At 48.1% G+C, this 60,948-nt stretch overlaps 1 protein-coding gene across 1 annotated transcript; it reads right to left on the bottom strand.

The window, feature by feature from the left end:
- Positions 1 to 5,900: 5,900 nt before the first annotated feature.
- On the bottom strand, positions 5,901 to 28,330 carry TMEM128 (transmembrane protein 128). The gene is made up of 5 exons (XM_077280143.1): positions 28,174 to 28,330; positions 20,630 to 20,759; positions 20,187 to 20,348; positions 20,003 to 20,112; positions 5,901 to 6,066 (listed from the first exon to the last, which is right to left on the bottom strand). The coding sequence occupies exons 1-4, from the start codon at positions 28,286 to 28,288 to the stop codon at positions 20,013 to 20,015; spliced, it is 507 nt and encodes a 168-aa protein (XP_077136258.1). The 5' UTR covers positions 28,289 to 28,330; the 3' UTR covers positions 5,901 to 6,066; positions 20,003 to 20,012.
- Positions 28,331 to 60,948: the final 32,618 nt, after the last annotated feature.

Genomic DNA, 60,948 nt, shown 5'->3' with positions numbered 1-60,948 from the left:
GTCGCGTTTGGAGAGCCCCTGTGTGCCTAAACATTGGAGCTCCCGCACAAGTGACCCCATTTTGGAAACTAGACCTCCCAAGGAACTAATCTAGATGTGTGGTGAGCACTTTGAACCCCCAAGTGCTTCATAGAAGTTTATAACGCAGAGCCATGAAAATAAAAAATAATTTTTCTTTTCTCAAAAATGATTTTTTAGCCCACAATTTTTTATTTTCCCAAGGGTAACAGGAGAAATTGGACCCCAAAAGTTGTTGTTCAGTTTCTCCTGAGTACGCTGATACCCCATATGTGGGGGTAAACCACTGTTTTGGCACACGTCGGGGTTCGGAAGGGAAGTAGTGACGTTTTGAAATGCAAACTTTGATGGAATGCTCTGCGGGCATCAGGTTGCGTTTGCAGAGCCCCTGATGTGCCTAAACAGTAGGAACTCCCCACAAGTGACTCCATTTTGGAAACTAGACCCCCAAGGGAACTTATCTAGATGTGTGGTGAGCACTTTGAACCCCCAAGTGCTTCACAGAAGTTTATAACGCAGAGCCGTGAAAATAATAAATGTTTCCTTTCCTCAAAAATATTTTTTTAGCCCAGAATTTTTTATTTTTGCAAGAGTAACAGGAGAAATTGGACCCCAAAAGTTGTTGTCCAGTTTCTCCTGAGTACGCTGATACCCCATATGTGGGGGTAAACCACTGTTTGGGCACACGTCAGGGCTCGGAAGGGAAGTAGTGACATTTGAAATGCAGACTTTGATGGAATGGTCTGCGGGCGTCACATTGCATTTGCAGAGCCCCTGATGTGCCTAAACAGTAGAAACACCCCACAAGTGACCCCATTTTGGAAACTAGACCCCCGAAGGAACTTATCTAGATGTGTGGTGAGCACTTTCAACCCCCAAGTGCTTCACAGAAGTTTATAACGCAGAGCCGTGAAAATAAAAAATAATTGTTCTTTCCTCAAAAATGATGTTTTAGCAAGTAATTTTTTATTTTTGCAAGGGTAACAGGAGAAATTGGACCACAACAGTTGTTGCCCAGTTTGTCCTGAGTACGCTGGTACCCCAAATGTGGGGGTAAACCACTGTTTGGGCGCACGTCGGGGCTTGGAAGGGAGGGAGCACCATTTGACTTTTTGAACGCAAGATTGGCTGGAATCAATGGTGGCGCCATGTTGCGTTTGGAGACCCCTGATGTGCCTAAACAGTGGAAACCCCTCAATTCTAACTTCAACACTAACCCCAACACACCCCTAATCCTAATCCCAACTGTAGCCATAACCCTAATCACAACCCTAACCCCAACACACCCCTAACCACAACCCTAACCGCAACACACCCGTAACCCTAATTCCAACCCTAACCCTAATCCTAACCCTAATCCCAACCGTAACCCTAATCCCAACCCTAACCACAACTGTAACCCCAACACACCCCTAACCCTATCCGTAACCCTAACCACAAGCCTAATCTTAATCCTATTTCAAACCCTAGCCCTAATTCCAACCCTAACTCTAATTCCAACCCTAACCCTAAGGCTATGTGCCCACGTTGCGGATTCGTGTGAGATTTTCCGCACGATTTTTGAAAAATCTGCAGGTAAAAGGCACTGCGTTTTACCTGCGGATTTACAGCAGATTTCCAGTGTTTTTTTGTGCGGATTTCACCTGCGGATTCCTATTGAGGAACAGGTGTAAAACGCTGCGGAATCCGCACAAAGAATTGACATGCTGCGGAAAATACAACGCAGCGTTTCTGCACGGAATTTTCCGCACCATGGGCACAGCGGATTTGGTTTTCCATAGGTGTACATGGTACTGTAAACCTGATGGAAAACTGCTTTGAATTCGCAGCGGCCAATCCGCTGCGGATCCGCGGCCGATCCGCTGCGGATCCGCGGCCGATCCGCTGCGGATCCGCGGCCGATCCGCTGCGGATCCGCTGCCCATCCGCTGCGGATCCGCGGCCCATCCGCTGCGGATCCGCGGCCCATCCGCTGCGGATCCGCGGCGGATCCGCGGCCCATCCGCTGCGGATCCGCGGCCCATCCGCTGCGGATCCGCGGCCCATCCGCTGCGGATCCGCGGCCCATCCGCTGCGGATCCGCGGCCCATCCGCTGCGGATCCGCGGCCAATCCGCTGCGGATCCCCGGCCAATCCGCTGCGGATCCGCGGCCAATCCGCTGCGGATCCACGGCCAATCCGCTGCGGATCCGCGGCCAATCCGCGGCCAATCCGCTGCGGATCCGCGGCCAATCCGCTGCGGATCCGCAGCCAAATCCGCACTGTGTGCACATGCCATAACCCTACCCCTAACCCTAACCCTACTACCCGTAACCCTAACCCTACCCCTAGTTCTAACACTAGTTCTAACCCTAACCCTAGTGGAAAAAGAAAAAAAAATATTTTCTTTATTTTATTATTGTCCCTACCTATGGGGGTGATAAAGGGGGGGGGGGGTTTATTATTTTTTTATTTTGATCGCTGCGATAGAACCTACCACAGCGATCAAAATGTACTTGTAATGAATCTGCCGGCTGGCAGATTCGGCGGGCGCACTGCGCATGCGCCCGCCATTTTCCAAGATGGCGGCGCCCATGGAGAAGACGGCCGGACACCGGGAGGGACATCGAAGCTAGGTAAGTATGGGGGGGGTGGGATCAGAACACGGGGGGGGGGATCGGAGGACCGGACAGGAGGGAGGAGGGGAGCGGACAGGAGATCGGGGCAGAAAGGACGACTGGGGAGGCGATCGGTGGCGGTGGGGGCAGATCGGGGTCTCCAGCCATGGCAGATGCTATTGCAGCATCGGCCATGGCTGGATTGTAATATTTCACCATTTTCATAGGTGAAATATTACAAATCGCTCTGATTGGCTGTTGAAAGTGAAACAGCCAATCAGAGCGATCGTAGCCACGGGGGGGTGAAGCCACCCCCCCTGGGCTGAAGTGCCACTCCCCCTGTCTCTGCAGATCTGGTGAAAATGGAGTTAACCATTTCACCCGATCTGCAGGGACGCGATCTTTCCATGACGCCACATAGGCGTCACAGGTCGGATTGGCACCGACTTTCATGACGCCTACGTGGCGTCAAAGGTCGGGAAGGGGTTAAGCATCTAATGAGCATGTGCAAAAGGTCATTGCATACGATGGGGGGGGTGAAGAGGTTGGCTATGACATTGCCTATTGTGATAGGGTGGTAGATGGCATCTCCTATATGCAAAGATAACACAGGATCCACCAAAACCTGTTTGATGATTGTGAAGAAACCAGATTGTATCTTAATTTCCCAGACAACCATGTTTTGCAAAACCAAAAGAACTGGCTTTTTATCTGTATATTGGCTTGTGAATTTAAGTGTTTATGTCTGGTGGGTAAAGAAGACAGACTTGCCAACTGATATACTATCTAACATACTGTGTAAGTCTGTAATAGTGACTGTACATTGAGTGGGTTAAGCTTTGTTTATTGATGTGTGCTTATATGCTAATAGTGCTACTTAATCCCATCACCATTGTTTGCCTTATCTTGATGTTGGACTGAAAGACCCTGGGTAATTCTAAAAATAGCTTACATGCCTTGGGTATAAAAAGACTCATAGATCACATCCTGAGAGACTGAAGTAACACAGAGCTACCAGCCAGACATTCTGCAAACCACCCAACAGACAAGAGAAAGGACTGCAGCCAATTCATCATGGCACCATCACGAGGGACACTGATCTATGATTCTATAGGATACAACCTAGGGGTTTTCGGCTCCGGTTGGAAGGACACAGATCTGATCCAGTGACCATCTCTGAACCATGGATCTGTTTGGAGAAAGCCAGGGTTGGGACCCGCTGGTCACCTGGTTCCATGGAGATGGTCAGATAAGCCAGGTGGTGACTCTCGTGTCAACTGGCTTTGGACCTTGTATGGACTCTATGGACAGCTCTTGGTCATCTCCCTATGCTTGTCCATTACCTCTTCTCTGTGCGTGCATCCACAGATGAAGTAGCGACCCTGGGAGCTGACATCGTGTCAACTGGCTTTGGACCTTGTATGGACTCTATGGACAGTTCTTGGTCATCTCCCTATGCTTGTCGTTACCCCTTCTCTGTGCGTTCATCCACAGATGGAGTAGCGACCCTGGGAGCTCTGACATCGTGTCACACTGGAAATACGTGGAGACGCAGTGACCTTTTATATGCGCCCATGTAACCAAACAATTCCAGCCAACTACTGAAAAAAGGGTATTAGGAATCCAATAAATTTGGATTAGAGGCTAGTTTGAAAACTGCAAGATCCCTGATGTTCGTTTAATGAAATCAAAAAACTAACAAAAAAAAAAACACCTTTTATATTCCCTTTAAAAAAAAAAAAAAAAAAAGTTTAGACCCCCAACAGGACAACCCCTTCTCTAATAGAAGACATGCTGGCGAGTCTGGCAGCTAAAACCTTAAAAAATAGAGGCGCTCGTCTACCTCTTTTGCAACCACAACTACAGAAAAATTGAGGCATTGTTGGCATGAAACGTGCAGCAGCTGTCAGATAATAAATTAATTACTGGTCTGAAAGTTTTAAAATTAGTAATTGAAGGTTATATAAAATTTACTTTGTGTTTTTATTTGTACCTAATAATGGCAGACAATTCTGTCACTGCCATACAGAATATAAACCTGCAGAAGTGCATGGTAATCTAGTGTTCAATTTCCAAGTTAGGCTTCTTTCACACTTGCGTCGGTACGGGTCAGTCGCTATGTGTCAGCACGACGTACCGACGGACGTTGTGAAAATTTGGCACAACGTGGGCAGCGGATGCAGTTTTTCAACGCATCCGCTGCCCATTGTAAAGTCCAGGGGAGGAGGGGGCGAAGTTCCGGCCGCGCATGCGCGGTAGGAAGTGGCGGACACGATGTATGAAAAAACGTTCCCATGAACGTTTTTTCGCGACGACGGTCCGCCAAAACACGACGCATCCAGTGCACGACGGACGCGACGTATGGCCATACGTCGCGATCCGTCGGCAATACAAGTCTATGGGAAAAAAACTGCAGGCACATTTGCAGGATGCGTTTTTTTCCCAAAAGGACGCATTGCGACGGAGGCCAGACGACGCAAGTGTGAAAGTAGCCTAATACATCGAGTCAATTAACCAAGAGTGTCTTGGGCTCGCCGTACACTAGAACTCGAGGCGGCAATTAACCCAAGGAGCCGGATGAGACACTGACTGTTGTGGAGGGAGGAACCAATAGGCTAAAATTAGTTTTGCTCAATATTAAAAAAATAAATAAAAATAAAGCTCAAATATTAAAACAGAATCAAGTCTGTTGACTCCGCGCTACTACCTAGCCGTGTTCTGATAGGGCTTATTGTAACGTGTTCTTATCAGTAGCAGCTAATCAAGGCCATATAAATTTACAGCTTAATATACAGTTTATAATCCTACTGCTCCCGTTACTCAGCCCATGTACCTGGATTAGCGCCCAACACAATATGATGTACACTCAGCTCACCAAACGGCATCATTCCTCCCTCAGCTAGCTCATAAAGTATCCCAGACCGTAGGAACCCTTAAAGGGGATTTTCCGACAAACAAAAGTTAATTTTAATCAATAGATCTTGGAATAATAATAAGTTCTATAATTGGATGTGATTAAATAAAATGTTCCTGTGCTGAGATAATCTTATAACTGTGCCCCTGCTGTGTGCTGTGTAACGGCCGTGTCTGACTGTGCAGGAACATGGTCTGATCTTACCACAGCTCCTGGGCAGGGGCGGGGGAAGCAAAAAAAACTTATTATATTATATTTAAGATGGTATCAGAAGCTGTGGAAAAGCCCAGACCCAGCCACAGTTCATTGGAGATGGATTACTGATATATAACACTTGGCTTTCCATCTCTTAAAAAAAAAAAATAAATTGCTAATGTTGTAAAATTTGTAAACTTTAATAACGGCTTAAAAGACATACAGGGTGCAGAGCAAAGACATTCGTCATGGAAAAGAAAAAAAAATATGTATCAGATGCCTGTGGCTGCCGGCAGCACTCCAAGCACATCGTCATACACTTCAGCGTCTTGTAGAAAAGGCCTGCAAGAAAAAAGGAGATAAGTGTTACTCATGGAAGAGAATCAGCGGCAGAAATGTAAAAAGAGTCACTGGATTTTTCCTAAATAAACTGTAGCCTTCATCTTTAAAAACACTTCATAGCCTCTTCATAAGTCAGCAGCTTCCCGCAGACCTAAGAAAATACCCTATATAACTGTCCTGCACTGACTTACGACTCCAGACAGTGCCCAGCGCCTCCTGTCCCTGCAGCCGCCATCCTCCTACAGTGATTGACATCTCCTTATGTCATCCCATCTGTACAGTCTAACCAACACTCAAGCCTGCACAGTCGGGAAAAGAGCTGCAACAACGGTGATGTCAGCCAAGGAAGAAGAATAAAAAAAAAATTAAAAAAAGGCAATTACGGGGACAGAGGATCCAAGCAGGGTCTGGAGAGACCCCTTATAATCCATCTAGTCCGATGGGGATGCATCACAGCTGGGCTCCTAAAGGTTACAGGAGAGCTGGAAAAAGACAAAGGTGATGGATACAGTCTATACAGGGAAAACCTGGTGACCGGTTCCGTTCGACTATAAATAATAGCCCTTGACCATATTATGGCCACAGTGAATCGTGCAGTGATATCCTAACTGCTGATCTATCCCTCAGCTCACAATCACAGGCAGATGTCTTGCTGGTGGCCAGATGCTTTCTGCCCTCTTTAGCTTATCCACTGATCCAGGTGGCAAGTCAGTAGAGACCTCCTGCATTATATCACCATCATCCTGCGATGGGCATGACGCAGTGTCCTACCATGCCATAAGAGATCACATACACCACCAATTCATCTGTAGAGGACCCATTGTAACTCCCGTTTCCAAACTACATTAGATAGGGTCCCATGATGTGAAAAAGCTCAGGCTAACACCACCAAAATAAAAAGCCAGAGGCCGTCCCATGCAGCGGCACAAGGAGGGAGGTGTAGGGACTGCTTAGTCATATAGCCCAGCACCCACAGGAAAGCAATATCCTTTTCTCCTCAGGTACTTTGAACCTTTGCCTGCACATGGACACTTGTGGCTTTCGAAGATTAGTGCCAGATTCTTAGTCTTCAATTTGGCATTTGTTACTGGTTTTTGTGCCAAATTCTTCAAAATTGGCAGGATATGGTCCATGAATTTTGGAAGCTTACTTGTGGCATCTATACTTTACCCTGTAGATCCAATTACATAGACTGGAGGACAGGGTTGAACAGTAGTGCCTCCACTTTAGAACGGACGCAGAGACAGATCGCATCCCTCTGGCTCACATTTATACACTAGAGACCTTGGTATGGTCTCCAGAATCCAATTACCCTACGGCGCTGGGTGCCATATTGGGGACAGCACAGGACCCTGCCCGTATATAGATATGAGACGCAGGGGCTCTGGTCGCTCGATGGACAACTACTAACCCGACAACAATAATCTCTCGATTGGACGTGCACCAAACTTTCCATTTCATGGTCTTTACTGCAGAGAGTAGAGACCCCACACTGTCATGGACCACATTCATCATTTGCAACATATTGAAGTCACCTATTTGTATTGTTATTTGCTTCTGGATTTTGGAGCAAAATGTAAAAAATATATTTTTTTTTTGTCATTAACCAATTACTGAAATTTTAGCACCAAGAGTTCCTTCAAAAAGTGCTGGAAAATTATAAAACAAGAAAAAATTAGTTTGTGTTTATGCCTTCCCTGCACATGAATCAGGTCATTGGGGTGGGCGGGGTTAGCGATGGGGTGGGCGGGGTTAGTGCCGAATGCTCTCCTGTCCAGGAAGAGGAGCTGCTGCCAGAGTCCAGAGCGATCTCTGTGCTAGCAGCTCTGTGTTTGCAGGTGATCTGTACCCCACAGCTATGTGCCCACTGATCTCTGCACCCCCCACCTATGTGCCCCAATATGATCTCTTTGCTTCCCCAACTATAAGGCCCCTGTGATCTCTGTGCCTCCCAGCTATGTGCCCCCATGTCATCTGTGCCTCTCAGCTATGTGACCCCTGTGATTTCTGTGCCCCCCAGTGATGTTTCCCATGATCTCTCTGCTCCCCCGCAGCTATATGCCCCCGTGACTTCTGTGCATTCCAGCTATATGCCCAGTGATCTGTCCCCCAGCTATGTGCCCCCCGTGATCTCTCTGCCCCTCCAGCTATATGTCCCCTGTGATCTATGCCCCCAGCTATGTACCCCGTGATCTGTTCCCCCTGTGATAACTGTGCCCTTCAGCTATATGTCCCCTTGATCTCTGTGCCCCACAGCTATCTACCCCCTAGCTTTGTACCCCGTAATTTCTGTGCCCTCCAGCTATATGCCCCGTGATCTGTGCCCCCTAGCTATATGCCCCCGTGATCCCTGTGCCCCCCTGCAATATTTGTGCTCCCATGTCATCTGTGCCCCCTGTGATCTCTCTGCTCCTCCAGCTATATGTCCCCTGTGATCTGTGCCCCCCAGCTATGTACCCCCGTGATCTGTTCCGTGATTTCTGTGCCCTTCAGCTATATGCACCCCTTTGATCTGTGCCCCACAGCTATATGCCCCCTAGCTTTGTACTCCATGATTTCTGTGCCCTCCAGCTATATGCCCCGTGATCTGTGCCCCCTAGCTATATGCCCCTGTGATCCCTGTGCCCCCCTGCAATATTTGTGCTCCAATGTCATATGTGCCCCCTGTGATCTCTCTGCTCCTCCAGCTATATGTCCCCTGTGATCTGTGCCCCCAGCTATGTACCCCCGTGATCTGTTCCCTGTGATTTCTGTGCCCTTCAGCTATATGCCCCACTTTGATCTGTGCCCCACAGCTATATGCCCCTTAGCTTTGTACCCCGTGATTTCTGTGCCCTCCAGCTATATGCTCCCCTGTGATCCCTGTTAGTGATGGGCAGTCCGGCTCTTTTTGGTGATCCAGCTCTCATGGCTCCGCTCACCGAAAAGAGCCGGCTCTTTCGGCTCGTGAACCGGCTCTTTTTGGATCCTAAATGGATCCCTATTGAATACCTGTTCAGGCGTCCGAAACTCCGCCCACCTACCGCAGAAACTCCGCCCACTTCTTAGAGCCAATTAAATTGAAGAGTGGGCAGGATTTTGCTCAGGTGGGCGGAGTTACGCCTCCCGAAGTCTGGGATTTTACGCCCAGTGAGAGCCATTCAGGAATTTTAGTGGCTCTCACTGGTGTGCCGGCTCCCATCGTTCACAGCAGGGAGCCGGCTCTTTGTGTCGGCTCGTTCGTGAACGACACGTCACTAATCCCTGTGCTCTCCGGCAATATTTGTGCTCCCATGTCATCTGTGACCCGTGATCTGTCCCCTCCATGATCTGTACCCCGTTATTTCTGTGCTCTCCAGCTATATGCCCCCCTGTGATCCCTGTGCCTTCCAGCTATGTGCATCCCTGTGATCTGTGGCTCCCAGCTTTGTGCCCCCCTGCTATGTACCCCCCTTGATATTTGTGCCCCCTGTGATTTGTTCCCTCCAGCTATGTGCCCCTCTGTGATCTGTGCCCCCGGCTATGTGCCCTCCTTTGATCTTTGCGCCCCCCTGTGATTTTCGTGCCACCCCTGGAAAAGCAGCTGTGAGAAGCAACATGATCAGTATCACCTAACATCACAGCTGCACCAAAGAGAAGCAGCTCCAGCCATCACATTACGGGTGAGTTACCGTAATTAACTGTTTGACTAAATATACCGGGGTAATTTTCAAGGTGATCATTTTTATGTGGCCCCCGGATGACGGTAGAAATTTCTAAATGGCCCCTGGCTGGAAAAAGGTTCCCCACCTGCTTTATATAGACTGAGGATTTGGGGTTGATCATGGTGTCTATTCGTGGTAGGTAACTGGGAAATAATATCAACTATGTGCATTTGACTACATTTATTCACGTGGTATAGGTGGTAATAAAGTGGAGGCACTAGCACTTTATACACCAAGTTATATTAATTTACCTACACATCTGTCAGTATTTATTGAATTTGGTCAGTCGGTCTGATTTCCTCTGAATGAAATATTCCAGTTGCAAATTTTTATTCATTGCATAGTGGAATGTGTTCAGAACAATAAAACGTAACAATTATCAATGTAAATCAAAATGAATATTCCACGGAGGTCTGGATTTGGAATGATAATCAAAGTGGAAAATCAAATTACAGGCTGATCCAACTTCAGTGGAAATGCCTCATGACAAGGAAATGATGCTCAGTTATTGTGTGTGGCCTCCACGTGACTGTATGACCTCCCTACAACGCCTGGGCATGCTACTGATGAGGCGGCGGATGGTCTCCTGAGGGATCTCCTCCCAGACCAGGACTAAAGCATCCGCCAACTCCTGGAGTCTGTGGTGCAACGTGACGTTGGTGGATGGAGAGACATGATGTCCCAGATGTGCTCAATAGGATTCAGGTCTGGGGAACGGGCAGGCCAGTCCATAACTTCAATGCCTTCATCTTGCAGGAACTGCTGACACACTCCAGCCACATGAGGTCTTGCATTGTCCTGCATTAGGAGGAACCCAGGGCCAACCGCACCAGTATATGGTCTCACAAGGGGTCTGAGGATCTCATCTCGGTACCTAATGGCAGTCAGGCTACCTCTGGCGAGCACATGGAGGGCTGTGTGGCCCTACAAAGAGATGCCACCCCACACTATTACTGACCCACTGCCAAACTGGTCATGCTGAAGGATGTTGCAGGCAGCAGATCGCTCTCCACGGCGTCTCAAGACTCTGTCACGTCTGTCACATGTGCTCATCCTCATGGAGTCGGTTTCTAACCGTTTGTGCAGACACATGCACATTTGTGGCCTGCTGGAGGTCATTTTGCAGGGCTCTGGCAGTGCTCCTCCTGTTCCTCCTTGCACAAAGGCTGAGGTAGCGGTCCTGCTGCTGGGTTGTTGCCCTCCTACGGCCCCCTCCATGTCTCCTGGTGTACTGGCCTGTATCCTTGTAGCGCCTCCAGCCTCCGGACAATACGCTAACAAAGCAAACCTTCTTGCCACAGCTCGCATTCATGTGCCATCCTGGATGAGCTGCACTACCTGAGCCACTTTTGTGGGATGTAGAGTCCGTCTCATGCTACCATGTGTGTGAAAGCACAACCAACATTCAAAAGTGACCAAAACATCAGCCAGAAAGCATTGGTACTGAGATGTGGTCTGTGGTCCCCACCTGCAGAACCACTCCTTTATTGAGTGCGTCTTGATAATTGCCAATAATTTCCATCTGTTGTCTATTCCATTTGCACAACAGCATGTGAAATTGATTGTTAATCAGTGTTACTTCCTAAATGGACAGTTAGATTTCACAGAAGTTTGATTTACTTGGAGTTAGATTCTGTTGTTTAAACCCCTTAGTGACAGAGCCAATTTGGTACTTAATGACTGAGCCAATTTTTACAATTCTGACCACGGTCACTTTATGAGGTTATAACTCTGGAACGCTTTAACAGATCCCGCTAATTCTGAGAATGTTTTTTCAAGATATATTGTACTTCATGTAAGTGGTAACATTTCTTCGATATTACTTGCGTTGCGATTATTTATGGAAAAAACGGAAATATGGCGAACATTTTTTTAATTTTGCAATTTTCAAACTTTGAATTTTTATGCCCTTAAATCAGAGAGATATGTCACACAAAAAAGTTAATAAATAACATTTCCCACATTTCTACTTTACATCAGCACAATTTTGGAACCAAAATTTGATTTTGTTAGGAAGTTATAACAAAACCATTGTTTTAGGGACCATCTCACTTTTAAAGTCACTTTGAGGGGTGTACATGAAAGAAAATACCCAAACTTGACACCATTCTAAAAACTGCACCCCTCAAGGTGCTCAAAACCACATTCAAGAAGTTTATTAACCCTTGATGTGCTTCACAGCAACTGAAACAATGTGGAAGGAAAAAATGAACATTTAACTTTTTTTTTGCAAACATTTTACTTCAGAAACAATTTTGTTTATTTTCACAAGTGTAAAAAGAGAAAATGAACCACAAAATTTGTTATCCAATTTCTCCTGAATACGCGGATACTCCATATGTGGGGGTAAACCACTGTTTGGGCGCAAGGCAGGGCTTGGAAGAGAAGGAGCGCCGTTTGACTTTTTCAATGCAGAATTGGCTGGAATTGAGATCGGACGCCATGTCGCGTTTGGAGAGCCCCTGATGTGCCTAAACAGTGGAAACCCCCCACAAGTGACCCCATTTTGGAAACTAGACCCCCCAAGCAACTTATCTAGATATGTGGTGAACATTTTGAACGCCCAAGTGCTTCACAGAAGTTTGACGCAGAGCCATGAAAATAAAAAATCATTTTTTCCCCCACAAAAATAGGTATTAAGCTTACCGTTAATGATGTTTCCAGGAGTCCATCCTGACAGCACCCTGGAGGACGTTCTCCTCCCCTTGCTGGGACAGGAAACACACGAGTTTAAAAGGTCATGTCCCACCCCTAATCCTCAGTGTTGTAACAAGAACCGCTACAAGGATATGCAGAGAAACAAGTTTAATGATGACATCAAACATATTACATTGAATCCAGACATATTACATCATACGTTGGGAACATGTTACATACATGCCAGGTTTTTAACAAACATGATATAAATATTAGAGGGAGGGAACTACCAGTGCTGTCAGGATGGACTCCTGGAAACATCATTAACGGTAAGCTTAATACCTATTTTCCAGGACGTCATCCTGACAGCACCCTGGAGAGTACCAAAGCACCTCCTCAGGGTGGGATTACCGCTTGGAGAACCTTCCTCCCAAAAGCAGTATGTTGACCAGACAGAACATCAAGTTTATAATGTTTACAAAAGGTGTTGGCACTAGCCCATGTCGCGGCCTTACAAATTTGTTCTAGAGAGGCACCTGCCCTCTCTGCCCAAGAAGTAGCTATCCCCCGAGTAGAATGTACATGGAGACCCTCTGGAGGAGGGACCCCCTGTGACTGATAGGCCTCAGAGATCACAGACGTGATCCACCGTGCGATAGAGGCCTTAGAGGCCTTCTTACCCTTATTTTTTTCCCCATACAGAATGAATAAGTTCGGTTCAATACGCCAAGAGCTGGTGGCTGCCAGGTAGTCTAGGACCGCCTGCCTGACATCCAGTGAATGTAAGGCCTTTTCATTAGCATTAGTGGGGTTATCGCAGAAGGATGGTAACACTATTTCCTGATTTCTATTTTTAATTGATCCTACTTTTGGAATAAATGAGGGGTCTAGTTTAAGAATTATGCAATCGTCTCTAACTTGGAGGTACGGGTCCCTAGTACACAGGGCCTGAATTTCCCCCACCCTTTTAGCCGTGGTAATTGCCACTAGAAATGCCGTTTTACGCGTGAGGACCGAAATGGGCATATTATCGGTAGAAGCATAGAGGTCTTTACAGAGGAACCTGAGGACCAGATTAAGGTCCCAGGAAGGCGATAAATGTCTAATAGTAGGGCGCAACCTCTGTGTGGCTCTAATAAATCTAACTATCCATGGGTGAGAAGCTAGGGGATAGTCAAGAAAGAAGCTAAGTGCCGAGATCTGCACCTTCAAGGTGCTAGGTTTGAGACCTTTGTCAAACCCAGCCTGAAGGAAATCCAGGATTCTGGGTAAGTCGGGAGTGCCTGCCGCAACCTCAGACCTGCCACCTTCCAGACAGAATCGCTTCCAGATCTTCAGGTAAATTGCTGATGTAACAGGCTTCCTACTGGACTTGATAGTAGTTATCACTCGACTCGACAGACCCTTTGCCTTCAAGATGAGCCCTTCAGGATCCATGCTGAGAGACTGAGCTTCTCTGGGTTTGGGTGAAGTACTGGACCCTGGTGGATAACATCCGGTCTGAAGGGAAGCTCTACTGGATTCGCAATCGCCAGCTCTAGTAGAAGGGAGAACCAGCTCCTTCTTGGCCAGTACGGAACAATCAATATGACACGAGCTTGATCCTGTTTGATCTTTCTGAGAACAGCCGGGACGAATGCCAGAGGAGGGAATGCATATGAGAGAGGTTCCGTCCAGGCCTGGCTCAGAGCGTCTATCCCTTCCGGAAGATCCCGAGGGTTCAGTGAGAAGAATCTTGAGACCTTCGAATTTCTCCTGCTTGCGAATAGGTCTATACAAGGAGTTCCCCAGCGCAGACATAATTCCTGGAAGATGTCCTGGTTGAGTTCCCATTCCGTTGGAAACACTCTTTTTCTGCTGAGGTAGTCTGCTATGACATTCTGGGAGCCTTCCAGATGAATCGCTGAAATGGATAGGACTGATCTTTCTGCCCACCGAAATATCCGCTCCGCCAATTCCTGAAGCGGATGGTGTCTTGCGCCTCCCTGATGCTTCAGGAAAGAGACTGTTGTCACATTGTCGGACATTATTCTGACATGGCGATTCCTTAGGATATGGCGGTTTCTTCTCAAAGCTTCCCAAACAGCGTACAGCTCTTTGAAGTTGGAGGAGCTGTGGATGACCTCCTCCGGCCATCTCCCCTGAAGAAACCTGTCTAAGTGAGCTCCCCAGCCCCAGGCGCTGGCATCTGTAGTGACTACTACGTGGGGTTCGGCAGACCATAACACTCCTTTCCTTAGGTTTTCCGGTTCTGTCCACCAAAGGAGAGACCTTCTTACCAGAGGAGATAGCTTCAAAGTACTGTCCAGAGAAGACAGGCATCTGTCCCATTTGGAAAGGATCAGTTTCTGCAGTGGTCTTGAATGGAACTGAGCCCATCTTACACACGGAATGCAGGCCGTCATTAGGCCGAGGACTCTCATGGCCGTCCTTATTGACACCCTGTGCCTTAATAGGAGCCAGATTTGGGACTGTATTGCCTCCAGCTTGGACTCGGGTAGGAGGGATATTCTGTTTGTTGAGTCCAGACATACTCCCAGAAAGGTCTTCCTGTGTTCTGGAGTTAGGTCGGATTTCCGCCAATTTATGACCCATCCTAACTCTTCCATCACCGAAATGGTTCGGTTCCTGTGGTCTGATAGAATCTCTGGCGTTCTTGCTACCAGGAGGAAGTCGTCGAGATATGGGACTATTATGATCTCCTGATTTCTTAAGAAAGCGACGATCTCCGATACCAGCTTTGTAAAGATACGAGGAGCTGAGGCAAGGCCGAACGGAAGGCACTGGAACTGGTAGTGACAGGTCCCGGATGGCAGAACTACCGCAAACCTCAGAAGTTTCTGAGATGAGGGGTGGATTGGGACCTGATAGTAGGCACTCTTCAGGTCGAGAGTGCACATCACGGCATTCTGATCTATGAGAAGAATTGCTGAACGAATAGACTCCATACGGAACCTCTTGTGCCTTACCCAGGCATTCAGAGGCTTCAGATTTATTATGGTGCGAGATTCGCCGGATGGTTTTGCTATGGAGAAAAGGGAGGAGTGATGACCTTGGCTTACTTCCAGAGGTGGTACTGGCACTATGACCTCTGAGGAGAGCATATCTTTTAGGTCTATCACCATTGGGGAGTCTCGCATTATAACCGTAGATGCGATAAATCTGTCTGGCGGAGGAGAGTAAAGCTCGATACGGTAGCCTTCTGACACAGTCCGAAGGACCCACTTGTTTTGAGTGACTCGGGCCCATTTGTGCGCGAAGTGACGGAGCCTTCCCCCTGTAAGTGTGGCGTCATTGCGGCTTAGACTTTGAGGAGGGACTGAAAAAGAAACTTCTGTTTCTATTGCCCTGGTTACGGGAGCCCCTATAAGATCCTCTATGGAATCTACCTCCTCTAGCGTCAGACTGTCTTCGGAAAGGAAATCCCCTCCGAAAGGACTGAGGTTTCCTAGTTTTCTCCTCCGGAATCCCTTTCTTTTTATCGGAAGCTGACTCTAGGATAGTATCTAGAGGGGGCCCGAATACCGGTGCTCCGGAGAAGGGGATTGAACATAGTGCTTCCAAATCAAAGCTATCCCCAGACCAGGATCTTATCCAGACCGCCCTCCTAGCCGCGTTGGATAGAGAGCCACTTCTAGCCGAGAATCTGACAGAAAGGCCGTGGCGGACCTCATAATAGGAATGGACTTTAGGATCTCAGATCTCGGAGTCTTATTGGACAGGTGCTCTTCTAATTGACCTATCCAAAGGTACATAGACCGAGCTACAGAAGTAGCTGCCATGTCGGTTTTTATTAGAGCCGCGGAAGATTCCCAGGCTCTTTTCAAAAGAATGTCAGTCTTTCTATCCATGGGATCGCGCAGGCTTGAAGAGTCCTCGAATGGAATGGCTGTCTTTCTAGCCACTTTCGCCACCGGGACATCAACCTTAGGAATTTCTTCCCACAGTTTTACGTCCTCAGGTTCAAATGGTAGACGAGCTTTGAACTCTTTGGATAACACCAGCCGGCGTTCCGCTTCTTTCCACTCCTCCAGTATCATGGCCTTAATGTGTTCGCTAACGGGGAATACAGTCTGCTGACGTGACATAAGTCCCCCGAACATCAGGTCCTGCCTGGATTGTGGTTTAGGTGTCTCTTCTATCTGCATGGTGCATCGTACTGCCTGCACGAGATCATTTGTCTCTTCTGCCTGGAAGAGATATTTTCTTTGGTGGTCCTGGCTTCCTGACGGAAGCTCGCCCTCTTCCTCTGAGACGAAGTCTTCTGAGTCAGACTTGTCCTCAGAAGTAAACTCTGGTTCTCGTTCCCGTCTGGCCCTCTTGCGGCTGGGAATAGGACTGGACTTCTGCACCATACTGGACAAAGAAGCCTGCACCTCTTCACGTATAAGGGATCTCATCTCAGATAGTAATGCAGGTTGTTCGTTCCTCACGACCTTAGACGTACAATCTGCACACAAGGTCTTTCCATGGGAATCCGGGAGCTTCGCATTACTGATAGGGCATCTAGCAGATTTCCCCGAGGCCTTGCCAGATCTCCTAACTTGACCAGAGGAACCAGAGGGGCCAGCAGGGGTTCCCTTATCCTTAAATGACATAAGATAGGGATAAGCGCTGGGGTAAGCCTGCTTCTACGTGCGGATAGGGGTCTGCGCTATGCGCACTTACCACCTCCTCGACCGGCATGCTTGTTTCCATGACGAGTGTAGCAGGTCCCCGCAGCTTGTAGCGTCGGAACAGGAGCGCTTCAGCCGATATGCAGTCCACACTGGAACGCACGCTTTCCCCTTCACTTGCAGCGTTACCGGAAGTGACGCGTCTCCGGGCACTTCCGTCTGGAGACGCCGTGCTGGACACCACGCTGCTCCCTGGAAGCCGCATACAGCGTGGATGGCGTCCGCAGCCGAGAGCCTCCCACCGGGAGGAGCGGCTGCCACCAGGAGCCTCGTCCGCTCCTGGTCTTTGGAGCAGAGGGACCCCCCTCCGGAGGGTGTCTGCCCTGAGCCTCTTGACAGGGGGAAGGATATTGGCAAGCCCCACGATCCCAGAGCTCCGGTAAGCTTGCAGCTTTCACTCGTGCATCCTTTCCTTGCAGGGACAGGAAAAACACTGGGGATTAGGGGTGGGACATGACCTTTTAAACTCGTGTGTTTCCTGTCCCAGCAAGGGGAGGAGGACGTCCTCCAAGGTGCTGTCAGGATGACGTCCTAGAAAATGATTTTTTAGCCCCCAATTTTTTTTTATTTTTGCAAGGGTAACAGGAGAAATTGGACCCCAAAAGTTGTTGTGCAATTTGTCCTGAGTACGCTGATACCCCATATGTGGGGGTAAACCACTGTTTGGGTGCACGGCAGAGCTCAGAAGAGGGAGCACCAATTGACTTTTTGAACGCAAAATTGGCTGTCGCGTTTGGAGACCCCCTGATGTACCTAAACAGTGGAAACCCCCCAATTCTAACTCCAACCGTTACTCCAACACACCCCTAACGCTAATCCCAACCCAATTCATAACCCTAATCAAAGCCCTAACCCCAAAACACCCCTAAACCAAACCCTAACCATAACCCTAATCACAACCCTAACGCCAAAACACCCCTAACCCTAATCGCAACCCTAATCAAATCCCTAAGCCCAACACACCCCTAATCATAATCTCAACCCTAACCTCAAACCTAACCCCAACCCTAATCCCAATCGTAACCTTAATACCAACCCTAATCCCAACTCTAACCCTAACTTTAGCCCCAGCTTTAACTTTAGCACCAACCCTAACCCTAACTTTAGCACCAACCCTAACCCTAACTTTAGCCCCAACCCTAACCCTAACCCTAGCCCTAACCCTAATTGGAAAATAGTAATACATAATTTTTTTTTATTTTATCATTTTTTCCTAACTAAGGGGGTGATAAAGGGGGGGTTATTTACTATTTTTTTTATTTTGATCACTGTGATAAGATCTCACAGTGACCAAAATAAATGAAGAGGAAGAATCTTCCTCTGCTGGACGGCACATCACGGCAGGCGCACTGCGCATGCGCCCGCCATTTTCTTCCTGGAGGAAGAAGCCGGCGGCCAGGAGGGGACACAGGAGGACCCAGGGACACCGGTAAGTATGACAGGGTCCCCGAATCCCCCTATTTCTCTATCCTCTGATGTGCGATCACATCAGAGGACAGAGAATGACACGCCGCTTTTTTTTTTCTTTTTGCGGTCGCCGGTAAACAGTTATTTACGGGCGATCACAAAACAGGGGTCGACCCCGATCATGTTCTTTGGGGTCTCAGCTACCCCCGGCAGCCGAGACCCCAAAGATCTTCCGGGTGCGGGCCGGCGGGCGTACTGCACATGCACCCGCCATTTTTTTCCCAGAAAAAGATGGTGGCGCCCATCGGGAGCCATGAGGAGCATCGGGGAGACGGGTGAGTATCGGGTGGCTATCGGGGACCCCATTTCTCTGTCCTCTGATGTGCGATCACATCGGAGGACAGAGAAATTAAATGGGAAATCATGGGGGGTTTTTTGCGGCCGCCGGTAAATGGTTATTTACCGGCAATCGCAACCCGGTGGTCGGTAAAAAACAACCTGAATCATGTTCTCTGGGGTCTCCGCTACCCCCGGCAGCCGAGACCCCAGAGAAATTCTGACTCTGGGGGGCGTTAATTAACGGCGCTGTGGTTTAAATACCCTTAATTGCCGCCGTTAAAAGGAGTATCGGCGGTCGTTAAGGGGTTAAGTGTTCCCTTTATTTTTTTTGAGCAGTGTGTATATAAACACGGGAGCAATACTTCCCACGCCCGCTACCAGTTTGTGGATCAGCAGCCACAAACGCCTGTGTCTTTGCATTTGATTTTTAATATTGATTCTTGTGCCTGATTTTTTTTGTAGTCCTTATTAAATATCTTGAATTTTGCATATGATTGTGGACTTTGACTCCATGTTTTCTCTAAGATATAGAATATTTTGAAATTGGATATAGTGAAAATCCTAACCACCCATGGAGACAGGAGGACCAGGATGGCAGCCATTGGCATGCAGAGATCTAACAAGGGCAGGAGGAGAGTGATGGACGCTTGTTCAAGATTGTGCCACTTAAAGACACAGTAATATTAATGAGTGCAATAATATGCTCACCTAGAGCCGCTCTCGTGTCCAGCGTCGTTCTGCTCCTCTTCTCTGTGACGTCACCACTCTGTAGACTGTTGTGTCACTCTGCGTGAACCAGGAATGGCTTATGCAAGGTTGGTCTATGGAGCGTCAGAACGAAGCTATATAGACTTACATTACATGAGAGATTTCCGGCTCATGCTTACAGTGAGCCCGATAGTCAGAATTGTGCTGACGTCACTGAGAAGAGGAGCAGAAGAGCGCTGGACATTGGAGAGAGCAGCGGTATGCGAGTACATTAATGCACTCACACAAAAATATAGACAGTAGTGTTGCTTTAAGTGGTTAATTAAAAGCGACAGGAGCCAGCTATGATCTCTGCTTTTTGACATAGCTACCCCCTGCCCAATAAAAAGCGAGCTTCCAAGACCACCCCGTACACCAACGCCATGAAATACTAATACGTCAAAGGTGGCAAAAACTGACTAAAGAAAACAAATAAAAAATTCTTACCTCCTTACTGTCAACCAAAGAGCGACACCAGCATGACTGTTCCCATGAACTGAGTAAATGTTAATGCCGGGGTGAAATACGACCACACAGCCCATAAGGAAACATTGAGGCTGGAGAGAAGACAGACAGTAAATGCCTATATGTCAGCATTAGACCAAAGGCGATCACAGGCGGCGTTACTCACCAGAGTCCTCCCACCAGAAACGACACAATGGCCACGGGTACGAGCCACGGATACTGGGCATCGTAGTCACTAATCCCACATCGCCACTCCAGATAAATGACGCAGTACAGCATTATAGACAGACCGACGGACAACGACAGACCCCCGACATTGAGCCACACACTGCAAGGACACAAAGAATGGCCGGTGAAGAAAGTGTTACACATCTTTAAATGCAATGGTTCGCCTTATACCCCACCCACATTACAATTGGGTTTTATCGAAGACTCTGCACCCTTTGCTTTCTATAGCTTCTGTGTTGCACTGTTCATTGATGGCTGCAGGATGACGTAACTGAGAAACCATCATTCAGCTCACTATGACGATCAGATAGACAGTTTATATATAAAATATTCACTTATTTAACTCCAGCGGTGCAGTAATAAGGGTGTACAATCTCATACCAGCCTTCTTGGTAAATTGAGTGGACGACTTGAAAGAAATTCATATAGTAAGTCAAGAACACCGCAGCCAAAATCCAAACCACAGCGTGGGCATTCAATCTGGATTGAAGAGTCTTTTCCTTCTCTTTCTCTATAGAAGACACAAGGATGGAAACATCACAGCGATTCTCAAGACAATTCTTTGCATTTCAGGATTTTCACTGATGTACAGTATGAACAACGTGAGACATGTGTGAAACCATAAGACATTTTTGGGAAAAAAAAAGGGTACATTGATCAAATTATTTAGTGGAATAAGTTTTAACTCTGAAACAAATAGTGACTATTCTGTACAAAAAAAAAAAAAAATTCATACGCGTTCATGAAAAAAAAAAATATATACACGACTGCAAAGGTGAATTGGTTTGGCATAGTTTACCCAAGATACTGGAAGAACATTGAGTAGGTCAAGTATTTACTTCCACATTGGTCGGCCACTGAGATGCTCAGGCTATATTCACACGTTGCATTTTTGCTGCAGGCAAAACCTGCTACAAAAAAAAACAAAACAAAAAACACAAAAACACTGAAGTAGTGACATGCTGCAGTTTTCAAAACTAGCCAGGAAAATAAAAATGTGTGTGTATGAGATATCTGAAATCTCATGGGCTTTGCTGGTACTGGAAAAAAAAAATGCAGCTTAAGATTTGCATAAAAAACTGCAGCAAAAATGCAACGTGTGAACATAGCCTTGCAAACCACCCGACTGCGCGCCTACATAGACTGCGTCCCTACATAGACGACTGCGCCCCTACATAGACGGCTGCGCCCCTTCATAGACCACTGCGCCCCCTTCAGATGACTGCGCCCCTTCATAGACGACTGCGCCCCTACATAGACCACTGCGCCCCTTCATAGACCACTGTGCCCCCTTCATAGACTGCACCCCTACATAGACGACTGCACCCCTTCATAGACGACTGCGCCCCTACGTAGACTGCGCCCCTTCATAGACGACTGCGCCCTTTCATAGACGACTGCGCCCCTACATAGACGACTGCGCCCCTACATAGACGGCTGCGCCCCTACATAGACGGCTGCGCCCCTACATAGACGGCTGCGCACCTACATAGACGGCTGCGCCCCTTCATAGACCACTGTGCCCCCTTCATAGACTGCACCCCTACATAGACGACTGCGCCCCTTCATAGACGACTGCGCCCCTACATAGACTGCGCCCCTTCATAGACGACTGCGCCCTTTCATAGACGACTGCGCCCCTACATAGACCGCTGCGCCCCTACATAGACCGCTGCGCCTCTTCATAGACCGCTGGGGCTCCTCATAGACCACTGCGCCCCCTTCAATGACTGCGCCCCCTTCAGATGACTGCGCCCCTTCATAGATGACTGCGCCCCTACATAGACCACTGCGCCCCTTCATAGACCACTGTGCCCCCTTCATAGACTGCACCCCTACATAGACGACTGCGCCCCTTCATAGACGACTGCGCCCCTACGTAGACTGCGCCCCTTCATAGACGACTGCGCCCTTTCATAGACGACTGCGCCCCTACATAGACGGCTGCGCCCCTACATAGACGGCTGCGCCCCTACATAGACGACTGCGCCCCTACATAGACGGCTGCGCCCCTTCATAGACCACTGCGCCCCCTTCAGATGACTGCGCCCCTTCATAGACGACTGCGCCCCTACATAGACCACTGCGCCCCTTCATAGACCACTGTGCCCCCTTCATAGACTGCACCCCTACATAGACGACTGCACCCCTTCATAGACGACTGCGCCCCTACGTAGACTGCGCCCCTTCATAGACGACTGCGCCCTTTCATAGACGACTGCGCCCCTACATAGACGGCTGCGCCCCTACATAGACGGCTGCGCCCCTACATAGACGGCTGCGCACCTACATAGACGGCTGCGCCCCTTCATAGACCACTGCGCCCCCTTCATAGACGACTGCGCCCCTACATAGACCACTGCGCCCCTTCATAGACCACTGTGCCCCCTTCATAGACTGCACCCCTACATAGACGACTGCGCCCCTTCATAGACGACTGCGCCCCTTCATAGACGACTGCGCCCCTACATAGACTGCGCCCCTTCATAGACGACTGCGCCCCTACATAGACGACTGCGCCCCTACATAGACCGCTGCGCCCCTACATAGACCGCTGCGCCTCTTCATAGACCGCTGGGGCTCCTCATAGACCACTGCGCCCCCTTCAGATGACTGCGCCCCCTTCAGATGACTGCGCCCCCTTCATAGATGACTGCGCCCCTACATAGACCACTGCGCCCCTTCATAGACCACTGTGCCCCCTTCATAGACTGCACCCCTACATAGACGACTGCGCCCCTTCATAGACGACTGCGCCCCTACGTAGACTGCGCCCCTTCATAGACGACTGCGCCCTTTCATAGACGACTGCGCCCCTACATAGACGACTGCGCCCCTACATAGACGGCTGCGCCCCTACATAGACGGCTGCGCACCTACATAGACGGTTGCGCCCCTTCATAGACCACTGCGCCCCCTTCAGATGACTGCGCCCCTTCATAGACGACTGCGCCCCTACATAGACCACTGCGCCCCTTCATAGACCACTGTGCCCCTTTCATAGACTGCACCCCTACATAGACGACTGCGCCCCTTCATAGACGACTGCGCCCCTACGTAGACTGCGCCCCTTCATAGACGACTGCGCCCTTTCATAGACGACTGCGCCCCTACATAGACGACTGCGCCCCTACATAGACGGCTGCGCCCCTACATAGACCGCTGCGCCTCTTCATAGACTGCTGCGCCTCTTCATAGACCACTGCGCCCCCTTCAGATGACTGCGCCCCTTCATAGACGACTGCGCCCCTTCATAGACGACTGCGTCCCTTCATAGACCACTGTGCCCCTTCATAGACCACTGTGCCCCCTTCATAGACTGCACCCCTACATAGACGACTGCGCCCCTTCATAGACGACTGCGCCCCTACGTAGACTGCGCCCCTTCATAGACGACTGCGCCCCTACATAGACGACTGCGCCCCTACATAGACGGCTGCGCCCCTACATAGACCGCTGCGCCTCTTCATAGACCGCTGCGCCTCTTCATAGACGGCTGCGCCCCTACATAGACGGCGCCTCTTCATAAACCGCTGCGCCCCTACATAGACCGCTGCGCCCCTACATAGACCGCTGCGCCCCTACATAGACCGCTGCGCCCCTACATAGACGACTGCACCCTTACATAGACGGCTGCACCCCTACATAGACGGCTGCACCCCTACATAGACCACTGCGCCTCTTCATAGACGGCTGTGCCTCTTCATAGACCGCTGCGCCCCTACATAGACGGCTGCGCCCCTACATAGACGGCTGCGCCCCTACATAGACGGCTGCGCCCCTATATAGACGGCTGCGCCCCTACATAGACCACTGCGCCCCCTTCAGACGACTGCGCCCCAACAAAGATGACTGGGTTCGGTCACATAACCACATGGGAGCCAGAAACAGCAGCTTGAATATAAACACAATGTGGCACCCATACAGTAAAGACGCCCTTAGGACGAGTCTGGGGGTACCGCAGGACTCATGATCTGAGCAGCACATTCAGGTATGACTGGTAGGGCTCATTTCCACATGCGAGGCACACGTCCGTATCTCGCATGTGGATACCAAGCTCTGGCGCTGGCACTTTGGAGCGGAGCTGTGCAGCTCCATGTGTTCCTATGTGGCCGCACGCTCCGCTCTGGAGTGCCAGCTCCACAGCTTGGTTTCCACATGCGAGATACGGACGTGTGCCTCGCATGTGGAAATGAGCCCGTATAGGAATGGTCTCATGTTTGCTCTTCGGGAGCACAGTGCGTCCCTGCCTCCTGGCTGTCAGGGGGCGGCGAGTTCCTGATGACTGACAGGTCAGGCCAGCAGCAAGCACAATGCGGGCCCTTGGCTCAGCCATGGAGCTTTACCTCTAAGGAGCTCAAGGTGCAGACTGGTCAAGCCCAGCATTTAAAGTCACACCCTCCTTGCCCAGGAGATCGGCTGGAAAATTAGCACCTGAAATTTAACCTAAGAATTAAAACCCCTCCCGTGCTTCAGATTAGTAGGCAGCAAATTGCAGAGTTCCTGGTTTGTTTGTTTGTTTTACCAGCACTTAGTTATATTGTTTACAAACATGAGAAAAGCCCTTTTAGGATATGTGCACACATTGCGGATTAGCCTCTGGAATTTTCTGTGCGGATTCTGCATCTCTTGGCAGAAAACGCAGGTGCGGATTTGATGCGTTGTTCTTGCTGATTTTGTGCAGTTTTCCTGCAGATTCTGTGCGGATTTCTTGCGTTTTTACCAATGCGGATTTCTATAATGGAATGGGTGCAGAAACGCTGCAGATCCACACAAAAGAAGTGACATGGTCCTTTTATTGAATCTGCTGCGTTTTCTGAGACTTTCTTTTTGCCATTGATTTACATTGTACTGTAAATCCCTTGCAGATCTGCAGCATTTCTGCACGGAAAAAAACGCTGCTTTACTATTACTATTAAAATAGGGGGCCCATGCCAAAAAACAAATTATGATGTGGGGTCTGGCTATATTTTATAGCCAGAAATAAGCCCGCAGCTGTCTGCGTAGCCTATTCATAGCCTAGGAAGGGGCCATGGATATTTGCTGCCCCCGGCAGCCCCAGAAATGGCACATCTGTAAGATGCGCCAATTCCAGCACGTGGCCTCTCTCTTCCCACTCCCCTGTAGCGGTGGGATATGGGGTAATAAGGGGTTAATGTCACCTTGCTATTGTAAGGTGACATTAAGCCGGGTTAATAATGGAGAGGTGTCAATAAGACGCCTATCCATTACTAATCCTATAGTAGTGAAAGAGTAAAAAAAAAAAAAAAAAAAAAAGACAGCCAGAATAAAGTATTTTAATATTCTTGATTTCACCATACTTACAACCACGCCTAATTCTTGCGATCCCCTCGATCACCTGCAAAAAAATAAATAAATAAACCAACCGTATACTCCCTGTCCGACGCAGTCCAATTAATAACGAGTGTCCCACGACGATCTCCCCTATACAACAGTCACATCGGGTGATGTCACCGCTCTATAGGACCCTCAGTGACACACTGACAGGAGACAATGGCTCCTGCAGTGCATCACTGAGGTTACCTGAGTTCATTGCTGTCAATTTATGGCAATGCTGCGTGGGAATTTTCCCACGCAACAGTGCCGCAAGTGAGAGTATGAACTATACTCACAGCGCAGGAGGGATACAGTGTGGAAGGATACCTTCCATCATTGTATCGCCAGAGCCCCTGGAGAGCGGTCACATCTGCTGATGCTCTCCACAAAAGATCGTCGTGGGACACTCGTATTAATTGGATATCTGCGGATCAGGGAGGATAGTTTGTTTATTATTTTAATTTTTTTTTTTTTTTTACAGTTGATCGATGGCTTCGGGATCAAGGTGATTGGTGAGTATGTACTGTATGTTTTGGGTTTTTTTTACATTCAACACAATAGCTGGATGATGAGACTACTACTGTCCCATCAATGGATAATGTGTCAATCACTGTCACTGTAGCAGGCATAGCCGGATGGGACTTGTAGTCCCATCGGATGATGCCCAGACAGACAGACAGACAGACACACAGACACACAGACACACAGACACACAGACACACAGACACACAGACACACAGACACACAGACACACAGACACACAGACACACAGACACACAGACACACAGACACACAGACACACAGACACACAGACACACAGACACACAGACACACAGACACACACACAGACACACAGACACACAGACACACACACAGACACACACACAGACACACACACAGACACACACAAAGACACACACAAAGACACACACAAAGACACCCCCCCCGGACACCCACTGACGGCCCGCAGACCCCGCCTGCACATAGACACGCACATAGTCACAGTCCAAACACTCCCTCCTCCCGATCTGCAGCGTTTCCCCCCCCCAGCTAAACAGCAGATCTATTTTAGGCTACGTTCACATTAGCGTTGTGCGCCGCAGAGTCGGGCGCTGCAGCGTCGCCGCATGCGTCATGCGCCCCTATATTTAACATGGGGACGCATGGCGTTGTGTTGCGTTTTGTGACACATGCGTCTTTTTGGGCGCACGCGTCAGGGCGCAGAGGACACAGCAAGTTGAATTTTTTTTGCGTCCAAAATCATGCAAAAAAGGACGCATGCGTCACAAAACAATGCGTTTTGCATGCGTTGTGTCGCCGATGCGTCGCCGACGCAACACACAACAACGCAAATGTGAACGTAGCCTTACATCTGCAGTTTTGCTGCGGATTGGCCTGAGTCAATGCAAGTCAATGGGTGAGGATATGCTGCAGATCTGCCAAAAGAATTGACATGCTGCACAAAAAAGGCTGCGCTTCCGCACGTTTTTTTCCATAGGTTTACATGGTACTGTAAAACGCATGGAAACCTGCTGCGGATCCGCTGGAAAATCCGCCACGTGTGCACAGAGCCTTATTGATCATTTGATTCATTACACAAGTTTCCTGCAAAGATTGTGTTTAAAAACAAGAGCAAAGCCGCAGTGTAAAGCTCGGAGGAGGCACCAAGGGCAAAGCCGCAGTGTAAAGCACGGAGGAGGCGCCAAGGGCAAAGCGGCAGTGTAAAGCACAGAGGAGGCGCCAAGGGCAAAGCGGCAGTGTAAAGCACAGAGGAGGCGCCAAGGGCAAAGCCGCAGTGTAAAGCACGGAGGAGGCACCAAGGGCAAAGCCGCAGTGTAAAGCACGGAGGAGGCGCCAAGAGCAAAGCGGCAGTGTAAAGCTCGGAGGAGGCGCCAAGGGCAAAGCCGCAGTGTAAAGCACGGAGGAGGCGCCAAGGGCAAAGCCGCAGTGTAAAGCACGGAGGAGGCGCCAAGAGCAAAGCGGCAGTGTAAAGCACGGAGGAGGCGCCAAGGGCAAAGCGGCAGTGTAAAGCACGGAGGAGGCGCCAAGAGCAAAGCGGCAGTGTAAAGCACGGAGGAGGCGCCAAGGGCAAAGCCGCAGTGTAAAGCTCGGAGGAGGCGCCAAGGGCAAAGCCGCAGTGTAAAGCACGGAGGAGGCACCAAGGGCAAAGCCGCAGTGTAAAGCACGGAGGAGGCGCCAAGAGCAAAGCGGCAGTGTAAAGCACGGAGGAGGCGCCAAGAGCAAAGCGGCAGTGTAAAGCACGGAGGAGGCGCCAAGGGCAAAGCCGCAGTGTAAAGCACGGAGGAGGCGCCAAGAGCAAAGCCGCAGTGTAAAGCACGGAGGAGGCGCCAAGAGCAAAGCCGCAGTGTAAAGCACGGAGGAGGCGCAGACCCACAGCCTGAGGCAGGAGGAGGGTTTGACACTACAGCAGCCACTGTGAGCTTAGACCCAAGTCACTGCCCTACTGGAGCACAGAGGCCGTATCCTTGTGGGGAGGAAGTAGACAAGAGCCTGAACAGCTGACAGGCAACTTCCTACAGTCCCGCCACTGAAGAACTACAAGTCGCAGCATGTCTTCTCCTACACACCGGCACCTGCCGCTTCAGGTTCGCCCTGCGCCTTCTCCGCCGCATGTTCCCGGAGCACACCGCGCAGCCTCAGCTCCGGCTCCACTCTGTGAGTGTGTTCCAACTTCGTCGCCATCTTGGTACGTCACCTGACCGGAAGTGACAAGTTAAGCGTCCACCAGCGACCTACAGTTACCGGGGTAACCGAGCAGGGCGGCGCTTGGGCTCTCAGGTCACAGGACGAAAGACTGCTGCTGTCAGTGTGTGGCTGTGTGCAGGATGGAGGGCGGACGGCGGTCACATACTCCTAATACCAGCCAAAGAGAGAAGCCCTCCACAGAAACATCGCAGGACAGAGGGCCCCATAGTGATCCCACCACAGAGGGCGCCATAGGGATCCCACCACAGAGGGCGCCATAGGGATCCCACCACAGAGGGCCCCCATAGTGATCCCACCACAGAGGGCCCCATACTGATCCCACCACAGAGGGCCCCATACTGATCCCACCACAGAGTGCCCCATACTGATCCCACCACAGAGTGCCCCCATAGTGATCCCACCACAGAGGGCGCCATAGGGATCCCACCACAGAGTGCCCCATAGTGATCCCACCACAGAGGGCCCCCATAGTGATCCCACCACAGAGTGGTCCCATAGTGATCCCACCACAGAGGACCCCCATAGTGATCCCACCACAGAGGGCCCCATACTGATCCCACCACAGAGTGCCCCCATAGTGATCCCACCACAGAGGGCGCCATATGGATCCCACCACAGAGTGCCCCATAGTGATCCCACCACAGAGGGCCCCCATAGTGATCCCACCACAGAGGGCCCCATACTGATCCCACCACAGAGTGCCCCCATAGTGATCCCACCACAGAGGGCGACATAGGGATCCCACCACAGAGTGCCCCATAGTGATCCCACCACAGAGGGCCCCCATAGTGATCCCACCACAGAGTGGTCCCATAGTGATCCCACCACAGAGGGCCCCCATAGTGATCCCACCACAGAGGGCCCCATACTGATCCCACCACAGAGTGCCCCCATAGTGATCCCACCACAGAGGGCCCCATACTGATCCCACCACAGAGTGCCCCCATAGTGATCCCACCATAGAGTGCCCCATAGTGATCCCACCACAGAGGGCCCCATACTGATCCCACCACAGAGTGCCCCCATAGTGATCCCACCACAGAGGGCGCCATAGGGATCCCACCACAGAGTGCCCCATAGTGATCCCACCACAGAGGGCCCCATACTGATCCCACCACAGAGTGCCCCCATAGTGATCCCACCATAGAGTGCCCCCATAGTGATCCCACCACAGAGGGCCCCATACTGATCCCACCACAGAGTGCCCCCATAGTGATCCCACCACAGAGGGCGCCATAGGGATCCCACCACAGAGTGCCCCATAGTGATCCCACCACAGAGGGCCCCATACTGATCCCACCACAGAGTGCCCCCATAGTGATCCCACCATAGAGTGCCCCCATAGTGATCCCACCACAGAGGGCCCCATACTGATCCCACCACAGAGTGCCCCCATAGTGATCCCACCACAGAGGGCGCCATAGGGATCCCACCACAGAGTGCCCCATAGTGATCCCACCACAGAGGGCCCCCATAGTGATCCCACCACAGAGGGCCCCATACTGATCCCACCACAGAGTGCCCCCATACTGATCCCACCACAGAGGGCCCCATACTGATCCCACCACAGAGTGCCCCCATAGTGATCTCACCACAGAGGGCCCCATACTGATCCCACCACAGAGTGCCCACATAGTGATCCCACCATAGAGTGATCCCACCACAGAGGGCCCCATACTGATCCCACCACAGAGTGCCCCCATAGTGATCCCACCACAGAGGGCGCCATAGGGATCCCACCACAGAGTGCCCCATAGTGATCCCACCACAGAGGGCCCCATACTGATCCCACCACAGAGTGCCCCCATAGTGATCTCACCACAGAGGGCCCCATACTGATCCCACCACAGAGTGACCCCATAGTGATCTCACCACAGAGGGCCCCATACTGATCCCACCACAGAGTGCCCCCATAGTGATCCCACCATAGAGTGCCCCCATAGTGATCCCACCACAGAGGGCCCCATACTGATCCCACCACAGAGTGCCCCCATAGTGATCCCACCACAGAGGGCCCCCATAGTGATCCCACCACAGAGAGCCCCATTCTGATCCCACCACAGAGGGCCCCCATAGTGATCCCACCACAGAGGGCCCCCATAGTGATCCCACCACAGAGGGCCCCCATACTGATCCCACCACAGAGGGCCCCATACTGATCCCACCACAGAGGGCCCCATACTGATCCCACCACAGAGGGCCCCCATAGTGATCCCACCACAGAGGGCCCCATACTGATCCCACCACAGAGTGCCCCCATAGTGATCCCACCACAGAGGGCCCCATACTGATCCCACCACAGAGTGCCCCCATAGTGATCCCACCACAGAGGGCCCCATAGTGATCCCACCACAGAGGGCCCCATACTGATCCCACCACAGAGTGCCCCCATAGTGATCCCACCACAGAGGGCCCCATAGTGATCCCACCACAGAGGGCCCCATACTGATCCCACCACAGAGGGCCCCCATAGTGATCCCACCACAGAGGGCCCCATAGTGATCCCACCACAGAGTGCGCCCATATTGATCCCACCAGAGTGCCCCCATAGTGATCCCACCACAGAGTACCCCATACTGATCCCACCAGAGTGCCCCATAGTGATCCCACCACAGAGGGCCCCCATAGTGATCCCACCACAGTGTCCCCATACTGATCCCACCACAGAGTGCCCCCATAGTGATCCCACCACAGAGTGCCCCCATACTGATCCCACCACAGAGGGCCCCCATAGTGATCCCACCACAGAGTGCCCCCATAGTGATCCAACCACAGAGTGCCCCATAGTGATCCCACCACAGAGGGCCCCCATATTGATCCCACCACAGAGGGCCCCCATATTGATCCCACCAGAGTTCCCCCATAGTGATCCCACCAGAGTGCCCCCATAGTGATCCCACCACAGAGTGCACCCATAGTGATCCCACCACATAGTGAGCCCATAGTGATCCCACCACAGAGTGCCCCATAGTGATCCCACCACAGAGTGCGCCCATATTTATCCCACCAGAGTTCCCCCATAGTGATCCCACCACAGAGTGCCCCCATATTGATCCCACCAGAGTGCCGCATAGTGATCCCACCACAGAGTGCCCCCATAGTGATCCCACCACAGAGTGGCCCCATAGTGATCCTACCACAGAGTGGTCCCATAGTGATCCCACCACAGAGTGGCCCCATAGTGATCCTACCACAGAGTGGTCCCATAGTGATCCTACCACAGAGTGGCCCCATAGTGATCCCACCACAGAGTGGCCCCATAGTGATCCCACCACAGAGTGGCCCCATAGTGATCCCACCACAGAGTGGCCCCATAGTGATCCCACCACAGAGTGGCCCCATAGTGATCCTACCACAGAGTGGTCCCATAGTGATCCCAGCACAGAGTGCCCCCCCATAGTGATCCCACCACAGTGATAAAGCAAAGGTGCTTACCTGTCTAGGCCTCAAATCAAATGCACTCTCATGGTGCAGTGGGCCCCAAGTAAAGATGGCGACTACACAGGTGTGGTAATACCAAATGAGACAGCCAGCCTACAATCGGATTGGCCGCTGGGCACACCAGTGCAAATAAATAATCTGCAGCAATGTTCACACAGAGTATGCACAGCAACTGGATCCTAGCCTATTAGTAACGCCATGTGGCGGGCTGACCAGTGCTAACTGTAATGCGTCCTGTGTGAACAGAGGCCACAACTTACAAAGCCATCAGGGCCCAACTGCACCTCAAAAAGTAAAAAAAGTGCAAAAGAACATATTGAAAAATGTAAGGTATTAGTTAATATTATGGCCACAATACATGAGCTGGCAACCCACGTCACGGGTCCTCACGCTTGCCAGTCCTAGTCTAACAGCAAAAACCACAACAGGAGGAAAAAAAGGAGGAAAAAAACCTCCACTATTCTAGGAAAAACACCACAGAAAAACAGGCAAAGGTGCCCTTTTTGGGCTGAAAAAGTCCTTCAGTAGAAGCAGTGGTGTAGGACATTCGGAAGCACTGCTTGAGGCTCAGGTGTGACCAATGTGAGATCACGATCGCAACATTTCGGGGGCATCCCCCCTCCTCAAACGCTCCCTGTACTCCACCACCTGACCGCACCTACTTATCAAAAATAAATGCAAAGCAATGCCAAGACATTATCATCAAAAGAGTGCTTAATGTATACATGACACCCTACTGTCCACTCCATGAAAATCTACAAAACAAATATGTGATGAACTATCATCTTTGGGGTTAATTCTAAATTAAGACTGTTAGCGGTATACATGGATAGCGAACTTCAAACGATTGTAGAGAGATTACCGGATTGTCTGCACAATGCTAAGCATTTTCTTGAAAGGACAAAGGCTATTGATGTCAGGAACGTGACTTTTTTGACAACTTGTGCATTTTATGTCTGTTTAACCCCTTGGCACCACAGCCTAAAGGTACCTTCACACTAAACGACTTTGCAGCGATAACGACAGCGATCCGTGACGTTGCAGCGTCCTGGATAGCGATATCGTTGTGTTTGACACGCAGCAGCGATCTGGATCCTGCTGTGATATCGCTGGTCGTTGCTGAAAGTCCAGAACTTTATTTGGTCGTCAGATCGGCGTGTATCGTCGTGTTTGACAGCCAAAGCAACGATGCCAGCGATGTTTTACAAAGGTAACCAGGGTAAATATCGGGTTACTAAGCACAGGGCCGCGCTTAGTAACCCGATATTTACCCTGGTTACCATTGTAAAAGTAAAAAAAACAGTACATACTCACCCTCTGATGTGTGTCACGTCCCCCGGCGTCCGCGCTGCCGCTCAGAGCTTCCTGCACTGAATGTGTCAGTGCCGGCCGTAAAGCAAAGCACAGCTGTGACGTCACCGCTGTGCTCTGTACTGCCGGCGCTTACACAGTGCAAGGAAGCGGACGCCGGGGGACGCGAATGTAAGTATGTAGTGTTTGTTTTTTTTACATTTACACTGGTAACCAGGGTAAACATCGGGTTACTAAGCGCGGCCCTGCGCTTAGCAACCCGATGTTTACCCTGGTTACCCGGGGACTTCGGCATCGTTGGTCGTTGGAGAGCGGTCTGTGTGACAGCTCTCCAGCGACCAAACAGCGACGCTACAGCGATCAGCATCGTTGTCGATATCGCTGCAGCGTCGCTTAGTGTGAAGGTACCTTAATACCAGCTCCGAGGTCAATACATTTTTAGTAATTTATATAAAACAAACAAAACGATCATCCATACTAAAATTGTCCTACAGCGAACAGCAAAGTAGTGGCTGGAGCAATTTATTTGTACAGGTTGCCCTCCAAGATGACCTGTAATATTAAAAGGGAGTCACCATAAACCAATAAAATTAAAAATTAATTCAATGAGAAATTCACTAAAACGTAGTATACCATTCAATACATATGAGTCCAAATAAGGAGGAAAACATGGGAAGCATCAAAACAGTCCAGTATACAAAGTGGCATTCATATATAAAGTATACTAAATAAGAGTGGAAACCTCCCCTTGAGAAAAGCTTCACACAAAACGCGCGTCTGCAGCGCCCCAGAGTCCTGGTCATTGCAGTAATGTCGTTCTTCCACCAGTGGGAGTGATATTACATCTGAAGGCAATAAAGGAGATCTCTTTACCAGGTATCACAAACCACACAACACACTTCTCACTCCAGGCCGCCACACTTCTATCTATTAGGGCACTCCTCACAGGTAAAACTGGTGGTCTGGATAGGAAGTTAGGTGTTGTGAATTCCGTTCTCGAACTCCCTCCTGTGGTCATGAATGGTACTTCGGTGAGTTCTGTCTGTGAACTCCCTCTGGTGGCTGTGTGTGGAGCTACTAGCCATTGAGGTTCGTTCCTCACCTGGTCTCGTTTGCTGCTACTGGCTTCTCTATTTAACTCCACTCAGATCGTTAGTGCATGCCAGCTGTCGATGTCTTTGCACTGGTTACATACATAGTTACATAGTTAGTAAGGCCGAAAAAAGACATTTGTCCATCCAGTTCAGCCTATATTCCATCATAATAAATCCCCAGATCTACGTCCTTCTACAGAACCTAATAATTGTATGATACAATATTGTTCTGCTCCAGGAAGACATCCAGGCCTCTCTTGAACCCCTCAACTGAGTTCGCCATCACCACCTCCTCAGGCAAGCAATTCCAGATTCTCACTGCCCTAACAGTAAAGAATCCTCTTCTATTTTGGTGGAAAAACCTTCTCTCCTCCAGACGCAAAGAATGCCCCCTTGTGCCCGTCAGATCTCTCTTGGACCTGTCTGAGGACCTGTCTACTCCAGCAGAAGCTAAGATCCTGCTTGTTCATTTGTTGCATATTGTTTTTCCTGTGAAGTTCTAGTCCAGCTTGCTTTCATGAAATTACCTGGCTAGCTGGAAGCTCTGGGGGTGCAGAGTGGCATCACCGCATCGTGAGTCGGTGCGGGGGTCTTTTTTGCGCACACTGCGTGGTTTTTGTAGTTTTTTGTGTTGACCGCAAAGATACCTTTTCTATCATCAATCTGTTTAGTTAGACTGGCCTCCTTTGCTAAAACCTATTTAATTCCTGTGTTTGTGATTTCCTCTTAACTCACAGTCAATACTTGTGGGGGGCTGCTTTTACCTTTGGGGAATTTCTCTGAGGCAAGTGAAGCTTTGTTTCCTTCCTTTAGGGGTAGTTAGCTCTTAGGCTGTGAAGAGGCGTCTAGGCAGAGTCAGGCACGCTCCACGGCTATTTCTAGTGTGTGTTGATAGGAGTTGGGTTTGCGGTCAGCAGAGTTCCCATTTCCCCAGAGCTCGTCCCGATTCCATGTTTAACTATCAGGTCATTCCGGGTGCACCTAACCACCAGGTCCATAATAGTACAGCTGGCCCGCAAAGTGTTAATGTATCTCAATAGAGGGAAAAGAGAAGTTCTGAGACCATTTATTTTTTTCTCTGCAGTGTGTTTTGTCTTTCATCTGGCTGACATAAGACCGGAGCCGAAGAAAACCGGCGCTTCAGCTCCCGAAAGGCCTCCACAGCCGCAGGAGACCAATTAGTAACATCAGAACCCTTCTTGGTCAAATCCGTCAAAGGCTTAACAACACCAGAAAAATTAGCTATGAAGCGACGGTAAAAATTAGCAAAACCCAAGAACTTCTGAAGACTTAACAGATGTAGGCTGAGTCCAGTCATGAATAGCCTGAACTTTGACTGGGTCCATCTCAATAGTAGAAGGAGAAAAAATGAAACCCAAAAAAGAAACCTTCTGGACTCCAAAAAGACATTTTGAGCCCTTCACAAATAAAGCATTGGCACGCAGGACCTGAAACACCATCCTGACCTGCTTAACATGGGACTCCCAATCATCAGAAAAAAACAGAATATCATCCAGATATACAATCATAAATTTATCCAGATATTCGCGGAAGATGTCGTGCATAAAGGACTGAAAGACAGAAGGAGCGTTAGAAAGTCCAAAAGGCATCACCAAGTACTCAAAATGGCCTTCGGGCGTATTAAATGCAGTTTTCCATTCATCACCCTGCTTAATACGCACAAGGTTATACGCACCACGAAGATCTATCTTGGTGAACCAACTAGAGCCCCTAATGCGAGCAAACAGATCAGATAACAATGGCAAAGGATACTGAAATTTGACCGTGATTTTATTTAGAAGGCGATAATCAATACAAGGTCTCAGGGAACCATCCTTCTTAGCCACAAAAAAGAACCCCGCACCAAGAGGGGAGGAGGAGGGGCGAATAAGTCCTTTCTCCAAAGACTCCTTTATATAACTCCGCATAGCAGCATGCTCCAGCACTGACAAATTGAAAAGTCGTCCCTTAGGAAACTTACTACCAGGAATCAAATTTATAGCACAATCACAATCCCTATGAGGAGGTAGAGAACTGAGTTTGGGCTCATCAAATACATCCTGGTAGTCCGACAAAAACGCAGGGACTTCAGAAGGAGTGGATGAAGCAATTGACACCACAGGAGCGTCGCCATGAATTCCCTGACAACCCCAACTTGACACAGACATTGCTTTCCAATCCAGGACTGGATTATGAGTCTGCAACCATGGCAGACCCAACACGACAACATCATGCAAATTATGCAGTACAAGAAAGCGAATCACCTCCTGATGAACAGGAGTCATGCACATGGTGACTTGTGTCCAGTACTGAGGTTTATTCGTAGCCAATGGTGTAGCATCAATTCCCCTTAGTGGAATAGGGAATTTTAAAGGCTCCCAAAAAAAAACACAGCGCCTGGCAAATGACCAATCCATCAGACTCAGGGCAGCACCTGAATCTACAAAAGCCATAACCGGGTAAGATGACAGGGAACAAATCAGGGTAACAGACAAAATGAACTTAGGCTGTAAAGTACCGATGGTGACAGATTTATCAATCTTTTTTGTGCGCTTAGAGCATGCTGAGATAACATGAGCTGAGTCACCACAGTAAAAGCACAACCCATTTTGCCGTCTATAATTTTGCCGTTCACTTCTGGTCAGAATTCTATCACATTGCATAGACTCAGGTGTCTGTTCAGAAGACACCGCCAAATGGTGCGCAGGTTTGCGCTCCCGCAAACGCCGATCAATCTGAATGGCCAGAGTCATTGACTCATTCAGACCTGCAGGCGTAGGGAACCCCACCATGACATTCTTAATGGCTTCAGAAAGACCTTTTCTGAAATTTGCCAGGGCACACTCATTCCATTGAGTAAGCACCGACCATTTCCGAAATTTCTGGCAGTACACCTCTGCTTCATCTTGCCCCTGAGAGAGGGCCAACAACGCTTTTTCAGCCTGGTTCTCAAGATTAGGTTCCTCATAGAGCAATCCAAGGGCCAGAAAAAACGCATCCACACTGAGCTGTCATGTTCTCAATGGCAAGAGAACATAGCATCAGCATATATAGGAACTAGCTCTTGGAAGATGGGAACTGAGCTGACCATGAACTAAACCTAACGCACAACTAGCAGTGGCCGGGTAGCATGCCTACGTTGATTCTAGATGCCCAGCACCAGCCGGAGGACTAAATAATGCTAGCAGAGGAAAATATTAGTCCTAGCTCACCTCTAGAGAAATACCCCGAAAGGAGACAGAGGCCCCCCACATGTATTGGCGGTGAATTAAGATGAAATTACAAACGTAGTATGAAAATAGGTTTAGCAAATTTGAGGTCCACTTACTACATAGCAGAAGACAGAAAGGACACTTTCATGGTCAGCTGAAAACCCTATCAAAACACCATCCAGGAATTACTTTAAAACTCTGGCATTAACTCATAACACCAGAGTGGCAATTCCTGTTCACAAGAGCTTTCCAGACACAGTAACGAAACTTCAGCTGTGAACTGGAACAAAAATGCAAAAACAAACATGGACAAGAGTCCAACTTATCTAGTAGTTGTCTAGGAGCAGGAACAAGCACAGAGAGGCTTCTGATAACATTGTTGACCGGCAAGCAACTAACAGAGCAGCAAGGTTATATAGCGACTCCCACATCTTGATGGGAACAGGTGAACAGAGAAGATGACAACACCAGTTCAATTCCACCAGTAGCCACCGGGGGAGCCCAGAATCCAAATTCACAACAGTACCCCCCCCTCAAGGAGGGGGCACCGAACCCTCACCAGAACCACCAGGGCGATCAGGATGGGCCCTATGAAAGGCACGAACCAGATCAGAGGCATGAACATCAGATGCATTCACCCAAGAATTATCCTCCTGGCCGTATCCCTTCCACTTGACCAGATACTGGAGTCTCCGTCTGGAAACACGAGAGTCTAAGATTTTCTCCACAACGTACTCCAACTCACCCTCAACCAACACCGGAGCAGGAGGCTCAACGGAAGGCACAACCGGTACCTCATACCTGCGCAATAATGACCGATGAAAAACGTTATGAATAGAAAAGGATGCAGGGAGGTCCAAACGGAAGGAAACAGGGTTAAGAATCTCCAATATCTTATACGGGCCGATGAACCGAGGCTTAAACTTAGGAGAAGAGACCCTCATAGGGACAAAACGAGAAGACAACCACACCAAATCCCCAACACAAAGCCGAGGACCAACACGACGGTGGCGGTTGGCAAAAAGCTGAGTCTTCTCCTGGGACAACCTCAAATTGTCCACCACCTGTCCCCAGATCTGATGCAATCTCTCCACCACAGCATCCAATCCAGGACAATCCGAAGTTTCCACCTGACCAGAGGAAAATCGAGGATGAAACCCCGAATTACAGAAAAACGGGGACACCAAAGTGGCAGAGCTGGCCCGATTATTGAGAGCGAACTCCGCCAATGGCAAAAAAGCAACCCAATCATCCTGGTCAGCAGACACAAAACACCTCAGATATGTCTCCAGGGTCTGATTAGTCCGCTCGGTCTGGCCATTAGTCTGAGGATGGAAAGCGGACGAAAAAGACAAATCTATGCCCATCCTAGCACAGAATGCCCGCCAAAATCTAGACACGAATTGGGTCCCTCTGTCAGAAATGATATTCTCAGGAATACCATGCAAACGAACAACATTTTGAAAAAACAGAGGAACCAACTCGGAAGAAGAAGGCAACTTGGGCAGAGGAACCAAATGGACCATCTTAGAGAAACGGTCACACACCACCCAGATGACAGACATCTTCTGAGAAACAGGCAGATCTGAAATAAAATCCATCGAGATGTGCGTCCAAGGCCTCTTAGGAATAGGCAAGGGCAACAATAATCCACTAGCCCGAGAGCAACAAGGCTTGGCCCGAGCACAAACGTCACAAGACTGCACAAAGCCTCGCACATCTCGTGACAGGGAAGGCCACCAGAAGGACCTTGCCACCAAATCCCTGGTTCCAAAAATGCCAGGATGACCTGCTAACGCAGAAGAATGAACCTCAGAGATGACTCTACTGGTCCAATCATCAGGAACAAACAGTTTATCAGGTGGGCAACGATCCGGTCTATCCGCCTGAAACTCCTGCAAGGCCCGCCGCAGGTCTGGAGAAACGGCTGACAATACCACTCCATCCTTAAGGATACCTGTGGGCTCAGAGTTACCAGGCGAGTCAGGCTCAAAACTCCTAGAAAGGGCATCCGCCTTAACATTCTTAGAACCCGGTAGGTATGACACCACAAAATTAAACCGAGAGAAAAATAATGACCAGCGCGCCTGTCTAGGATTCAGGCGCCTGGCGGTCTCAAGATAAATCAAGTTTTTGTGGTCAGTCAATACCACCACCTGATGTCTGGCCCCCTCAAGCCAATGGCGCCACTCCTCAAAAGCCCACTTCATGGCCAAAAGCTCCCGATTCCCAACATCATAATTCCGCTCAGCGGGCGAAAATTTACGGGAAAAGAAGGCACAAGGCCTCATCACGGAGCAGTCAGAACTTTTCTGCGACAACACTGCCCCAACTCCGATCTCAGAAGCGTCGACCTCAACCTGAAAAGGTAGAGCAACATCAGGCTGACGCAACACAGGGGCAGAGGAAAAACGGCGCTTAAGCTCCCGAAAGGCCTCCACAGCGTCAGGGGACCAATCAGCAACATCAGCACCCTTCTTAGTCAAATCGGTCAATGGTTTAGCAATATCCGAAAAACCAGCAATAAATCGACGATAAAAGTTAGCAAAGCCCAAAAATTTCTGAAGACTCTTAAGAGAAGAGGGCTGCGTCCAATCACAAATAGCTTGAACCTTGACAGGATCCATTTCAATGGAAGAGGGAGAAAAAATATATCCCAAAAAGGAAATCCTCTGTACCCCAAAAACACACTTAGAACCCTTCACACACAAAGAATTAGACCGCAAAACCTGGAAAACCCTCCTGACTTGCTGAACATGAGAGTCCCAGTCATCCGAAAAAATCAGAATATCATCCAGATACACAATCATAAATTTATCCAAATAATCGCGAAAAATATCATGCATAAAGGACTGGAAAACTGACGGAGCATTTGAAAGACCAAAAGGCATCACTAAATACTCAAAGTGGCCCTCGGGCGTATTAAATGCGGTTTTCCACTCATCCCCCTGCCTGATACGCACCAAATTATATGCCCCACGAAGGTCAATCTTAGAGAACCACTTGGCCCCCTTTATGCGAGCAAACAAATCAGTCAGCAACGGCAATGGGTATTGATATTTTACAGTGATTTTATTCAAAAGCCGATAATCGATACATGGTCTCAAAGAGCCGTCTTTTTTTGACACAAAGAAAAAACCGGCTCCTAAGGGAGATGACGATGGACGAATATGTCCCTTTTCCAAGGACTCCTTTATATATTCTCGCATAGCAGCATGTTCAGGCACAGACAGATTAAATAAACGACCCTTTGGGTATTTACTACCCGGGATTAAATCTATGGCACAATCGCACTCTCGGTGCGGAGGTAATGAACCAAGCTTGGATTCTTCAAAGACGTCACGATAGTCAGACAGGAACTCAGGAATTTCAGAGGGAATAGATGATGAAATGGAAACCACAGGTACATCCCCATGAGCCCCCTTACATCCCCAGCTCAATACAGACATAGCTTTCCAGTCGAGGACGGGGTTGTGAGATTGCAGCCAAGGCAATCCTAGCACCAAATCATCATGTAGATTATGCAGCACCAGAAAGCGAATAATCTCCTGGTGATCCGGATTAATACGCATAGTTACTTGGGTCCAGTATTGTGGTTTATTATTAGCCAATGGGGTGGAGTCAATCCCCTTCAGAGGAATAAGAGTCTCCAAAGGCTCTAAATCATACCCACAGCGTTTAGCAAAGGACCAATCCATAAGACTCAAAGCGGCGCCAGAGTCGACATAGGCGTCCGTAGTAATAGATGACAAAGAGCAAATCAGGGTCACAGATAGAATAAACTTAGACGGTAAGGTGCAAATGGAAACAGATTTATCAAGCTTTTTAGTGCGCTTAGAGCATGCTGATATAACATGAGTAGAATCACCACAATAGAAACACAACCCATTTTTCCGTCTAAAATTCTGCCGCTTGCTTCGGGACAGAATTCTATCACACTGCATACTCTCTGGCGACTTCTCAGTGGACACCGCCAGATGGTGCACTGGTTTGCGCTCCCGCAAACGCCTATCGATCTGAATAGCCATTGTCATGGACTCATTCAGACCCGCAGGCACAGGGAACCCCACCATAACATCCTTAATGGCATCGGAGAGACCCTCTCTGAAAGTCGCCGCCAGGGAGCACTCATTCCACTGAGTAAGCACAGACCATTTACGGAATCTTTGACAGTAAATTTCAGCTTCATCTTGCCCCTGAGATAGGGACATCAAAGTTTTTTCTGCCTGAAGCTCCAAATGAGGTTCGTCATAAAGCAACCCCAAGGCCAGAAAAAACGCATCCACATTGTGCAACGCAGGATCCCCTGGTGTCAATGAAAAAGCCCAGTCTTGAGGGTCGCCCCGGAGCAAGGAAATCACAATCCTGACCTGCTGTGCCGGGTCTCCGGCAGAGCGAAATTTCAGGGACAAAAATAATTTGCAATTATTTCGAAAATTCTGAAACCCAGATCTATTCCCCGAGAAAAATTCCGGCAAAGGAATTCTCGGCTCAGATACAGGTGCATGACAAACAAAGTCTTGCAAATTTTGTACCTTCGTGACGAGATTATTCAAACCTGCAGTCACACTCTGAAGATCCATTACAAACAGGTGGACACAGAGCCATTCAAAGATTAGAAGGAGAAAAAAAAAAAAAAAAAAAATTCTCAGCAGACTTCTTATTTCTCTCCTTTCTCAGCCAAGGATTTTAACCCTTTAGTGGGCCGGTCAAACTGTCATGTTCTCAATGGCAAGAGAACATAGCATCAGCATATATAGGAACTAGCTCTTGGAAGATGGGAACTGAGCTGACCATGAACTAAACCTAACGCACAACTAGCAGTGGCCGGGTAGCATGCCTACGTTGATTCTAGATGCCCAGCACCAGCCGGAGGACTAAATAATGCTAGCAGAGGAAAATATTAGTCCTAGCTCACCTCTAGAGAAATACCCCGAAAGGAGACAGAGGCCCCCCACATGTATTGGCGGTGAATTAAGATGAAATTACAAACGTAGTATGAAAATAGGTTTAGCAAATTTGAGGTCCACTTACTACATAGCAGAAGACAGAAAGGACACTTTCATGGTCAGCTGAAAACCCTATCAAAACACCATCCAGGAATTACTTTAAAACTCTGGCATTAACTCATAACACCAGAGTGGCAATTCCTGTTCACAAGAGCTTTCCAGACACAGTAACGAAACTTCAGCTGTGAACTGGAACAAAAATGCAAAAACAAACATGGACAAGAGTCCAACTTATCTAGTAGTTGTCTAGGAGCAGGAACAAGCACAGAGAGGCTTCTGATAACATTGTTGACCGGCAAGCAACTAACAGAGCAGCAAGGTTATATAGCGACTCCCACATCTTGATGGGAACAGGTGAACAGAGAAGATGACAACACCAGTTCAATTCCACCAGTAGCCACCGGGGGAGCCCAGAATCCAAATTCACAACACTGAGCAATGCAGGATCCCCTGGCGCCAATGCGAAGGCCCAATCTTGAGGGTCACCACGCAAGAAAGAAATAATAATTTTAACTTGCTGAACGGAATCACCAGAGGAACGAGGTTTCAAAGAAAGAAACTATTTGCAATTGTTCTTAAAATTCAGGAACCTAGATCTATCTCCAGAAAACAACTCCGGAATAGGTATTCTAGGCTCTGACATAGGACTGTGAACAACAAAATCCTGAATACTTTGTACCCTTGCAGCAAGATGATCTACACTGGAGGCCAAACTCTGGATATCCATATCAGCAGCTGAACTCAGAGCCACACCAAGATTAAGAGGAGGAGAGAAGCTAGACACACAGCAGCTAGACACACGGCAGCAAAAAAAAAAAAAAAAATTTCTCAAGGCTTCTCTTCTCCTGCCTCTGCCATGCAATTAACACTTTACGGTCCGGCTGTACTGTTATGATCCTAGTGGCAAGGATCGCAAGTCTGACTAGCTAAGTAACTAAACAGACGACTAGCTCTGGGGAGGTGGTAACTGAATTGACCGCAACCTGATCCTATCCGCACACAACTATAGGTAGCCGTGGAACGTTACCTGAAAATCCTAGACGTCTCTTCACGGCCTGAGAAACTGACTATTCCTAGAGGGAAAGAAAGTCCTCACTTGCCTCAGTGAAATGACCCCAAAGATATAGAATAGCCCCCCACAAATATTAACGGTGAGTTAAGGGGAAAGCACAAACGCAGAGATGAAATAGATTTAGCAAATGAGGCCCGCTAACACTAGATAGCAGAAAATAGGAAGGGAACTGTGCGGTCAATTAAAAACCCTATTCAAAATATCCACACAGAGATTGCTCAAGCCCCCGCACCAACTAACGGTGCTGGGGAAGCAACTCCGTACCCCAGAGCTTACCAGCAGCAAGAAATCACATATTAGCAAGCTGGACTAAACTCATCATACACAGAAATCATATTGCAGACTGATGAGCAAAAAATAATCAAACAGAACTTAGCTTCTCCTGAAGAGACTGAAAACGAAGATAATCAGGAGTAATCAGAATAGCACTGAATACATCGACAGCCGGCAACAAGTGGAAGTGAAACAGAGCTAAATAGGAACCTCCCTAGTGAATAACGAGGCAGCTGATCCAGCCACAGACCTGCAGGATAACAAACAAAGCCACCAGGGGGGGCCCAAAAACAAAAGTCACACAATACCACCTGTGACCACAAGAGGGAGCCCGAAAACAGAGTTCACAACACTAGAGTATCCTGTAATAATTATAGGGGATAACTCAAGAGACTCTTTGCGTGGAACAAGACAACTACAGGACACAGTTTTATAAGTGGTAAAGTCTGTATTATCACACGGTGATTCAAACAGGTGCAGAGAGAAACTCAAGTTCACAACACTTGGAGTAAATATTAAATGCAGCTTAGCAGTCTATAGGAAAATTCAGAGGAAAATGCAATCACGCAGAAAGTCTATGAAGCACAATTTTTCTTGAGTATACTTGACACGAATAAATCCTTGTCTTAGTCCAGGCACAGATAGATATGCTTATTAGGCAGTTCAAATCATATCTTAGCTCAACCAGGAAGGCCTGGTTAATAGTCTCAGGTTATTGCAAAGCAGCAACAGCTTACATGACCAGCAAATGCAGATGGAAGTAAACACGAACAGCAGATGAAGGAGGATTACTGGAAACTTGTGTATGCAGCAGGAACTTAGAGCAGAGTAGCAGGATCACCACACAGGTTCACAGGAGCAGGTGTATAGCCAAGGAGTAATCAGAGGTCAGGAGCTGGATGCAAGGCAGAATACTCTAGCACAGACTGAAGGCTGGGGTGGAGTTTTATAGCAGGAGACACAGTGCACATGAGACCAAAGACACCATCTTGGAAAAGGGCAGTAATGCACAAAAGGTAAAAAATGTTCAGAGTCCTGACATTACTCCCTCCTTAGAAGCGGCCTCAGGACGATCCTGGACCTGGTTTCTCAGGGAATCTCTGATAAAACGAGAAATCTTCTGTTGGGCATTGATGTTTTCCACACGTTCCCAAGAGTCTTCCTCAGGGGGATATCCCTGCCATCTTATCAGATATTGGAGCCGATTCCTGCGAATCCTGGAATCAATAATTTCCTCCACCACGAATTGTTCTTGCCCATCAATCACCAAAGGCTGCGGAGGTGGCACAACACGTCCCTGGAAGGTATTAGGAGATACAGGCTTTAGTAAAGATACATGAAAAACTGGGTGTACTGTTGTGAACTCTGTTTTCAGGCTCCCTCTTGTGGTCACTGGTGGTATGGTGTGACTTTTGCTTTGGGCTCCCCCTGGTGGCTTTGTTTGTTATCCTGCTGGTCTCTGGCTATTAGCTGGTTCGTTATCCTCTGGGAGGTTCCTATATAGCTCTGCTTCTCTTTCACTTGTTGCCGGCTGTCGATGTAATCAGTGCTACTCAGATTCCTTCTGACTACCTTGCTCCCAGTCCATCCAGGACAAGCTAAGTTTTGTTTGCTCAATTTTTGATCAGCAGTGTTTATCATGTTTTCTTGTCCAGCTTGCTAAAATGTGATTCCCTTGCTTGCTGGTTGCTCTAGTGGACTGAGTTTCTCCCCACACACCGTTAGTTGGTGTGTGGGTTCTTGAAATCTCAGGATGGATATTTTGTAAGGGTTTTTTATTGATCGCATAGACCCCTGCTCTATTTTCTGCTTTCTAGTACTAGTGGGCCTCTTTTGCTGAATCTGATTTCATCCCTATGTATGTGCCTTCCTCTTACTTCACCGTTAATATTTGTTGGGGGCTTCTATATCTTTGGGGATTATTTCTCTGGAGGCAAGCGAGGTCTTTCTTTCTCTTTAGGGGTAGCTAGTTCCTCAGGCTGGCTCGAGACGTCTAGGAATTTTTTAGGCACATTCACCGGCTACCTCTAGTTGTGTTGGATAGGTTCAGATTTGCGATCAGTCCAGTTACCATCTCCCTAGAGCTAGTCCTAAGTTTATTCACTTGCTGGTCTATTTGTGATCCTCAGCCACTAAGGATCATAACAGTACAGCCGGCCAAGAAAGTGTTAATTGCATGGCAGAAGCAGGAGAAAAGAAGCCTTGATAATTTTTTTTTTTTTTTTGTTGCCGTGTGTCTAGCTGCTGTGGCTAGCTTTTCTCCTCCTCTTAATCTTGGTGTGGCTCTGAGTTCAGCTGCTGACATAGATGTCCAGAGCTTGGCTTCCAGTCTGGATCATCTTGCTGCTAGGGTTCAAAGTATTCAGGATTTTGTTGTTCACAGTCCTATGTCTGAGCCTAGAATACCTATTCCGGAGTTGTTTTCTGGAGATAGATCTAGGTTCCTGAATTTTAAGAACAATTGTAAGTTGTTTCTTTCTTTGAAACCTCGTTCCTCTGGTGATGCCGTTCAGCAAGTTAAGATTATCATTTCCTTTTTGCGTGGTGACCCTCAAGATTGGGCCTTCGCATTGACGCCAGGGGATCCTGCATTGCTTAGTGTAGATGCGTTTTTTCTGGCCCTTGGATTGCTCTATGAGGAACCTAATCTTGAGAACCAGGCTGAAAAAGCGTTATTGGCCCTCTCGCAGGGGCAAGATGAAGCAGAGGTGTACTGCCAGAAATTTCGGAAATGGTCGGTGCTTACTCAGTGGAATGAGTGTGCCCTGGCTGCAAATTTCAGAGAAGGTCTTTCTGAAGCCATTAAGAATGTCATGGTGGGGTTCCCTACGCCTGCAGGTCTGAATGAGTCAATGACTCTGGCCATTCAGATTGATCGGCGTTTGCGGGAGCGCAAACCTGTGCACCATTTGGCGGTGTCTTCTGAACAGACACCTGAATCTATGCAATGTGACAAAATTCTGACCAGAAGTGAACGGCAAAATTATAGACGGCAAAATGGGTTGTGCTTTTACTGTGGTGACGCAGCTCATGTTATCTCAGCATGCTCTAAGCGCAAAAAAAAGGTTGATAATTCTGTCACCATTGGTACTTTACAGCCTAAGTTCATTTTGTCTGTTACCCTGATTTGTTCCCTGTCATCTTACCCGGTTAATGCTTTTGTAGATTCAGGTGCTGCCCTGAGTCTTATGGATTGGTCATTTGCCAGGCGCTGTGGTTTTGATTTAGAGCCTTTAAAATTCCCTATTCCACTAAGGGGAATTGATTCTACACCATTGGCTACGAATAGACCTCAGTACTGGACACAAGTGACCATGTGCATGACTCCTGTTCATCAGGAGGTGATTCGCTTCCTTGTATTGCATAATTTGCATGATGTTGTCGTGTTGAGTCTGCCATGGTTGCAGACTCATAATCCAGTCCTGGATTGGAAAGCTATGTCTGTGTCAAGTTGGGGTTGTCAGGGAATTCATGGTGACGCTCCTGTGGTGTCAATTGCTTCGTCCACTCCTTCTGAAGTCCCTACGTTTTTGTCAGACTACCAGGATGTATTTGATGAGCCCAAACTCAGTTCTCTACCTCCTCATAGGGACTGTGATTGTGCTATAAATTTGATTCCTGGTAGTAAGTTTCCTAAGGGACGACTTTTCAATTTATTTGTGCCGGAGCATGCTGCCATGCGGAGTTATATAAAGGAGTCTTTGGAGAAGGGACATATTCGCCCGTCCTCATCCCCTCTTGGTGCAGGATTCTTTTTTGTGGCTAAGAAGGATGGTTCCCTGAGACCTTGTATTGATTATCGCCTTTTGAATAAAATCACGGTCAAATTTCAGTATCCTTTGCCATTGTTAACTGATTTGTTTGCTCGCATTAGGGGGTCTAGTTGGTTCACCAAGATAGATCTTCGTGGTGCGTATAACCTTGTGCGTATAAAACAGGGTGATGAATGGAAAACTGCATTTAATACGCCTGAAGGCCATTTTGAGTACTTGGTGATGCCTTTTGGACTTTCTAATGCTCCTTCAGTCTTTCAGTCCTTTATGCACGACATCTTCCGTGAATATCTGGATAAGTTTATGATTGTGTATCTGGATGATATTCTGTTTTTTTCGGATGATTGGGAGTCTCATGTTAGGCAGGTCAGGATGGTCTTTCAGGTCCAGCGTGACAATGCTTTATTTGTGAAGGGCTCAAAATGTCTTTTTGGAGTCCAGAAGATTTCTTTTTTGGGTTTCATTTTTTTTCCTTCTACTATTGAGATGGACCCAGTCAAGGTTCAGGCTATTCATGACTGGACGCAGCCTACATCTGTTAAGAGTCTTCAGAAGTTCTTGGGTTTTGCTAATTTTTACCGTCGCTTCATAGCTAATTTTTCTGGTGTTGTTAAGCCTTTGACGGATTTGACCAAGAAAGGTTCTGATGTAACTAACTGGTCCTCTGCGGCTGTGGAGGCCTTTCGGGAGCTGAAGCGTCGGTTTTCTTCGGCTCCGGTCTTATGTCAGCCAGATGTCTCACTTCCCTTCCAGGTGGAGGTTGATGCTTCCGAAATTGGAGCGGGGGCTGTTTTGTCGCAGAGAAGCTCCGATGGCTCTGTGATGAAGCCATGTGCTTTCTTTTCAAGAAAGTTTTCGCCTGCCGAGCGGAATTATGATGTCGGTAATCGGGAGCTGTTGGCTATGAAGTGGGCATTTGAGGAGTGGTGACATTGGCTCGAGGGAGCTAAACATCGTGTGTTGGTCTTGACTGATCACAAGAATTTGATTTATCTTGAGTCGGCCAAACGGCTGAATCCCAGACAGGCTCGTTGGTCGTTGTTTTTCTCTCGTTTTGATTTCATTGTCTCGTACCTGCCTGGTTCAAAGAATGTGAAGGCTGATGCTCTTTCTAGGAGTTTTGTGCCTGACTCTCCTGGAGATTCAGAGCCGGCTGGTATCCTTAGAGAAGGGGTGATTTTGTCTGCCATCTCCCCAGATTTGCGACGTGTGCTGCAAGAGTTTCAGGCGGATAGACCTGACCGCTGTCCACCGGAGAGACTGTTTGTCCCGGATAGATGGACCAACAGAGTCATCTCCGAGGTTCATTCTTCGGTGTTGGCGGGCCATCCTGGAATAATTGGTACCAGAGACTTGGTGGCCAGGTCTTTTTGGTGGCCTTCCTTGTCGCGGGATGTGCGTTCCTTTGTGCAGTCTTGTGGAATTTGTGCTCGGGCTAAGCCTTGCTGTTCTCGTGCCAGTGGTTTGCTGTTACCTTTGCCTGTCCAGAAGAGGCCTTGGACGCACATTTCCATGGATTTTATTTCAGATCTCCCTGTCTCTCAGAGAATGTCTGTCATCTGGGTGGTGTGTGATCGTTTTTCTAAGATGGTCCATTTGGTGCCCTTACCTAAGTTGCCTTCCTCCTCCGAGTTGGTTCCACTGTTTTTTCAAAATGTGGTTCGTTTGCACGGGATTCCTGAGAACATTGTTTCTGACAGAGGATCCCAGTTTGTGTCTAGATTTTGGCGGACCTTTTGTGCTAAATTGGGCATTGATTTGTCTTTTTCGTCGGCCTTCCATCCTCAGACGAATGGCCAAACCGATCGAACGAATCAGACCTTGGAGACTTATTTAAGATGTTTTGTTTCTGCTGATCAGGACGACTGGGTTACTTTTTTGCCGTTGGCCGAGTTTGCCCTTAATAATCGGGCTAGTTCTGCTACTTTGGTTTCTCCTTTTTTTTGTAATTCGGGGTTTCATCCTCGTTTTTCCTCGGGTCAGGTGGAGCCTTCTGACTGTCCTGGAGTGGATGTTGTGGTTGATAGGTTGTATCAGATTTGGAATCATGTGGTGGACAATTTGAAGCTGTCACAAGAGAAGGCTCAGCTCTTTGCCAACCGCCGTCGCTGTGTGGGTCCCCGACTTCGCGTTCGGGACTTGGTGTGGTTGTCTTCTCGCTTCGTTCCTATGAAGGTCTCCTCTCCTAAGTTCAAGCCTCGGTTTATCGGTCCTTATAAGATTCTGGAAGTCCTTGGCCCTGTGTCATTTCGTCTGGACCTCCCGGCATCATTTGCTATTCATAATGTGTTCCATCGCTCGTTGTTGCGGAGGTATGTGGTGCCTGTGGTTCCTCCTGTTGAGCCTCCTGCCCCGGTGCTGGTTGAGGGAGAATTGGAATACGTGGTGGAGAAGATCTTGGATTCTCGTATTTCTAGACGGAGGCTCCAGTATTTGGTTAAGTGGAAGGGCTATGGTCAGGAGGATAATTCTTCGGTTGTCGCCTCTGATGTTCATGCGGCCGATTTGGTTCGTGCCTTCCATCTGGCTCATCCTGATCGCCCTGCGGGTTTTGATGAGGGTTCGGTGACCCCTCCTCAAGGGGGGGGTACTGTTGTGAACTCTGTTTTCGGGCTCCCTCTTGTGGTCACTGGTGGTATGGTGTGACTTTTGCTTTGGGCTCCCCCTGGTGGCTTTGTTTGTTATCCTGCTGGTCTCTGGCTATCAGCTGGTTCGTTATCCTCTGGGAGGTTCCTATATAGCTCTGCTTCTCTTTCACTTGTTGCCGGCTGTCGATGTAATCAGTGCTACTCAGATTCCTTCTGACTACCTTGCTCCCAGTCCATCCAGGACAAGCTAAGTTTTGTTTGCTCAATTTTTGATCAGCAGTGTTTATCATGTTTTCTTGTCCAGCTTGCTAAAATGTGATTCCCTTGCTTGCTGGTTGCTCTAGTGGACTGAGTTTCTCCCCACACATCGTTAGTTGGTGTGTGGGTTCTTGAAATCTCAGGATGGATATTTTGTAAGGGTTTTTTATTGATCGCATAGACCCCTGCTCTATTTTCTGCTTTCTAGTACTAGTGGGCCTCTTTTGCTGAATCTGATTTCATCCCTATGTATGTGCCTTCCTCTTACTTCACCGTTAATATTTGTTGGGGGCTTCTATATCTTTGGGGATTATTTCTCTGGAGGCAAGCGAGGTCTTTCTTTCTCTTTAGGCGTAGCTAGTTCCTCAGGCTGGCTCGAGACGTCTAGGAATTTTTTAGGCACGTTCACCGGCTACCTCTAGTTGTGTTGGATAGGTTCAGATTTGCGATCAGTCCAGTTACCATCTCCCTAGAGCTAGTCCTAAGTTTATTCACTTGCTGGTCTATTTGTGATCCTCAGCCACTAAGGATCATAACAGTGTACCTTCATTGTAGGCAGCTTCAGCCAGCAGGCCACAGAGCTCACAATACCGTTGATCTTGAAAGGGCCAATGAATTTCTGTCCAAGTTTTTGTGAAGGAACGTTTAACTTCAGATTCTTAGTTGCTAACCACACGGAATCTCCTACCTTGAACATGGGTGCAGGTTTACGGAATCTATCAGCCAATCCCTTATAACGTTCTTGAGTTGTGGTCAGGGATTCCTTCAGAACCTCCAGATTCTGTCTCATCGCAGTCAGCCTTTCCTCCACTGCCGGAACCGGAGAATTAATTGGAGACCTAGGTAAAATACACGGATGATAACCCAGATTGGCAAAGAAAGGTGTAAATTTAGTGGAGGCGCTCTGAGAATTATTATATGAAAATTCGGCTTATGGCAACAACTCCAACCAATCATCCTGGAGATGGCTGGCATAACATCTTAGATATTGTTCCAGCGTCTAATTGGTACGCTCAGTCTGACCATTTGTCTGGGGATGGTAAGCAGAAGAGAGACAGACATTAATATTGAGTGCAGAGCAAAACCCCTTCCAGAATCTTGAAGTGAACTGTACTCCATGGTCAGAGATGATCTCATCCGGAACCCCGTGCAACCGAAAGACATTCTGTATAACCAAGTTCACTGTATCTTTAGCTGAGGGGAGGCCGGTGCACGGAACAAAATGAGCAGCTTTAGTCAGGCGATCAACTACCACCATGATTGAATTCATGCCCCCCGATGTAGGCAGCTCCACAATAAAGTCCATTGATATAGACCCCCAAGGGCGGGACGGAACAGGTAATGGTTGTAGAAGACCCGTAGGTGCCACATGAGGAGTCTTGTAACGGGCACATACCTCGCAAGAGAGAACATAGTCCTTGGTATCCTTCAGGCAAGTTGGCCACCAGAAGAATCGGCTCAGGAACTCTTGTGTCTTCTGTACCCTTCTGTGACCAGCCAACTTGGAGTCATGTACCAACTTGAGGATCTGCAGACGGACGACCTCCGGGACATAGATACCTCGATCTCTGAACCACATGCCACCCTTAAAGACAAGATTAATATCCACAGGTGAGTTGGCTTGAAATACATCACCTTCATAGACCTCCCTGCACTCCTTCCACAACTCCTGATCGTGGATAACTCCGATGAAATTGGCATCAGATAGAATGGTCTTGGACGGGGCTCCAGGTACGGAATCCGCAGCATGGATTTGGGATAAAGCATCAGCCTTCCCATTACAAGAACCTGGACGGTACGAGATAAAAAAGTTAAATTGATTTAAAAATAAGTTCCAACGAGCCTGACAAGGAGAAAGACATCTAGCGGATCTAAGGAACTCTAGATTGCGATGGTCAGTTAGCACTATGATCTGTTGTGCAGCTCCTTGCAGATGATGCCTCCAGTCTTTGAAAGCCGCAATAATAGCAATTCCTTATCTCCCACATCGTAATTCTTCTCTGCTGAGGTTAGTCTATGGGAAAAGAAAGCACAAGGATGTAGCAGACCCTTCTCTCCAGTTCTTTGGGAGAAAATAGCCCCCAAAGCATTATCAGAAGCGTCCACCTCCACAATGAAAGGAAGTGTTGGATCTGGGTGTATCAACAGCGATGCTGATGTGAAACAGACTTTAAGCCGATCAAAAGCTTCTTGAGCCTGTGATGACTACTTAAAGGGCTTTTGCTTCTTTGTCAAGGAAGTAATGGGACGGACAATATCAGAAAAATTTCGAATGAAGCGTCTGTAGAAATTTGCAAAACCAATAAAACGTTGGACCTCCTTAACGTTCTTGGGTACCGGCCAGTCAAGGATAGCCTGAATCTTACCAGATTCCATGTTCAGCCCCTGGGGAGAGATGATATAACCTAAGAACTGCATCTCAGAACGATGGAACTCGCATTTCTCCGGCTTAATATACAGATGGTTCTCTTTCAGACGTCTTAAAACAGTTTTGACATGTTCTTCATTTTCCTGTAGAGAGTCAGAAAAGATTAGTATATCGTCCAAATAGATCACTACAAACTGGTCCAACAAATCTCTGAAAATGTCATTAGCAAGGTGTTGAAATGTTGCAGTGGCGTTACAAAGCCCGAAGGGCATCACAAGAGATTCAAAGTGTCCATACCGACATCTGAATGCTGTCTTCCACTCATCCCCTGGACGAATACGCACCAAATTATAAGCCCCACGAAGATCCAGTTTAGAGAACACCTTAGCATGGCGGACTCTTTCCAGTAATTCGGGAATCAGAGGCAAAGGGTAACAGTTTTGTACGGTTACCTTATTGAGTTCTCGATAGTCAACACAGGGTCTCAGGGTCCCATCCTTCTTCTTTACAAAAAAGATAGGTGCCCCTGCTGGTGAGGAAGAAGGACGTATGAAGCCTTTGGCCAGATTTTCATCAATATACTCCTTTAAGGCTTGAAGCTCAGGTGGCGCCAAAGGGTATACGTTGCCAAAAGGAATAGCTGCCCCAGGAAGCAACTCAATGGGACAGCCATAATGCCTATGTGGAGGAAGCTGATCTGCATTCTTCTTGTTACAGATGTCAGAGAACTCTTTATATGCTGGAGGTAAAGAAAATACCTGTACATGTGGTTCCGTAGCCGTGGACTCAGGGACAGCTTCTGTTAACGCTGAGTTGCTCCTTGTTGGAAAGATAATCTCCTTGGTCTCCCAGTTGATAATTGGGTTCTGAGAACGCAGCCAAGGAATGCCTAAAATCACAGGAAAATGAGGAGAAGAAATTAGCAAGAAAGAAAGTTGCTCCTGATGCTTAGGCTCCAACAAAATTTCAAGGGGTATGGTCTCCTGATCCACAGTCTTTGCTTCTATACTTTTTTTTTAAGACAATAGGAATTCTGTTTTATTACTATTTTTTCCAGGATGTCCCTACTGACAGCACATTGGAGGACGTCCTCCTCCTCCTTCCAGGGACAGGAAACATACGAGAGTTTAAATATCCGGCTCCACCCTCTAATCCTCAGTGTTTTTCCTGTCCCTGCATGGAGGGACACACGTAGAGAAGCAGCAGCTTACCGAGCTCAGGGGGATCGAGCGGTCCTCCAATCCTTCCCCCTGTCAAGCGGCTCAGGGTCGAAACTCCCCGGAGGGGAGTCCCTCTACCCCAGAGGCCCGGAGCGGGACGATGCTCCGGGAGTGAACCGCTCCCCCCGTTGGGGGGCTCTCGGTTCAGGACGCGGCGGCGATCCAGGCAGCCTCCATCCGGCAGAACGCGCGGTCAGGAGACGCTACAGCCAGTCGGCACTTCCGGGTTCTGGGGAGCCGCGTCACTTCCGGTCTCAGGAGCCGGTGAAACGTCACTTCCGGTGGCGTTCTATGAACGGGGAACAGACGCTCCAGACTGGAGAACGCTGTCAGAGCGGTCGCTTCTGCGTTAGCGTCCAGCACCTGCATCAGGAGTGGTACCGTCTGCATCTGGAACCGGCTATGGAGGACAGAAACGACGAGGAAGGGGTAAGCCTGCCCTGGGCAGTATACCCTTTGTACTATCTAAGCTCCTCGCTCCCTCTAGCCTATTACTCCCTATCTTATACCGTTTAGGATAAGGGAAACCCCGCTGCTCCCCCTGCCACGACTAAAAAATCTGGGAAGGCCACAATGAAGAGCATTAGATGTCCTGTATGCCATATTAAACTCCCAGACTCCCATGGCAAGACGCTCTGTGCCACCTGTACGTCTAAAGTTATGAACGACGAGCAGTCATCAATGTTCTCCGAGATGAGATCCCTTATACGGGAAGAGGTGCAGGCTTCTATATCTAGCCTTTCGCATTCTCGGCCTGCCAGTCCCATAACCGGTCGCAAGCGCGCCAGGAAGGAGGAAGTCCAGGGGGAGCCAGAATATTCTTCTGATGAAGGTTCCGAACTTAGGGATTCACTATCAGAAGAGGAAGGTGAAATTCCCGTAGAAAACCAGGACAGAGCCAGGAAGTATCTCTTCCAGTCTGAGGAGACAGACGAACTTGTCCAGGCTGTTAGGAATACGATGCAGATCGAGGATACTGCTAAACCACAGTCCAGGCAGGACTTGATGTTCGGGGGACTCGTGGCACGAAACCTGACTGTGTTTCCCATTAGTGATCATATCAAGGCTATGGTCATAGAAGAATGGAAGGAGGCCGAGCGCCGATTAGTGCTTTCTCGTGACTTCAAAAGCCGCCTGCCGTTCGATCCGGAGGAAGTCAAGCTATGGGAAGAGATCCCAAAAATTGACGTTCCCATAGCAAAGGTCACTAAAAAGACTGCGATACCCTTCGAAGACTCCTCCAGTCTTCGTGACCCTATGGATAGGAAGGCCGACATCCTCCTTAAAAGGGCCTGGGAATCTTCTGCAGCTTTGATTAGAACGAACATAGCAGCCACTTCGGTGGCCAGGTCTATGTACTTATGGATGGGGAAGTTAGAAGAGCAGTTATCCAATAAGACACCCAGAGCTGATATTCTGCACTCCTTTCCTATAATGAAGTCCGCAATGGCCTTCTTATCTGATATGACGGCTGAATCTGTCAGATTTTCAGCCCGTAATAGCTCACTATCTAATGCAGCTAGGAGGGCGGTCTGGCTTAGGTCATGGTCTGGTGACAATGCTTCCAAATCCAAACTCTGCTCTATTCCATTTTCAGGACAGAGGGTGTTTGGACCGGCTTTGGACTCTATCCTCGAGTCAGCGTCCGATAAAAAGAAAGGTTTTCCGGAGGACAAACCTAAGCGTCCACAGCCCTTTCGGAGAGGTTTCTTCTCCAGAAAGCAGTTTGATCCTAAAAATCAGGGTCGGTCCAGCAGGGGATCCTACAGAGGCTCCCGTGGACAGAATAATAGGAACAGAGCTTCTTTCTTTAGCCCATCCTATAAAAATAAATCTCTATGACGCCAATCACATTGGGGGGAGGCTCCGTATGTTCGCAGGAAATTGGGCCCAGATTACTCAGAATCAGTGGATTCTCAGTACTGTTACCGAAGGTTACAGCATAGAACTTTACTCACCTCCCCCAGAAAGATACATTACACCTACGGCAGTCAAACCAGATTCGGCTATACTAAAGGACTTACAGGACATGCTCAGGACAGAAGTAATAATTCCTGTCCCTCAGTCAGAGTTGGGGAAAGGCCACTACTCTTCCCTGTTCACGGTCACGCGGCCATCAGGCGACACCCGCACAATAATAAATCTAAAGCCTTTGAATGCATGGGTGAGATACAGAAGGTTCCGCATGGAATCCATTCGGACAGCAATTCCGCTTATAAACCAAAATGCGGTCATGTGCACTATCGACCTAAAAAGGGCCTATTACCAGGTCCCAGTACATCCCTCATCTCAGAAACTGCTGAGATTTGCTGTAGCTCTGCCCACCCGGACCTGCCACTATCAGTTTCAGGGCCTTCCCTTCGGTCTGGCTTCCGCTCCTCGCGTTTTTACCAAACTTGTATCAGAGATGGTGGCCTTCCTAAGGAAACAAGGCATCATAATAATCCCGTACTTGGACGATTTCCTGCTTGTGGCAGATTCCGTAAAGCTCCTGGAAGATCACCGAGAGCGGACAATCGCACTGATGGAGCATCTCGGCTGGGTACTGAACCGGCAGAAATCCGACCTTCTACCAGAGCGGAAGAAAACCTTCCTGGGTGTGCAACTAGATTCCAGACGCAGAATATCGTTACTACCCGGTGCCAAGAGGAAGATAATTCAGACTCAGGTCCGGTATCTATTGGAACATCGAGTTACCATAAGAATGGCTATGAAGGTTTTAGGTCTTATGACGGCCTGCATACCATCCGTCAGGTGGGCGCAGTCTCACACAAGACACCTACAGAAACAGATCTTATCAGCTTGGGATCGCCGCCAGTCTTCCCTAGAAGCTCCACTGAGATTGAACAATCTAACGAGAAGATCTCTCGTCTGGTGGACACGTTCGGAGAACTTAGAGGTGGGAGTCCTATGGGTCACCCATCCTTACGTAGTTATCACTACGGACGCCAGCGCCTGGGGCTGGGGAGCTCATCTGCTGGGCCGAATCTTGCAAGGCAAGTGGCCAGAAAGCATAAGAAGCAGATCATCCAACTTCAGAGAGCTCTAGCTGTATGGCAAGCACTAAAGCACAATCAGTCCATACTCTCAGACCAGCACGTAAGAATATTCTCCGACAATGTAACAACAGTTTCATTCCTGAACCATCAGGGAGGTACCAATTATCAACCACTGCAGGATCTAGCAGAGATGATCTTCAGGTGGGCAGAGGACAACGTGCTATCCATTACAGCTATCCATCTGGAAGGATCCCAAAATGTGATAGCAGATTACCTAAGCAGTCGAAATCTGTGCCCAACAGAGTGGGAACTGGAACAAAGCATCTTCCAAAAATTATGTCGCAGATGGGGAACCCCCAACATCGACCTATTCGCGAACAGGAGGAACGCGAAGACCCCAAGGTTCTTCTCCCTGAACCCCTCGGACCTTCCAGAAGGGATAGATGCCCTGAGTCAGCAGTGGAACCAACCGCTGTCATATGCATTCCCACCCCTGGCACTAATTCCAGCCGTACTTCGGAAGATCAAGGAAGATCGGGCTATGGTCATCTTAATCGTCCCGTTTTGGCCGAGACGAAGCTGGTTTCCGGTGTTGGGGTCGTTAGCAGCCGACAACCCAGTCGAATTACCCATCAAGGGGAGAGTCATCCATCAAGGTCCAGTGTATCACCCAGACCCAAGCAGACTCCGTCTTTCAGCCTGGATCCTGAAAGGAACATCCTGAGGTCCAAAGGATTGTCTGACCAAGTCATCTCTACCATCCAAGGTAGTAGAAAACCCGTTACCTCAGCCATTTACCAGAAGATCTGGAAGCGTTTTTGTTTAGAAGGTGGCAGGTCCAATGCGGTATCAGGTTCCCTGGACATCCCTGGTATCTTGGACTTCTTACAAAAAGGGTTTAACCTGGGCCTCCGACCCAGCACACTGAAAGTCCAGGTGTCTGCGCTAAGCTCATTTCTGGACTACCCTTTGGCATCTCACCCATGGATAATAAGGTTTATTCGGGCCACTCAGAGAATGCGTCCCACTATTCGGCAGCTTTCACCATCCTGGGACCTTAACTTGGTTCTTAGGGCACTATGTAAAGGTGTTTATTCTTCCGGGGATAGTATGCCTATTTCTACTCTCACTCGTAAAACCGCGTTTTTAGTGGCGATAACTACAGCCAAGAGGGTGGGAGAGATTCAGGCTCTATGTATCAGAGATCCTTATCTGCAGATCAGGGATGACAGTCTAATTCTCAGATTAGATCCAGCCTTTATCCCAAAAGTAGCCTCTATTAAAAATAGGAATCAGGAAGTAATTCTCCCTTCATTTTGTAATAACCCTGCTAACGAGAAAGAGAGGGCCCTCCACTCATTAGACGTTAGGCAAGGGGTTCTAGATTACCTAAGTGCTACAGATTCTTGGCGCACTGATCCAAACCTTTTTGTTCTGTTTGGGGGAAAGAATAAGGGGAAGAAGGCTTCTAAGGCCTCAATTTCTCGTTGGATCACCGAAGTGATCACAGACGCCTATCGGTCAGAAGGTATGCCCCCTCCTATAGGCTTAAAAGCCCACTCTACCCGTGGGGTGTCCGCCTCCTGGGCGGAGCGTGCAGGAGCTTCTGTAGAACAGATCTGTAATGCCGCAACATGGTCCAGGGCTGACACTTTTTGTAGACACTATAAACTTGACGTTACATCCGGTCAGCACACGGCTTTTGGGAGGAAAGTCCTCCAAGCAGTAATCCCACCCTGAGGAGGTCCTTTGGTACTCTCCAATGTGCTGTCAGTAGGGACGTCCTGGAAAATCGGTATTAGTCTTACCGGTAATTATGTTTCCAGGAGTCCATACTGACAGCACTGGTATTTCCCCCCCGTTCATGTAATATTCTCAAGTATATTCGGATTTTGCCTATATACTATTTGTATTATAATTCTGTCATTAAAGATATTTTATTTGCATGATTCCATGATTGGTTCTTGCTACAACACTGAGGATTAGAGGGTGGAGCCGGATATTTAAACTCTCGTGTGTTTCCTGTCCCTGGAAGGAGGAGGAGGACGTCCTCCAATGTGCTGTCAGTATGGACTCCTGGAAACATAATTACCGGTAAGACTAATACCGATTTTTTGTAATTTAACAACTTTTTAACAATTACTATTTGCGTAAAATAATGTCATATTTTATTGTTATGAATGGAGAAATACTATTTTTTTTGGACATGTCTTGATATTTTTTTCTTTTTTGCCATGAAAGCTCTTGTCCACAGCTGGTATTTTGTCATTCCACTTACAAGTTTCCGCATTGTTTCGAACTTGTGTTAAAACCAGTATACACCGTACAACATATTGATAACTTAAGTGTCAAGTCTGTTGGTCTAGAAATCAAAGCACACTCCAAAAAAAAAAAATCTAGAACTCCTATGACTATAATTTACCCCCTATAGAGTAAATTAATCTAACACATTATTCCAGGAAACATCATAAAAAAGCTCCAAATTTTTGCACACCATAGTTGCGCAAAAAGTTTTTGACTTCTCGTGATTTTTACATCATCGTCACCCTTTTTCTTAAAAGGTTGCAGGAGGGGAATAACCTTTCACGGGTCAATAAAGTCACTATATTTATGCCAGAAATTGGCGTGAATTATAGCAGAATTGTATTCTCACTCATTTAAGAAAGATGAACCAAATTCAGATTAAATGAATACTCACCTAAGTTTTTGATGGGAAATACTCAGTTTATCTTTGGTATTTAATAAGTATTTTTATACTATTCTTTAATATTTATTTATTTCTTATAATTTGTGTAAATAAGAAAATGATTTTTACCTTGTGCATATACTTGATGCTTTCTATATACTTGAACAATCTGCATTATCTGAGATCTTCTCTTTCAATAAGACCAAAAAAAGACCAAAATCTTATTAAGAGCCATCAAAGCAAAGGTAAAACGAATCAAATTAGATATGTAACCCATTTCATTTCTTAATGTCTTGCAGGCAATGTTAAACAGTATGTAGTAAAACAGTTTATCAATAACCAAAGAATGCGATGGAGGTAACCCACTCCCCGAACGCTTCTCATGTCAGTGGTCTCAGGTGCATATCAAATCACAGCTCAACCTGACTTTGAACCTTTCGAAAGGAAAGAATAACTTTCAAGGCGACTATTTGATACGTAGCGGGTTTCAGAGGGGCTAAGGATTCTGAAATGAGCGTGAATGTAGCCCACTGTTCGCAGGGCTCCGTGCAATTAACCCATTGACTGTCCCTCCTATTGCTGGCTGCCTGCATAGTCTCTGACTGTAAGATAGTGTGCTGAAAAATGCATTAAGCACTTTCTTTGCAAACACTTATATAAATACCTCATATGCAAGTGATAATAGCCAAAAGGGATTCATCTCTATCCAAATACTAGGTAAAATAATATTTTTTTTAAAAAAAATTAGCTTAACAAGGCAATTTTACATGTCTGACATTTACAGTCCAAGTATAGAGTATGGACTGGCTTCCAATCTCCTGTCTTGAGTGCAACAACCTCAAATATGGCTAGAAGTCTGTTGAGTTCAGGTCACGAGAACCACAGTCAATCTGGACATCATGGTTCATACTCAGACTGAATGTTGGACGTGTGAAATCGGCCTTAGGCTCCATTCACCCGGCCACCAAAGGCGCCTTATCAGCAATCCTGTCACTTTAGACTGCAAGACAATGTGAAAATGATGCTAAAAGTCAATGGGTTCTGTTAGGGGCTTGACAGATCTGGCAGAGTGTAGTGGCTTTCATTGTAAACATTATAAAAATATGACCAAAGACCATCAATCAGAGTCAAATGACATGTATATCTATAGTTGTAGCTAAATTAATTTAATTACAAGTTAAGTGCCTAATGGTGAAGATAAAAATGTATCAATGTGCCAATATTTCACGCCAATAATGAAAATTGAAAAAAATATTTTCTAAGGCTAAGAAAACAAAAACAGGGTTTTTTTTGTTTTTGAGCCAGAGTCAAAAGTTGATTCAATAGAAAGTA

The sequence above is a fragment of the Ranitomeya variabilis genome, chromosome 1 (assembly GCF_051348905.1).
Source record: "Ranitomeya variabilis isolate aRanVar5 chromosome 1, aRanVar5.hap1, whole genome shotgun sequence".
NCBI lineage: Eukaryota > Metazoa > Chordata > Amphibia > Anura > Dendrobatidae > Ranitomeya > Ranitomeya variabilis.
Note: the sequence above shows the minus strand (reverse complement) of the source record. Positions and strands in the feature narration are given on the sequence as shown.

Excerpts from the sequence above, each read along its gene's own strand:
- TMEM128 (XM_077280143.1), bottom strand. The coding sequence starts at position 28,288 with ATGGCGACGAAGTTGGAACACACTCACAGAGTGGAGCCGGAGCTGAGG. Across the intron at positions 20,760-28,173 it reads ACCTGAAGCGGCAGGTGCCG|AGAAAGAGAAGGAAAAGACT; the intron begins GTGTGTAGGAGA and ends TGTCTTCTATAG. Across the intron at positions 20,349-20,629 it reads TCAATTTACCAAGAAGGCTG|TGTGTGGCTCAATGTCGGGG; the intron begins GTATGAGATTGT and ends GTGTCCTTGCAG.